General features: G+C 37.1%; 1 protein-coding gene across 5 annotated transcripts; it reads left to right on the top strand.

Moving 5' to 3' along the window:
• The first annotated feature begins 42,523 nt into the window (after positions 1-42,523).
• Steap1 (STEAP family member 1) lies at positions 42,524-52,074 on the top strand. Of its 5 annotated transcripts, none has more exons than XM_074064805.1 (7): positions 42,524-42,609; positions 44,286-44,320; positions 46,356-46,464; positions 48,523-49,035; positions 49,604-49,768; positions 50,765-50,872; positions 51,718-51,856. In XM_074064805.1, exons 3-6 carry the CDS (start codon positions 46,387-46,389, stop codon positions 50,831-50,833), a joined length of 825 nt encoding a protein of 274 aa, XP_073920906.1. In that variant the 5' UTR covers positions 42,524-42,609; positions 44,286-44,320; positions 46,356-46,386; the 3' UTR covers positions 50,834-50,872; positions 51,718-51,856. The 5 variants fall into 5 exon arrangements, with proteins under 5 accessions (XP_073920906.1, XP_020008936.1, XP_073920904.1 ...); XM_074064804.1 differs by lacking the exon at positions 50,765-50,872 and adding an exon at positions 46,146-46,284 and having other exon boundaries at positions 42,553-42,609; positions 46,382-46,464; positions 51,718-52,074; XM_020153347.2 differs by lacking the exon at positions 50,765-50,872 and having other exon boundaries at positions 51,718-52,074.
• Positions 52,075-72,089: the final 20,015 nt, after the last annotated feature.

Here is a 72,089-nt window from a genome sequence, read left to right as displayed (position 1 = left end):
GACCATGATTCTAATATTTTAGGTTTCCTGCCATATCTGGGTGACAAGTGTGCACCACCTCACCCAGCTTTTTTCCATGGAGATGGGGTCTTTACAAACTTTTGCCCAGGCTGGCCTAGAACCATGATCCTCCCAATCTCAGCCTCCTAAGTAGCTAAGATTACAGGCACAAGCCACTGGTGCCTGGCTTCAAGTGTACTTTTATGCATTTTTCACTTGGAATATAACTTAGGGTGGGCATTGGTTCAGCATGCATGTGTCTTTCAATTTGTCCATCTGCTTTGGCTTTTACCTTGACAATGTAAACATCAGATGTATAGCTCATAAACTTTTCTATTTTGTTCTTTATTATTAAGTAAATTTTGTCCAGATTGTTTGCCCAAAATATAATTTTATGATGTTTCATCTTATATCTAAAAAGGTATTGAGGAGGATTTGTTGTTGATTTTTCCACAAAATTACAAAAAATATAAAATTGGTCAGTTAGGGTAGTAGTGGAGGCAATTATGAGAATAAGTTAGATCTAAAATCATTTTACCGAAGAATGAAATAATACAGGTCAGCTTGAGTTAATTTAATTGCCTGTCTGTATTGATCAAATCCATAAGATTTATTGATTTCTAATTGGCCTATGTAGACAAAATTAATAACAGCTTTATTGTAAACCATTCTCATCTTGCTCAACCCTTTGATCTACAACAGGAAAAATGAAAAATGCCTTATGTTCCTGCTGAATTTCTCTTTCTTGTAACTTGAGACATTTTTTGGTACCACTTCATTAATCCTATCTATATTACTTCAGGTAAATAATGGTAAAAATCACTATGTGCACTCATGGACATGTATTAAAGAGTGGAAAAGTTAATTAACTTGCTACAAGTCAGACAACCAGTCAGCCTGAACCACATTCCACATTTTCTGCTTGGCCTCACTGCTCCCTGCACTTCTGAAACCTAAGCAATTTTATGGTTCAACTTTGGTTTTCATTTTTTCATTGCACTTTTTCTTTTTAAGATTTGTACTACTAGAAGTTTGAGTTAAAGGCAATTCTTTTAGAACTTCAACTGTGAGTTTTTTTAACCCAAAAAAAGTTTTGTTATAATGCTTTCCCACTCCATCAATGACTCAACAAGGTATTCTGCTTTCTTTTTTGTTTGTGTCAATACAAAACAGTATGAAATCTAGCTATGAATTTGGAATAGGTCTTATAACTCTTATCATTCTATGTTTCACAGCTGTTTCTCGAACAGCTACTGCTTGCCAAGAAGTGTAGCAGGCATTGAAATTTCACAATATGATGAAGAAATTATTTTAGTCTCTTACTCTCTTAAATGAAGGAGTCAGAGGAGACTATCCTGGAAGTTCTGGGGAAGAGGCTTGAATAAGGGGTGGGGGAACAAAGTATGAAAGGCTTGCACAATGAATCAAAGAAGTTCCCACTTGATTGGTAACTACAAAGAGTTAACAAAGTTATTTCCCTTTCAACTTGAGATATTAACTCTCAATAACTTCTTATCATTTTCCCCTGATAATAATAAGGGCAAAAATTAATTGTATTGCTGCATACTGCTGAATAATTACCCCCTTGACCATGAGGAACTGTAATTAACTATGAACAGCTGATGTGCACCCTAGACTTTAAACTTCTTAAATGGGGTGACTAGTTATAACTGGCATCTCCTTGCTAGGACCTTGAAAGCTAAAAGTTGTTAATAAGAGCAATCTGCACCTCTGGGGCACAAGACTTCTGGATCAGACAGTGTCCTTATCTCTCAACTATTGGACTGCTACGGTTTTGTCAGAAAAGGGACAGCTGATGCTGTTCTGTGGCAATCTATGTGTCTCCCTACTCTTTTTGAATAGGCTATTGTAAATGCAGCTTTTGGAAGTCTGCTTCTGAAAGATTTAAGACCACCTGGAGCACCTTACAGTATAACTGTATCAACTTCTATCTTTGCTTTAGAGAATGGCAAAGACTCCAACTATACCTATTGTACAGACAATTTTATGGACAGGACAGTGTGGCTACAGACATAGCCATCTTTGTAACTGGTGGTAAAATATGAATGGCATGCTACAACACACTGAATATGCAGAGAGAAGAATCAAGGCTTAATAATTTAATATTGAGGTCTCTACTCCCATTTCCTGCCTGGTGAGCAGGGAAATGTTTCTCTCTTTTTCCCCATTTCTCCCTACTTGATCCTGATATACTAAATTTCTTTCCTAATAAACTTTGCTATCATTTTCACTAAAAAAGGAGAATCTAATATTGGAAGATTACCTAGAATTAAGGGATACAAAGAGAAATCACTAGCAAAAAATAGAAGTAGAAAAAGTGCAGCAACACACATGAAAAATAAAGGACAGAAAGTTTATAGTAGTCATGGTCAAAGTTATCAGAGGTCAAAAAGGATAGCAAGAAAGAGATCAGTGAGAACCTTTGAGAAAAAGTCAATAGTATAGAAGAGAATCAATATGTCAAGGAGTTAAGAGAACAGGTGAGGAAATGAGCCCTATAGATAGATCACTCACTTCACTCGTTAATTGAAAGGAAAGGGAAAGAGAAGTGCAATGGCAGCTAGAAGAGGCAACAGGATAGGGGAAGGTTCACTTTTAACACATAGGACCATGTTTGAAAACTGCATCATGGAAATTAATAGATTATTAGAGAGGAATTAGCCAAGTATCAATCATTTGGAAAATCGGAAAAACAAACATTTATTGAGGAATACTGAGCAATATACTAAGTACAAGAGATACATAAATATGAAATTATTACCTCCCCCAAGAAGCTCACAGTTGGTGAGTTATAATCCTAGCTTGTTGGAAGGCGGAGATTGCAAGGATTGAGGTTGGAAGCCAGTCCAGGGAAATTGTTCACAAGGTCCTAAATAACCAGAGCAAATGGACTGGAGATGAGGCTCAAGCAGTAGAGGGCCTGTTTTCAAGCATGAAGGCCTGAGTCCCACAAAAAAAAAAAGAGAGAGAAAAAGAAAGAAAAGAAAAGAAAAAGGAGGAAGAAGGAGGAGAAGTAGAACTCACAGTCAAGCGGGGAGACTTGACATTTTCATAAATTATATACTGTATCATAAGTTTACATTTAAAAGCAGAAACCTAAACTGAGGGACTGAGCATCTCAGCCTATGAAAAGACTGAAAAGTATTTTCATAACAGATTATATCAAAGGTGAGTTTATAAGGATGGATAGGAATTGGTTAAACAAACTAGTGAAATTTGGCTATCAAGGCAGGGATGTAAAAAAGAACAGAGGTATGAGAAAGCTGTAATTTTTTTTAAACAATAGTTTTATGTGGTGGCACATAAGATGGAAACTAGAGAGTCAAAACAGATGAGGCTCTGAATTAACCATAAAAAAAATCAAATCAAAAGACAAAAGTCCTGATAGGTCAAACTGTAGAGATTTGTTTTGTTCTGAGAGCATTAGAGAATTTAGAACAGAGGAACATCATGGCTTTTAAAAGAAATCCTTAATGAATTGGGTTCCTGTTGCTGCTATGGCAAATCACCTTAAACAATGATAAAACAACACAAATCTACTTTTTTTCATTGTTCTGGAGGTCAGACATCTGAAATGCATCCCACAGAACTAAAAATAAGGTGACAGCAAGGCTAGGAGATTTAGGGGAACAAGTGCTTTTCTTACCTTTTTCAGTCTCTTGGGATCATCCACATTCCTTGACTGGTGGTCCTCCCCCATCTTCAAAGCCATCACTGGCTTGTGGAGTCTTTCACAGACAGTACTATCTGACATTCATACTTAATCTTCCTTTCAAGGAGCCTCATGACTACTCTGGGTATATCCCAGATAATGCAGGTTAATCATCCATCCAAAATCTTTAATCACATCTGAAAGTCTCTTTTGCTACATAAAGTAACACATGCACAGGTTTAGAGATTAGGGTTTTTTTTGGGGTGGGGTGGTAATGGGGTATGAACTCATGGCCTCACTTGCCAGGCAGACACTTTACCACTTGAGCTGCTCTGCCAGCCCCAGGAGATTAGGTATGGTCCTTTTGGGGAGGCCATTACTCAGCCTACCACAAGTGACATTGTTCTACATATTTTACTTCATTTGTTATTAATAGAAGGCAACAGGATTCTCACAGTTTCTGCATTCAACCTGTTGCAATACTATACATGAGGTAGCCTCTGAAAACTCCATGCTACATCTGTGAGATAGGTAAATGATATCTAAGCATAAGAATAATTATTTTTATTTCATTAACTACCTAAAAAGGACTGAGAAACCCAAAGACAGACTTTGAAAACTAGTGTGCTAGCACTTTGAAGAATGTGATAGCATGCTACCACGCTCTGAGTATTACATCATTTATCTACGTAATTCACAGCACTGTTGAAATATGATGGAAGACATTATTATTATTTCATCAGAGAATCAATTCTTTTCACTCTGAATATAAAGTTAACACTATAGATAAATAACTGCTCATCCCATTGGCTGCTTATACTGAAATATATATTTTCTTATGAATTCTATATAGAAGTAATGAATCTATGCACACCAAGAAGTACCTCCTTCTTAAATTTGATATATATTATTTTTGATTCTTTTCAAAGCAATTTGCAGAGAAAGGCCTTTGAGAAATGCACAATTTGAAAACTGAGGTTTAACACCATTTTAAAAAAACTGAAATCATAGATATTCTTAAGAAATAATCATGAAAATATGAGGCAAATGTCTGGATAAGGAAGAGAATATTAAAAAAAGGCAGACTCTCTCTGTGGAATAAGTCTTTGGCAGTGATAACGGGAAAACACAGGTCATTCTCAGTCTTCCCCAGTCAATAAAAAGACTGTCAAGAAAACAGCAACTCTGAATCTTTTACAATCCCAAGGAACCCTCTGCCCAAATAAAGTGATACAAACCTAAGATTTCTATGAAAGTTTATATTAGCCAAAATATCACATATAGAAAATAATTAAAGCATTATTTGCAAAACCAACTATGGAAACCTCTAATTTGAGAGCACCTAGCTTTTATTCTTTAATGCAACCTGTCTCCTCTCTGTTAAAAATGCAAAAAAAGAAGATAAAAACCAACACAAAATTAAGGTTAATAGTCAACCTATTCCCAGAAACCAGGAGAACTTTTCTATAGCTATACCTGATCTAGGTCACTGATCAGACTTACTGAGAAACACAACTTATGACTTAAAACTCATAAATATTTTCCTAGCTAGAAAGATATAGAGAAGTTACAGACAATCACTCACTCATAAATGCCACGGCTATATAATATACCCTAATACTCAGTTGATGTTCCATTTTGATGTTCCTCAACTGTCTCTTCAGTTTCTATTTATGTAAATGGAGACCAGATCTAACTGTTTATCTCAACAAACAATACTACAAAACGGAAAAGTGAGTCCTATTTTGCTATTTGCCTCCAGAGTAGTGCTGATCCCACTAGTGAAGTATTTTACTTCAGGAAGGAACAAATAAAGAACCCAAATAACAATGCAGGTTTTACATTGACTCTTAGTATTAAATCTTTCTAAGCAGAAGTAGTAAAAGAATACTTCATTTGGTTCAGCAAAAATATATGACTGCTGGATACTGGGAATTAGATTTATGACTGCACAGTCACCACATTTCTGGAAGGAACTTACATGGAACTTGACTAGTGCTGCCCCCGAAGGCCCACATGTTCAAAGCTTGGTCATCAACCTGTGGTGCTATTGAGAGGTGGTAGAATCTTTCAGAGATGGGACCTAGAGGCTGCCCTTTGAAGGAGATATTGAAACCCAGCTCCTTTATCTCTCTTTGATTCCTGACCACCATAAGGTGAGCTCTCTACCTTAATGTTCTGTTTTGCCACAGGCCCAGAAGCAACACAGCCAATCAACCATGAACTGCAACCTCTAGTAAACCCTTTGTCATTATAAGCCATTGTCTCAGGTCTTTTATTATAATGATGGAAAACTAACTAATACACCTAACATCAAAAGTGGCTAAGTGTAATCCAAATATTTTGTCTATTTGCAAACATCCTTTGTAACAAAAGCTCCTCTAACTCTAAAAATCATAGAGAAAACATGGTCTTTCAATCTACATAGACATGGATTTTAATCCCAGGTTCCTTTTCTTTAAAAAAGGAAATAATTATTAGAACAAATTCAAATCATCAAAGACAGAATTGAAGGAACTCTCTCCAGCTGGTCCAATCCAACACATGAAGAAAACACACTACCTGGTACCCTTTCTGAGGAAATTGCTTGAGAAGGCATTCCATCCATATGGAAATTCAATCAGGATGAAGATTTCAAGAGAGAAAAGACAAGGACACAAAAGATATTGATGAATGAACTAAGACTCTACAGAAGGATTAAACTATAAAATTCATATGTAATACAAAAAGCCAATACATACAAACACGGAAATGTCACAATAAAACTCCCCACACAGCTGTGTTAAGCACACAAAAATGTCTGTTTTCAAAAACAAAGGACAGGGGGCAGAGTGGGTGGTAAGGGAGGGGGTGGGGGCAGGGGAGAGAAATGACCCAAGCCTTGTATGCACATATGAATAATTAAATAAAAAAAAAAACTCAGCTCCAAAGTCAAAAAAAAAAAACAAAGGACACGAAGGTAAAACAGGTCCTATCTGGAGGTTGATACCAGTGGGAGGGGGGAGGATATAAGGAAAGGGAGTAGGAGAGTGAATATGGTAGAAATATTATATCCTTATATATGAAAATGGAAAAAAGTGAGACCTATTGAAACTCTTCCAGGAATGAGGGGAGGGTGGATAAAGGACAATGACAGAGGCAGTGAATTCAACTACTATATATTGCAAGAACTTTTGTAGCTGTCACAGTGCACTCCCAGTACAACATAAAATACCATTAAAAAAAAAAAGTCAGTACCTGAGCATTGGAGAGTCTGGGAACTGCACATGTTAAAAGCAGGAAAAGGAACTGTAGAAAGCAAATTCCAAGATTTGGTGGCTTTTAGACTCAGACTAAGTACAGTTGACCTACACATTAGAAACAGCAGACAAGGACTAATACATGTTGAAAAACTCATTTTTCTAGCTAGTTCTCATTGATTGAGTGAAGTTATCCCTGATTCAGAATATATGTCAGGCTAAAATATGTTAATATCCTACAATGAATAACAATGTGGTTTCTAATCTCTTTCACATGAACACAATTACAACAATATATGGAGAGATAGTTTGACCCATTTTTTTGAAACATTGCTTTTCCTTTATGCTGAGGTAAAATTTTTAAAAATTTAGGAAATCACCTATACAATTATAATTTTAATTAGTTTTTAACCACAAAGAGCATAATTATCCTCTATGATCAAAAATATTACTAACTATCCAGTGACAGTCCATGATTAGACACTCAGAAACTGTTATTACAAAAAAAATTGCCAAGAAAATGTTGAATAACCTCCCTTCCCCAGAGATGTTTCTTCTAAGATTGTATTTATCATAATGTTTTAGCAATACACAGACATTTTAAGGTACATTTCCTTACTGCTCAAACAAATAAAAGGAAGTGTTTAACATAGGACATAATTAGATTTCCTAAGATATCCTATCAGAACTAAGTCTATGAAAATCTAATTTTAAAACGCATTACAGTAAGTTCACAATGCATCTGTTTTATTAGCAACATTTAAAGAACTAAACCACTTTATATAACAGGCAATTAAAAAATCCCCAAAAAATCATATAAAACCATTTATTTTTCACTTACAATACCCTATTTCTTTACATCATCAGATATAAGCATTTATCACAAAAATGTATAAACTGATATAATTACTTTTTTAGGTACATTTAGCAACAAAGTGAATCCTTTTATGGGCTCCTGGAGATGAAAAGAAAACATTCACATTAAAATATTTTACCTGTCTTGTTATAATAGAAGATTATACACATCAAAAAGCTAATTTGATAAATCACATCTAATTATGAAATACTGTAAAGGAAAATCATATTATCTATTTGTCTTCATATTATCTCATGAACTACATCTCATTGATCTTTTTTTAAAAAATACATTTTGAGTTGTTAAATATTTTGCCAAAAATGTAGTTGTACATCTGTCTGTTCCTACCCATACCCTGAGTTTCTCTCCTTAGCAGCTGAAATCATGCCATGGCAGGGACAACAGATATGGTAGGAAAATTTCAACTTCCTAAAGCCCACCAGTGGCCCAGACTTTCGAGCACACTTACACACAAAGATTTTAAAGCAAATATAAAGAATATTTCCCAGAATTCATGCTCACAGTAGTCTTCATTATTGCTTGTGGTGGCATGCTTTTTTAATAATGGCATTATTTCATTAAGCATTTGCTCATCAAATGGCAAAAAAAAAAAAGATGCAGAGAGATCAGCATCCATGCATAGCTTTGTAAATATGTAAAACTTGAGTATAATGAAAGAAAAATCCATTGGGAGCAGAGGACAGAGGAGGAGTCAAGTCATTCACTGGAGTAAAAGAAAATTAGTCTAGGCTCCAACATCTCTATAATAACATTCAATATTTAAGAAAGCAGTGCAGTAATTATAAAAATTGTAACCTAAAAATACAACCACAGCCAAGGGTTTGGATATAAAGGGAACATTCAACTAGTTTTAACATGAAGAGAAATCCCATTTCCCAGAGTCAATCCCTTCTATTTGGAGGGAACTACCCTAACATAACACTCTTCAACCTCTCTGCCTCCTCCATCTCTCCTAAGACATGCTCCAGAATCATGAGAGAACAAACTTCTGTTGTTGTAAACCCATGACTTGTACATGATTCTGTGCATTACTTTATGCAGTTTTTCTGGTCTAGGCTGGCTTTCCTGGTCTCTGCTGAGCCTCTGACACACCTGTCTGAATATTCAGCAGCTGGATGACCTCATGCCTCAATTGTTCAGTTGAACTCTCTCAGAACTCTGAAGGTTGGCAGTTTGCCTGTCAGGATGACTCAAGTCCAAAGGCTTGAGGAAAGAGATTCTAAATCTTGCTGCAATGTCATGTTGCAAGGGAGTTTAGTCAAGGGGAAAAAGAATGGATTCTCTTTTTATAACCCACCACAACACCTAAATTGGATTTACCTATGGTTTCCTTAATCTCAATGGATGATAACCCTTATTCCTCCACATATTCAGTTCAAAACCTTGTAGTCATCTTTGACTACCTGCTTTGTCTATCATACAAAATTCAAACAGAAATCAACAACTGTTGGTTATACTTTAAAGTGTATCCAGATATTTGCCATGTGTCTTCTGGTAGGAGAGCTCTCAGACTACACAGTTCCAGCAGCTGTGTGAAATATTCTGAATTCTGGACACATCAGAAGCAGGAAATGATGGCAACTAGGGTGCAGAAGCAGACAGTGTGAGCTCCATGAATCAAAAATCTTGCTGAAATGCTGGAGCCACACTTGGCAGAAATAAAGCACCAAGGAGAATCAAAACTTCAACCCCTGAACCCTTAGCCCATAGCAAGCTTCTCCATGCCATGTTACACTGAGAGAACAGTAGGCTCCCATGCTACCAGATCCCGGCTCCAAACCTGCTTGGGAGACATTCGGCATACCAAACAGGTGAGCACCAAGTGTCAAATGGTATTCCCCCAGCCACCCTGGGATAAACCAGCACAGCCCCCTGGGCAGACTGACCTCCCCCAGCAAAAAAAACTAAACAATGAACAAGGAACTGAAAACTAACACAGAACAGAAGGGGCAGAGTTGCTGAAAGCGCACCGGAGAAGGGGGAGAGGCAAGGAGCTGATCTCCATGCAAACACAAACTTGAGTAAATAAAGGCTGGAAAGGCAGAAGGGCCAACAGCGGGCAGTGATAAGCCGATGCCTGAAATAGGGCAGGTAGCAGGTCCACAAAGTTCATCTCATGAGCAAGTGAGCAACATCCAAAATCAAACAACACTGCAAAATTGAAAACCAATCAGCAAACCATCAGAACATGCTGACAGCAGAGGGCTGGCTGACAGATCACCGACCTTATCCCAGAGAAAGGGGGTGAGGCAAAGAAACCAACACAGCAACAACCCATCTCCAAAGGAGGACAGTTGGTGAGCTACAGAGCTGATCTCTGGAACCTGAGGACAGCATACAAACTTAAACTGCCACACCTCATTGAGGGAAGAGCTGACAAAGCAGCTGCCGCTGAAAGACAGAAGAAAAAAAACACTACCCAACCACCTGACAACACTATGACAGAGCTTCTGCTTAAATACCAACACCAGGACTGGATGCTGGAGGAGTTAATACCAGAACTTAAACGAAGACTGAAATTCTATTGTTCCTGAACTTGGAGTGGTTTTTTGTGTGTTTGTTTATTTTGTGTCTTGTTTGTTTGTTTATCTCTCCCAGTTGATTTCTTTGGGGTTTTTTGTATGTTTTGTTTTGTTAATTTTACTATTGTGAGTTAGTTAATACTAAATTACACCCAGACCAGGGAAAGAAATAGCACAAACACACTAAGCTGAAAACCCAATACAGCCACAAAACAAAATTAAACCAAGGGAAAGAAACCAAGTGACTGAAACCACCAACTAGCTTATCAAGAACATAGTTACACAGTATCAAGTGGAGTGATAGGAAGACAAAAAAGGGATGAAACCATTCTCCTCCAAAAAATACTTTAATACAGGATTCAGAGGGAAATGAAGAAAATGGATACCCAGTTCTGGACTCCAACAAAACAAAGATAAAGGATGGCAAGGAACCCAACAGATGCCCATAAGAACATACTCAAAGAAGAAATCCTGCAAGTAATCACTGAGAATTTCATGGAGATGTTACTAGACATAGTTAACCAAAATGTACAAGAAGCACTCAAGAAATTTCAAGACACGACACCAAAAATAAAGAATACAAGAAGACACAGAAACAAATAAATGAACTCATAGGAGCCCTAAATGAACACCAAAGTGAAACAGAAAACATTATAAATAGAGAGATAAACGAATTAAAGATGAAAACAATATAAAAGAGGAAGTGACCCATGATATGGAAAATCTCAGAAAGAAGAATGAAACAGAAACACAAAACACGATGGAAGGCCACTCCAGAAGACTAGAACAAGTGGAAGACAGAATCTTAGAACTTGAAGATAAAATAGGAATTAAAGGAAAAACTGAAGAGCTATTAGTCAAACAACAAAAGACCTGTGAAAAGAATATGCAAGAACTCACCAACTCCATCAAAAGACCAAACCTGAGAATCATGGGCATTGAAGAAGGAGAAGAGGTGCAAGCAAAAGGGATTTGTAATATATTCAACAAAATAATAATGAAAATATCCCAAATCTAGAGAAAACTATACCCATTCACACTACACAGCTTACTTGATGTAGAGAAGCTCTCAGACAGTCTTGTGCTATCATAAGTTGTTTAAATTGTGTCATCTGCTGAGTGTTTCGCTGCACTGTGAAAATATGTCTACAAACAAGCAAAAGGTGCCCCCAACCCATGGTAAAAGTTATGGTTATCCTCCCAAATCAAAAAGGACATGTGTTTGCTTACTTGAAGTGATAAAGTGTTGAAATGTGGCATGTCTGTTGCAGAACTTGGCCAGTGTTATGGGAAAGTAAATTAAGAATGTGCAGTATAGTGCTCTATGAATTTGTGTTTTTTCCTCAATAGTGACCTCCTTAGAACAATATGCCCATGCATACCAAGGGTCTATTTTAGTAGTAATTGCAGCAGCTGCATGCAGCAGCAGCAGTAACACCAATAAAAACAATTTGTTATTCTATTCCCGACAGATAAAGTTATCTATTAAGAAATCTATGCCTCTGTTATTATTTTGCAATTCTGAAAAGTCTAGTTTCTGAATCATATGGTATAGATATTTTAAAATTCTTTCTAATCTAGTCTGTGGAATCATTGTTTCAATTTATAATCTCATCAGTGGTACTCAAGTACTTATTTCATCTTGACAAGAGTAGCAAGTTTCATTTTGAAAGATTGCTCCTGAGTGATTATATATCATGGTGAAGCTAAGGAAGTCAACAGTATATGAAGAACACCACCACCCCATCACTAACAAAAACCCAACTTTAGTTTTATGGTACTAGAATAAAGAAAACAGATTTATGGAGTAGCAGTAATGCATTTATTATGAAAAACAGTATATCACACACACTGATGAATGGCCATGCTTGATGTGACCATTGTATTCCACTGTGCAGCCAGATGGTGCTGCAATGTGAAAAATGCATTGTGATGGACACTGTGTCCTTGATAGCATGAGGAAATCAATAAAAACCAAAGTTCACATACTCCCAACAACAACCAAAAAAACAGTTGTTAGGATTTTTGAAGAGTTCAGTTGTTTCATTAGATGAAAAACATACACTTCAAGAGCTTAAAATATTGATGCCTCACTTAATGGAGAAAAACTGAAACCATTTCCCCTAAAATCAGGAATGAGACAAGGGTGCCCACTATCCCCACTTCTATTCAACATAGTATGGGAATTCCTAACCATAGCAATTGGGCAAGAAGAAGAAATAAAAGGAATACAGACAGGTAAAGAAACTGTCAAAATATCCCTACTTGCAGATGACATGATCCTATATCTTAAAGAAAAAAAAAAAAAAAACTCTACCCAAAAACTCCTAGACACCATAAATAGCTACAGCAATGTAGCAGGATATGAAATCAACTTACAAAAATCATTAGCTTTTCTGTACATCAACAATGAACAAATTGAGAAAGAACATATGGAAACAATTCCATTTATAATAACCTCAAAAAAAAATCAAATACCTAGGAGTAAACTTAACAAAGGATGTGATGACCTCTACAAGGAGAAATACAAACCCCTGAAAAAAAAGATCGAAGAAGACTACAGAAGGTGGAAAGATCTCCTGTGCTCATGGATTGGTAGAATCAACATAGCAAAAATGGTTATCCTGCCAAAAGCAATCTACATGTTTAATTCAATTCCCATCAAAATCCCAATGACATTCATCAAAGACATTGAAAAATCTACCCTAAAGTTCATTTGGAAACACAAGAGACTGTGAGTAGCCAAGGCATTATTCAGCAAAAAGATCAATGCTGGAGGGATCACAATAGCCGACTTCAAACTATATTACAAAGCAATAGCAATAAAAACAGCATGGTTCTGGCACAAAAACAGACATGTAGACCAGTGGAACAGAATAGAGGACCTGGATATGAAACCACACAGCTATGCCCACCTTGTTTTTGACAAAGGCGCCAAAAACATAGGATGGAGAAAATACAGCCTCTTCAACAAATGTTGCTGGGAAAAGTGGCTATCTGCCTGCAAAAAACTGAAACTAGATCCATGTTTATCACCCTGTACTAGTATGAACTCAAAATGGATCAAGGACCTTAATAACAGACTTGAAACTCTGAAATTAGTACAGGAAAGAGTAGGGAATACTGTGGAAGCAATAGGTATAACAAGGACTTCCTCACTGGATCCCCAGCAGCTCAGCAACTAAGAGAAAGGATGGACAAATGGGTCTACATAAAATTAAAAAGCTTCTGCACAACAACAGAAATGGTCTCTAAACTGAAGAGACCACCCACAGAGTGGAGAAAATAGTTGCCAGTTATACATCAGACAAAAGAACATATATTCCTTTATATACATCAGAATATACAAGGAACTCAAAAAACTAAACTCTCCCAAAATCAATGAACCAATGGACAACTGAACTAAAGTGAACTGAACAGAACTTTCTCAAAAGAAGAAATTCAAATGGCCAAAAAAACACATGAAAAAATGCTCACCATCTCTAGCAATAAAGGAAATGCAAATTAAAACCACACTAAGATTCCACCTCACCCCTGTTAGAATAGCTATCATCAAAAACACCACCAAGAACAGGTGTTGGTGAGGATGTGGGGAAAAAGGAACCCTCATACACTGCTGGTGGGAATGCAAGCTAGTGCAACCACTCTGGAAACAATATGGAGGCTTCTTAAAAATCTAAACATAGATCTGCCATATGATCCATCAATCCCACTCTTGGGGATATACCCAAAGAAATGTGACTCAGGTTACTCCAGAGGCACCTGCACACCCATGTTTATTGCAGCACTATTCACAATAGCCAAGTTATGGAAACAGCCAAGATTTTCCACTACTGACAAATGGATTAAGAAAATGTGGTACTTGTACACAGTGGAGTTTTACTCAGCCATGAAGAAGAATGAAATCTTATCATTCGCAGGTAAATGGATGGAACTGGAGAACATCATCCTGAGCGAGGTTAGCCAGGCTCAGAAGACCAAAAATCATATATTCTCCCTCATATGCAGACTTTAGATCTAGGGCAAATGCAGCAATGTTGTTGGACATGGGTCACACACTAAGGGGAAAGCACATAAGGGAGGAATGGGGATAGGTAGGAAAACCCAAAACTTGAAAATGTTTGATGTTCCCACTGCAGAGGAGCTAATACAGTAACCTTAAAACGACAGAGGTCAATTATGGGAAGGTGACAGGGAAGGAGTGAGAGGTCAGGTAGAGATGAATCAATTCGGGTTGTAATACACTTGTGTATGGAAGCAATGCTAGGAATCTCTCTGTATAGCTAGCCTTATCTCAACTAGCAAAAACGCTATGTCTTTCTTATTATTGCTTATGTCTTCTCTTCAACAAAATTGAAGAAAAGGGCAGAACAGGTTCTACCTGCAAGTGAGAGGGGTGAGGAGGAGAGCAAGTTAGTGAGGGGCAGAGGGGAGAAATGGCTCAAACAATGTATGCACATATGAATAAATGAATAAAAAGTAAAAATAAAAAATAAAGTGTATCCATCAGAAGGCAGAGAAAGAGAGAATCACAGGCCAAAATAAGTAGGATTCCATCTCAAGAAAAAAGTTGGGCATGGTGAAATATGTCTATAATCCCAGCTACACATGAGGATCTTGGTCCAAAGCCAGCCCTGGGAAAAAATTTTTTCAGATTCTATCTGAAAAAGTAACTAAAGCAAAAAGGGCTGGGGCTATGACTCAAGTGGACAGTGTTTGCCTAGAAAACCCAAGGCCCTATATTCAAACTCTCCTACCACCAAAACAAAATAAATTTTAAAAAGAATAAAGTATATCCAGAATCTACCATTTCTCACTGCCATCACTTCTAGCATCCTAATCTAAGCCACCCTCATCTCTCACCTGGATTGCTACAATAACATCCCAACAAGCCTCTCTGCTTCTACTTTCAGCTTCCTACCATCTATTGTTCTCAGTATAGTATCCATAGTGCTCCTCTTAAACACATCAGATCACATCACTCTTCTGCTCAAAACTCTGAAATGCATCTCCATTTAATTCCATTTCTAACATGTAAAGAAACTACATGTGACTAAAGGAAGTTGGGTAATTGTATTCACAGTCATGGTCTACTAACATGCTTATTTACACATGATTTTCAGATGCTGACCTCTCAGTTTTCTCTATGCAATGTAAGCTTAAAACTTTGATTAGCAGAGTACTGTGGGTGGTTGAGACTACACTGGGAAATAGTGATAGAGAACTACATTAGTCAGTGTTCTTTAAACAGAGCCAGAATAATCCATACTGGCTCTGAAAATGATAAGAGGGGATTTATTAGATTGGTTTACCTGGTCAGAGGCTGGGTAGCCCAACAATGGCCATCTGCAAGCTGGAAAGTCAGAGAGCCCAGTAGTTTCTCAGTCCAAGAGGCTAGAAGCCTCAGAACAAGGGGGAACAGCGATGCAGCCCCAGTCTGAGGCTGGAGGCCTATGTGCTCTCTGGGGAGCCAGTGGTGCAGATCTACCTGAGTCTGTTGGAAAATAATGCCTACATTCAAGCCAAGTCTTCCCTCCTCAGTGAGCTGATGCAGATGCCAGGTAAGTGTGGAGTCTTATGTTGCTGCATTGTCCAAGAATGTCAGACTTCAGACCCTTCAGTCTTCGAATGAGGACGTGCACCAGCAATGCTTCGAGGAGCTTACAGGCCTTCATCCTCACAGACACACCCAGAAGTGTGCTTACCCATTGCCTACACATCAGCTGAGGTGACAACTGACCACCAAGATTAACTAGTACAACCAAATATGTACTTCTACCATACAAGATGAAAAACATGAGTATTTTTGTCTTAATGTAGAATGTTATTTTGTCTTAGAATATGAAAAGAACAAAAATTGAAACAAATGGATTGCATTTGCCTTGGTTTTTTGAAAGATATTCTTCTCCTTTTATAAACCTATCTTGATAGCAGAAATTCTATTTCTTACCAGAATAACTATCTGTGCTGTATGTCAACTCATGTACTTGAGTAATTCTTTTTAAAAAGCTCTAGGAACAAAATATTCTAAGTTGTGAAAGAGCTAAGTTTCTTTGCATTTTAATAATTATTTTAATATATTCTATTTCACTTTGACTAAATAGAAAATGTCTGTTTTCTCAGGTACCCATCTCATGTAACAACTCTTCATTTTACCTTCCCAAGATAATATCCTACATTTAGAAAAAAGAGAAAACGTTCAGAATATCTTTTATAACTAAAACTACTCTTTGACATTTTTCAGAAGGCCCCTGAAAAAGTCACAAGGATTTGTTCTTTCATCTAATAAAAGAAGGATGCTATTGACCAACACAGCCTTGACACTGCCCTCAGCTAGACTGAACTTTGCACAGGCTCCTTTCTGACTCTAGGACCCTCACTGACCTTATCTTGGACTTTTACTCAGGAAACTTAGAATTGTAAATCTTTTCTCTGCCTCTTTGAGATGTGTATCTTTTTAAAAGCTTCTTGGAGCTTAAGAATAGCTGAACACACACAAAGGAGCTTCAAGGAAGGTGAATAAGAACACACCCAGTGCCAGGAGGGTGGCCACCCCAACTCCATGGGGACAGAAGACCCTTCCAGACTTGCCCTATATATCTCTTCACTTGATTATCCATTTCTAGTCTTTACACTTTCCTTTATAATAAACTGATAAACATCTTTGAAAGCTTCCTACTAACTTTACAACCCAAGACTGTCTTTCACAAAGACCTAAGAGCCATCCCTTAGAAACGCAATCACCAAGGAAGATAGTGCCTCTACTTCCTTCCTCTGTGGGAAGGTTGGAGTCTAACTTCGGTGGCTCCAAGTTGTAAAACAACTGTCCTCATGCGGATGCAAGAAAATTTATTTCCATGGGCCAATTAACAAACACAGATGGATAATGATCATTCCCCAATAACCCTCCTTAAAATTCTCCCTCATTTTGTTTCAGCAGAGTCAAATTCAGACTTTCTGTTATTGCAACAGACTTGAATAAAGTCATTCTCACCTTTTTAACTTTATCCGGTGCAATTTGCTGTCATTATAAATAATTAGGCTTGTTTGATGTGTTCCATATTTCTTAATTAGATCCAACACAGGAAGAGTACATAAGAAGAAGCATTGTTAAATCAAAAGAGACACACAACCTTCCTTAAGTATATATAGGTAAAATAGTACTAATATAAATGTCTCAGAAATTTTATTGAAGACCAGGTAGATTTGTCAATACTCTCATTCCCCATGTTCTTTTATTTTTTCTACTAATCCAGGAAATAAATAGAGTCATCATTAAATTGGGGGCTGTTTATATTACCAAGTTCGTGTGTGTGTGTGTGTGTGTGTGTGTGTGTGTGTGTGTGTGTGTTTTATAGGGATTTGAACTCTAGCCTTGGGTATTCTAGGCCAGAGAAGCTCTCTACTACTTGATCCATGCCTCTAACATACAAGCCCACTTTTTAGAGGCAGAAATATGTCAATTGCTCAAAATAAATTGGTAAATTAAAATCCAGGATTGGCTTGAATCCTGAATTCCAATCTGTTTCCATTAGCAGCACTGACAGTCAATCACTTATTCTCTTTGTGTGATGGTCTGCCACCTATTACTGAATGACAAACTTTAAAGGTCCCACATATTTTCAGAAGCAGTACTTTTCCCAGATACAAGCCATGATTCACTCAAGTGACTTCTTTTTCTGCATGTGAGGTCAACATATTAATAGGTGAACTTTTAATTTGAAGAATCACAACAAAAATAATATAACACTATTTAAATTATTTATAGATCAGCCAAAATAATTAATTATCCAGTTAAAACACTTATTTTGGCACCCCACTGTGAACAGAGCTCATCTCAAACAGGGTCTAAACATGACTAGAGCCACAATAAAAGAAATTAAAGAACACTTTTAACATTATAAGTAATGGAGTGAACTCAAGTGCAAGAGAAATGCAAATTAAATGTAAAGAATATTTATGAATTAGAAATTAAGGTGGTACAAAAACAAGGTAGGCAAAAATAAAATGGTGGAAGAGTATGGAACCCAGAGAAGGCTGACCATGTTAGCAATGACAGATGGTCTCTAGGGAAAGTATCTAACCTGAAAGCCTACACAGCTTTATGGAAACTGGAAAACTACATGGAAAACTTTGGCCCTCAAACATTCTACTGAGTAAACCCACTTGCATCATTTTACTACCCAGTTCATCACTGCATTATGTCTACATGATACAGCAAAAAGTTGTGAGACACTACAAGTGTCAGCTGCAGCTAAACAGCAAAGGAAAACACACACACAAGAAAAGGCATGGTAATCAAGCTTAAAACTTCCAACTAAATAATTCTGTAAAAGGTTGAAGTTTAGTAAGACAAAGCAACAATTTCTTCCTTTGACTCTTCACTGGGAATTTAGGTCTAACCTCAACATGCTTTACTTTTTCTGAAAAATTCAGTTTTACATGATAGGAGAAAAGGGTCCCTCCATTTGCTTCACCACTGAGATTGTCACTGGTGGTTTGGTGTCTTGAGGAGATTCCCCAAGAAGAAAAAAAGGGGATCCTTAATTCCTTGGGTTCTTGGAAGAATAAGAATTTTAGGCAGATGCCAGGTGCCAGTGGCTCACACCTGCAATCCTTGCTACTCAGGAAGCAGAAATCAGGAAGATCACAGTTCGAAGCCAGCCTGGGTAAATAGTTCATGAGACCCTATCTCAAAGATAGGGTTGGCAGAGTGACTCAAGTGGTAGAGCACCTGCCTAGCAAGAATGAAATCCTGAGTTCAAACCCCAGTGCTGCCAAAAAAAAAGGGTAAAAGACTTATTCAGCAAGTAAACAAAAAGGACAGACTACTTCATAGACATGGTACAGCATACAGGAAAGAAATGAAAGGACATGAATTAGCTGGTTCAAAATGGGTGTAAATACCAGGAAACATGAGGTGGGGGATCCCATTCAACATTCCTTAGGATAAGTGGCCCCATGTCCTAGACACCTGGTATATCACATTTATACTGGTTGCCATGGTGTTCTGACATTAGCAGCTCAACCCAGAGACATTAAATATGAGGTAGTTAAGCCCAGGTCCTCCCAACATAGACTTCTGCTTTTTGTAGCTTTTAATGACCACGCTTCAAATCAAAGGAAGGGAGAGAACCAGGCAGGCTCACAAATATGTGATCTAAGACATCACGAGGCAACAGCCTCACTGTCATCTTATGAGACCATCATCATAGAGGTGGTCAGTCATGGACCTAAACATCGTTATACAGCACTTGACAGTATCCTCATTTTGTCATTCTTCTCTCCTTGCAAAGTGTAATTATTTGAGGAATGAGTCAAGGAACTCAGTATCCTTTTAAATATTCGGTTCCAACAGCAACAAGTTTTGCCTACTATAGTTTTCCCCAATAGACTTAAATTACCAGAAACCTTAAAGTTTTGTAGAATTAAGTGCACACCCAACTTTTCATATCATGGCACTTTTACAAAATAACACTATGGATATGGCTCACTGGGCTAAAGAGAAAAGGCTGATCTCAGTCACAGGCAACAGGCTTCTCTGTGATCCACTTGCAATAGCAAAAATGAGCTAGTCCACATTTCAGTTCATTTGAAACCCATTTGAGGCACACAAGCAAGTTGTAGCTCATGTACTACAATTCTCAAGGGTCCTCAAAGTGTGCTTTCCAGACTTGTAGCTGGACCTACCCAAGAACTTTGTAAGAAATGCAGTGTTTCCACTCCATTCCTACTGAATCAGATACTCTAGAACTGGAGTTGATCAGTATGCTCTAACCAACTGCCACACACTTAAGTCTCAGAATTACTGCTCAGTATGGATCTCTGAAGTTCACAGGTAACAGCAACAACAAACTTTTTATTTCTATTGGGTGTATTTTTTTTAATCTTGCCATCTTAGTGACAGAGAAATATGTGACTCTGAGCTAGGACCAACATTCTGATGACAACTCCCACTTATACATGATGTTTCAGAACTGAATTGTGGACTTTTGTCACTCCTACCAACCAGCAGCAAAATGTCCCCTAATGGACAGGAGGGTTACTTTTTGCCAGAGGAAGGGGTTAGAGAAATAAAGTACAAAGTCAGAGTGGAAAATAATTATTTCCTGGAAAAGCTTCCCAAAGAGTCATAGGTCCTTCCCTGCCTCCTAGAACCTATTCCTTAAGCACCAGTGAAACGTGATATATGGTTAAAGCCTTGTTGCCTAGAAAATGAATGCTGTTTTCTATTTGAGCTCTAGGAGGGAAACCCTTGACCTTTCCTTCTCTATTACATTATGAAAATTGAAGCCTATGGAGTAGAAGGGAATTTATCTAATATTTAATAATTAAAGTCATCAAGATGATCAATAGAAACTGTGAGATGTATTAGACAGCAAATGTGAAAAAGAATTGTTCTTCAGATTTAAGTCCCATCTTTATTTTAAAGTAGGTGTTTTTTTAAAAGTACTTCTACAATTCAAATAGCAGCTCTCTTATCCCCTTATAGCTACAAAAATGAGAGACTTGTCCTTTTGTTGTGAATAATTTCCAAGTGAAAGAGTCACAGTGGGGGTGAGAAAAGCACAGTTCCGAAAGATCTTAAAAGAGAAGATTGATTCATCTTTTGACATTTTGGTTTCTTGTGTATTTATTAGAAATTATAGCATTTTAGTGGAATGGGTTTTAACAAATGTCAACCTCAAGCATTTTCACATTTTTAAAAAACCAATTCCACACGTCAGCTGGTTCCTTATTCACACCTCCAATCCATACACAGCCTTAGGACTGCATACTACTATTCCCTGGTCCCCATTGAACTTGCATTAAAGAAGACTTAATATCTCCCAGTACTCTGATTAAAGATTTATTTTCATTGTTATACTACTTTATATCTTGTGTTCTTTTCCTGTCACAAATAAAGGCTATTAATTTCTGTTTTTAATTTTTCTATTTTACTTAATTAGGTTTCTATGATACTCATTTCTGAAAAGATACATTCTAAATTTCATAAAGTTTTGCATCAGTAGCCCTTAAAGTAACCACAATCAGTAAACAATTTACTGTCCTAAATTTTTGTTGGGTGTGTTAATCTGAAAAGGGTTTTATTTAGTCCAAATGAAAAACTGAACTTTCATGATGTTTCTATCTGTTATTCACATGCAAAATGATATTATTATTGGATTCCAAAAGATGGTCATTTACAGCATCTAAAAGACACATTTTTCCATTATTTTGTTTTATTTGTGTTTTCTGTATGCTTTTTGTATGTTTGTTGTTTGTATGTTAATTGACACCCACACACAAAAAAATTTCAAAACACTGGATCAGAGTCTGACATATATATCTTGAATTCTATAGGTTATGGGAATAGACATAAAAATGGTAGCCTCCCTTTGGTAGTTTTTCTAATTTCTAATTTGAATAACAGCAGACAAGAAAATGTAATGATTTTGAAATCAGAGATTTCTGAGTTCTAAAGCTAACTTAACCTCTTACATAAGTTGAATGAGAACTGGAAAAAATGCTTAATTTCCAGTGCATGCATATAAAAAGCCTGAGAGCAACCAAAAATAATCTTAGGGTTGCTGGCTGAGATATATCATACACTGATCTGCAGAGTGTTCAACTGAACTAACTGGTAGAAGAACGTTCCATTTATTTCCTCCCCACTCAGAAACTGCATTTTTGGTTAAAATTGAAAGAAAAGATATTAAGACAGCAGGGCTGAAAGTGTGACTCAAGTAATAGAGCACCTGCCTAGCAAGAGCAAAGCCCTAAGTTCAAGTCTCAATACCGAAAAAAAAAAAAAAAAAGATATCATTTCCCAATTACAAAAGACAATTTATACATAAAAATATTAAAATAAGCATCTTCCATTATATAAAAGGATAATAGTGTAGAACTGAGATAAGATAGTTTTAACATTGAGGAATATGTACTTTATAAGCATTTTAAGAATTAATTTCTTAAAAAGGTATACTTCATTTAAATCAAAGCAGACATATGCATCACAAACTTCTTGAAATTATAATTTAATTCAAAATCTTTTAGGATAGAAGAATTAAGAGAAAAATAGGAAAGAGGGAGGAGCAAAGGAAGAAAGGAAAGAAAAACAAGAAGGAAAGAAGTATCACTGATAAAAAGAAATCTAGTATTAAAATCAAGTATTTAAAACAAACTAAAATGTTTTTTAAAACACTTAAAATTTCACAAAAACTCACATTGAAAGACCAATTTGGTATACATGCATTATAAAAATTCTGAAAAATCCTACAGTAAAGAAATACGTCAGGTTGGGGGTGTAGCTCAGTGATAAAACTCTTACCTAGCATTTGCGATGTGCTGAGTCCAGTCTCCACTATCCAAAAAAAAAAAAGTCTGTATGGTTTTACTCTAAATTTCCAAGAATTTTTAAATCATGAAATTCTATTTTCTTGGGATACCTCTTGACACTTTGCTGAACTAGTCTTCTAATCTAGGATAATTTAATCTGGACTCCTAATCTAGGCTAATTTAGGTATATCTGAAAACCTAAAGGTAAGTCTTCAAACAGCTTAATTCCTAAAGATTGCCACACTGTAGCCCCATTACCCATTTCCCTATGGTGAAGCTCACATAGAATTTGTGCCATTGATCGATTATGTTAGACATCTGCACACTTGTTTAGATGGTCCCCCTTCTATTAATCAAAATTCTAGTCAACGCTTGGATACAGCTAAAATGCCTTACCTGATCCTCTTGGGTAGAATTAATTCCATTCTCTAGGATCCCACACTACCATAGGATTTTATGTCTCTTACAGTCTTTGACTCCTAAAATACTGTTTTTAGAATTAAATAATAAGATATGCATTAAATAAAATAATACAGCTTTTGTATTATACTACCTTGTGCCATAATTATATATAATTTGCCTCCAAAACTAGTTTTTAATTCCTTTGAATCTTTAAATCTTACATTAATTTCTACAGAATGCTTTACATAGAATAAACACTAAATATATTTCCCATTTGAATGACATGATTTGAGAATTGAGTTATTATTTAAAGCTACTCTGGGATAGAGGAAATTGTGTTCAGTTTCTAGATTCTCTTCATCCTTCATCTAGACCCATACTTACTAGACTAAGCTTAAGACAAGAAGATAAAACAGTATGTTTTACCTTTTGACATTAAAATATTATGCTGGATGATCCATTGGTAGTTTAATGATTTCTGAGGACTGGGTCAAATGTATTTTATGACTGCATAATTTGGGTATTGCAATGTAGCCAGAGTCCAGGTTGCAGTACAGTGAACAAATGCATTCAAATAAATGCAAAAAGTTAGTGTGTATAATTCAAGTCTAAAATACACTAACAGCAGGTTTTATTGGCCTATATCATCAGGAGAATTTCCTCTCCACTTAGTTTATTTGCACTGGCACAGCTTTGGGGAAATTAATCTACAGATAATGCTTTATTTTAAATTGAGCCATGGAGAGAATCCCATATTTCTCATTTATTACCCTTATTGTCTTAAGTTCCATTTCATAGGAAAATATTTCCCAATAAACTGGAGTTAAAACTTTGGTAAGAGAGGATCCAACCAAAGAGCTTATTAAATGCTGTAGTCTTCTGACACATATATAAATACCAGAAACTAGAAAGCCTCTTGAAGAATGTCATCCTTTAAATCCCTTCCACTGTAGTCCACACTCCTAGTCCTCAACAAGTTCTTCAGTCTGTTGGAACTCCCTAATTTCCTTCTTGCAGCCCCTAAAACTGGCTTCTTCCTGCTTTGGTCTAAATATCAGATATACTACAATTAAGCTATATTTGACTATCTTGCTGGTGCCAATTTTGTCATTTATACTTAAGGAATAAGATAAACCTCAAAACTTCTTATGTGTGAGATTTTCTTCCACTTCCTTAAGTCTATATATTAGGTTTATTAGCCAACAATTTCTTAAGAGTCAAGGGTAGTAAGTAAGGTATTAAGAGTAAGGGTAGTCAAGCTGTTCTTGGTGTCTTTTTTCCACAAGCTCAGGAAAAATAATTTGAACAATGTACTTGTCACTGAGAGTAATAAACATACGTTAGAAATTGTTGTAAGCTTTTTATATGAACTAGTTCTTTTATTCTTCACAACTTCATCCAATTAGTAGTATTATTTCAATTTTATAGATGAAGAAATTGAGGCACATATGGTTAGTTAAATGGCCCCATATTAAATAGCTAATAAGTGACAGGTACAATATTTAAACCCAGATAGTCTGGCTCCAGAACCAATGTTCCCAACTACTATACTGTACTACACCTTTTGAAAGCATGAATGAGCAAGTGAATGATCTGAAATGTCAGCTTCAAGAGATGATGAAATTAACATTTTGTTAAGCATCCTTTCAAGCGTATCTTTAGAAATACTTTCACTTTCAAGATGGCTTCTTCACTCTTCATTCAGTGCCTTGTCCTCTAGGGCTTTGAGGTTGTCAGACTTCTTGCATATTAGTTCAGGTTTCTAAGAATAAGAATTCCAAAAGAAAAAAAAGTGGAAGCTAATACTGCCTTTGAGCCTAAGCTTAGAAAGTGATAACAACAACTGCTATGTTCTTTGGTCAAATATCACAGAGATCATTCAGAGCCAACACAGACTTCATAGATGCCCACCTCTTGATAGAACAAGTGTCAAGAAATGTATGGCCATCTTTAATGTGCCACACCACAATTAATATATTTTAATCACTACTCAAATAAGAATAGACATATAGCTCATGCATATGTGTATCATAGATTTTACAGAAATGAAATTATGCATCAAATGCTGTTTTGTGGACTTTTTTCTTTAAATAGTTTATATTTTAGTATACTTACTCCTCCCTCCAACCTACACTTCTCCTCCCAGACATATGCCTCCTTTCTCCAACCTGGTAGGCTATGCTAACAAACTGAATTCTATCCTTTTCTGCAATCATATATTCATATTTTATGAGCTGGTGGAGTGGCTCAAGGGGTAGAGCACCTACCTAGCAAGTGTGAAGCCCTAAATTCAAACCCCAGTACCACCAGGAAAAAAAATGCTATCATATTTTACTTATTTTATAACCCACACACATCCTTATTTAGTCATTTAACAATTGGCAAACTCTCTCTCCTTAATCAAACATTACTCAGGTTTTTCTAAGCCATCTTCTCAACTAGGATTCAGCCGTTAACTTCAGTAATCAACTTTGTTGGGTCTGCACCACCCAGTTCTATCAAGAACTTAATTCAGTTTAGAAAGAATCTTCAGCTTTAGAATCTGATTCTCCTCAATAGTCAAAAAATTTCCTCCTCTCCCACCTTCTCTATGTGATCACCCTGACTGGTCCTCGGCAAGCATCCTGTTAAATCAGTTTAGCTAGAATCCTCCTTTGCCCCTAAGGTTTCCTCTTAGTGACTTTTCCTCCACTGGCCTCTACCCTTCTCCTTGCCATTTGTTCATGTTACATGTGAAATTGAGCCCAGTTTTATCTTGAGCTCTCTTCTCCTCTATTGTGATAATTCCTCAATAAAATCCATTTTTATTATCTTAACTACTGGTCCAGCTTAGAAGTCCCTCAAAGTTGCATGGAAAGGAGCTAACCTTTTTAAATTAGATCATAGTTATGCTGTTTAATATGAAAAATTATTCAACCATTATCTCCAAAGACAGAAAGTTGTATCCAAGACAATTATGAAAAGGAAAGTACTGGGATGGGGAAGACAGTGGACAAAATACATGCAGTTACACCTTCTCTTTCTGAGTGGCTTACTAAAATGACTTCACAAAGAATTTTTGTGAGTTACAAAGCCACAATGACAGGGAAAACAAAAGAATGCACAACAGAAGTCATATTTTCAAAGCTAGAAAACAGATGGATGTTTTGTAAATGATATATCAGACCTAAGAAAAACAAATCCTGAATCAACATCAAGTAGAAAAAATTTACATTGTAAAATTCCCCCAAAAGGATCAAGACATAATTCTGGAAGAATGGGAAACTCAAGAAAAGTGTATTGGTTGAAAGTCTATTTAAACAGTGGTTAGATAATAAATCTCTCCACTCAGCAGGAAAGTGTCCTTCAACACTGGAAAAATCTGCAATTTCAGTCTTTAAAGAAGATAAAACAAAAAACCTGCTATGAATTCATCAAAACCAGTTTCAATTTCCTCTGGGCACACAGCTAGATTACACCTGCAGACCTCCCATGCAATGAGGTGTGGCCAGGTGGCTGAATTCTAGTCATTGGTATGAGTGGTGAGAGTAATGTTTCTCCAATCTAAACCTCCCATAGGTAGATATCATGTTTTCTCCCTTGTGGCCAACCAGATGCAAAGGATCCAGTATAAGCTTCATTACCATTAAGACTGAAGAAATCTGGGATCCTTAATAACTATGTAGAAGGCTTTCTGCTGAACATCATATTAGACTTTGTGTGAGCAAAGTTTAAATGTTTACCAATTTATAATTTGAGAAGTTGTTTGTTATAACAACTATTTCTTATCCTAATTTACATAGATCTTATTATTCTGAAGTGGGAGGCTATTATAACTAAGAAAAAGTAAAATATCAAGACTAATATAGCATTCACATAAACAAACATGAGAGTCTGGAAGGCTGTAGACCCATATAATGACAAGTGTTACAAATGAAAGAGGCATGGACAAGGCAGAGAGATAGCAGGGTTTATTGCTCAGGAAGGACCCCTGAGGGGGGACCCCAGCAAGAGAGCTGGAGCCCACAACCACTTACAGACTTGGAGTAGATAATAGGGGAGCAGTCTGTAGGGGAAACCCTGCTGGGTGAGAAAATTCTTCCTGAATGGAGTCAATCATCACTAGGGGAAGCTAGAGGAGATAAGTGGCAATTAGGTAGATAAGTTGCTCACTGCAGACCCCCTAGAGAGGTGGCTGCTTGTCATTTCCTTGAGGCTAGAGGTGGTTCTTCCTTCCGGTGGGGTGTCAGTAAACTGCCTGCAAGGATGGGGGATCCAATCCTAAGGTGGTTTCTTTTTGTTCACCCTAACATTAAGTAAATCATTTGATAAAACTCCTCTCTCTGATAATTTGAAAGGCCCCTGTCTACTGGGTCTGTAGTTCTAGGGCAGTGGTTGAAAGTGTTAGAGAGATGTATCTATTGGCATTATTGCCAGCCTCCAAGAAGGTATTAGATAAAAGAAAGGAGCTCAGACACTAATTTGCATGGTTTTCAAGTAATAACAGAAGAGAATGGGAAAAGTACAAAGGTCTTTTCAGCATTCAAAAATCTGGCTCTTCTTTATCCAAATAGTAAAAGAGAAGATTTTTCAAACATCTTATACAACAAAATTCAATGAGACTTTTCAGCTAAGTGAAGTGACCCAACCTTGCAGTGAATATCAAAGTAAGGATACTACCTTCCCAACTAAGCCATGACTCTTAAGTTGAAAGACATGGAGTGAGTAAACAAACAAAGAAACATGAAGAATTATGATAGGGAAAAAAACCCATGTGAGTCATAACTACCATGCAATTTGCTGAAAACTATCAAAAATATGGTAGAATTGCCAAAGAAATCATGAAGCTTGGTTTAAAAAAGTCTTAATTCAAGGAACCTTTAGCAAGGAACAGATAATGAAAACCACATACATTCCCAAAAGAAGTCCTACTCACCAATGTCTACTTCTGATGTGAACCTAAAGGGAAATGAACAAGAAAAATATCCTAGAAGGAAAGCCAAGGGCTATCAGGAGCGGTGATCAAAAGAGCTCCTTTCCAAAAGAAGAGTGAGATCCAACAAAGGAATTTCTTCAAAGTCCAGGTTAGGAAGGCTTCATAATGCTCACTTAACAGAACATCAGAACCCATGGGTCAGATATTGCTATATGTCTCCATCCTTATCTTTTCAAATACAAGTTTTCTTTATATTTTCTGTCCCTGGCTCTATCACTGAAGAGTGAAAAACAGCATATTATTTTTCCTCCTGGTCCGTGACTCCATTGTCCATAACTACACTCATCTAGCCCTCATAGAAAATACTGCATCTTGCTTAGAAATTCCAAAGGTGAAACTGGATGCAGTGACCAGATAAGTTGCCTGCCTTGGGGATGGGTAGAGTGATATGTCCTATGTGCAGGAAGAATGTGAGGCAGGGAAGTACTGGCATAGAGACAGCACTATGTCTATCACAGACCTCTTTTGCTAAATTCTCACTGGGCACTGCTAGACTGCATTGTCTGAACCTGCCTTATATTTAGGTGGGACAGAATATAGCTACATTTGGCCAATAGGATATAAATGTGATGGTACACACCAAGTCTAGGCCTGTCCCATAGAAACCTCCCAAGGTGATTCTCCCTTACTTTCCTATCTCTTGGCCAGATTCAAAGATCCAGAGGAGAATTTCAAGGCCCTTGGGGATGACAAAGTCACAAAATAAAACAGCAGAAAGCCCAAGTCCCTGTACAACCATAAAAAAGAGGATAAAGAAAATGGTGAGGATGGAATGATCAACAAAGACATAGGAAGTTTTCTAGAACTAAAGAACAAAAGCTCTGTCAAAGCAAAAGTTGTACCAACAAATGTAGACAGGAAAGGAATCTAGATATCTAGCTATCAAAATAGAGAAGTCCAAACTAACTCTGAGCTCAACTCCACTGAAACAGAGAATGGAATAGTTTTTAAGAGCTAAAGTCAGGGGATCCTAGGCCATCTGTGTTTTCTAACTGGTCTTAGCCAAAGGAAAAGTAAATTTTATTGTGTCTTCATGACAGGAGGTAGGAAGCCAGGTCACCACAGTCAGGCTAATATATCCCTTCAGAGATTGGGAGGTAGAAGCACTATTCCTCCTTAATGATTGCTTTTCAAAAGCTCCCACATCCTTGAGAAACGCAAACTTGAGTTATAAAACTGGCAAGAAGCTTTATAAGAGATTTACATTTTGAAGCCAGGTGTGATGGTGACAGCAATCCTATAATCCTAGCCCTTAGCAGGCTGAGGCAGGAGGGTCCTAAGTTTGAGGCCAGTCTGAGCTACATAGCAAGAGCCTGTCTCAAAAAACAAAACAAAATGAAATGAAATGAAAAATATTTCAAGAGACATAGAAAGAATTTACAATTCCAAGGTTTCTAAAGTAAATGTTCTAAGAAAAGTGGGGTCAGACATCTGCAATCAAGATAAAACCTGTCTCAAGTATCGTCAAGCTGAAACGAGTGTTGAAGACATTTTGGTCAGCTACCAAGATGTTGCAAATGCCCAAACAATTCCTCAGGACATTAGATAAAGTAGGCCTATAAACAGGCATGCAAATGTAAAATTTCAAAATATTGGGAGTTTTTACGGAGACAAAGCAGGTCCCATACAAAACAGGGGGAATTTAGATTGCTTTGGATCTCTCAAAGCAACAATGGAAGCTAGAAAACAACAGATCAACGATCAATGCCTTCAAACTTCTGCAGGAAAGCAATGCCCAAAATAGAATTCTATCATCAGGTATGCAGATGAAATTAAGATGGTACCCATACAGAATGGCCATCTCTTTCTCATGCCCTCTTTCTCGGGAAGCTATTTAAGTTTGTGTTCAACTTCAGTGAGTTATGTGAGAAAGAAGAAACCTTGGGATACAGAAAAGAGGAGATTAGGTACAGCAAAAAGACAAAAAAGACCCTCCAAGTCATGGCGAAGAGAGAGCTCACAAAAACGGCTATGCATGCACCATAGGGAGCCTACTAGCAAGCATTGTTTTCTCTAAAATGGTGAAGTTAACAAAATATCTGAGGCATCAGGATATCTCAGGAGGAGAGTTAGAAAGTGATGCAAAGTTTGGAAGTGAATGGATAAGTATATTAAAAACTGAGCAAGTAACCAAACAAAAACTAGATCATTAATCCTTGGGAAAACAAAACGTTTTATAAGAAAGGAAAGTGATTGTAGCACACTAAATACCTCAGCTGTGAATAGGCCTCTACAGTTACAATAATAGCTAGTGAATATTTAACCAAAACTACACTGAAGGGACATTGAGAGTGCTTGTGTGGTGAGGACAAAAGAGAGCCAAGTCATCATCTACTGCATTGGGATATCAGTGTTAATTTCAGTGTCATATAGAAATCTACAAGTCATTTAATTATTCCCAAAGGAAGAAAGTGGAGCAGAGACCCAGCAAGAACTGCTAGGATGTGAAGGGGAAAAAAGTCTTAGAACTATTTGACCATTAGAATGTGTGTATGAATAGTTTGATAAAACCACTAGCAAAATAAATAGAACAGGGTGGAATAAAGGAGAGAATATGAGAGGGTTTTCTGTACCCGAATTAAAAGCCACCCAAATCAATTTGTCATTGCATGATGAAGGATAAATAATGAAACACAAAAAGTTAAACTCAAGTACATCCCATATAGAATTCTATATGCAGTCAAATACCAATCAAGAATGAGAATAAAATAAAGATTTCCTACTTACAAAGAGGCCCTCTGTTTCTCATGCCCTTTTTCTCTGGAAAGGCATAGCAAATTCTTAGGTTAACTCCATTCAGTTGATATAATTGCTATTCATCCTTATTTTATTCTTTCTGTTCTGCAATTTCCACATTTCATTCAGTAAACATGTTCTTTTATAATTGCAAGATACAAAATAAGTAATTTTTAAAAAATAGTATTCTCATAGTTCAAATTCCTTCCTTATTCATATTGATGTGCAAATATAGAAGTGGAAATAAATAACTTTCAAAGGAAGTTTTTTATTTGAATGGAAAAATGAACAACAGAAACAATTAGCATAAAATGTAAAAATTAACCAGGAAAGCTAGGCATGGTAGCACAGGCCTGTAAACCCAGCATTTAGGAGGCAGAAGAATTTCAAGTTTGAGCCCAGAATGGACTCTATAGTAAGAGACTGTCTCAAAACAATTTTTGATATAGATCATTGTAGACTTTTCTCCTATTTATTTCTCATGTAAATTTTAGTGTTTTATTAAATGATACAGTATTATAAAATAATTGTGGTAAACTTAAAAATATATTCTGGCTTTGAAAAAAGAACCAAGAAAGTGATAGAGCTACTCTACATCTGGAACTTCAAATGAAAACTTCTTATGTAACTTTTAAAGAAAGGATCCATTTGGGAGCCCCTAAAACGTGAAAAACCATTGAATGGACTGCTCTTTACTTGCCTTTGCCCAATAGCCATGTATTTAAAAGACAGATGCCGATATATCTAAGTAAGTACGATTTTTCTCTAAGGAAAGCTCTGAAAGTATAACTCCATTGAAAATATATTAGCTCATAAAATGAAGTTACTGCTATTCTTATTTGGATGCTTACTAAAAAACAAGTCTCTATAAGGTTATAACATAAGTAAAGACAACAGAAAGCATCTTGAAGAGATTGCACAAAAAAAGAAGCCATATTTCTCTCATAGTGGGAGAAATCACATTACGTGTAGTCTGTCTAGGAAGAGATATACTGAATGCACCATGAACTTGGGGATATATGCCAAAGAGAGTAAGTCCCCATGTAAGCTGTCCTCTTGACTTAAGGTTGTAACACTTTGCCCTCCACACAGCATTATATTTCAGCAACTCAAGACTCTAAAGTGACTTTGTATAATACAGACAAAAAAAATTTCGTCTCATAATTGCAAATATCCTTATCAACATAAAGCAATGTGAATGAATAACAGCAAAATCAAAGTCAGAATTCTACACCTGGAGCTGTCACTTACTGACTTTAAGTGAATCCCAGAACCTATGGTTAAATTAGAAGTTTGCTAAGTCTGCCGGAAATTCTATAGCTTGTAATCAGGAATAAGAAATGAGAAGTTTTTTCCTAGTTGAATGCAACTAGGGGACTGTCTCCTCTGCTCCTCAGTCTCAACAAAGATGGTCTTCTTTCACTCTTCATTGCCTTCTCTCCCTCTTTCTGCCAGTTCACTACACATTGCCCTCCATTATTCTCCAACAATAATAGCAGCATTTATTAAACTCTATGTGCCAAGCACTGGGGTGAGCAGTGTAGACTGATTATTTTATTTAATCTGAACAGTCACTTATGAAGTAGGTAAATACGTTCTCATTTTACTGGCTACTGATGACTTTAGTCCCCTAGTGTATATAATAGAAAAATCATTAAATCCCTTGAATGAAGTCCATTGTGACAAGAATTGAACGGATCAAATAAGTGATCTTCTCAAAAAGTCTCAGCTCACTGCTGCTGTTGAGGATTCTTGTTTTTATTAGTTGATACTAATTGTATGGTGTAGAAGGTTTTGTTGTGATATTTCTATACATGTGTGTACTATACTGTGACAGTATTTGCTCCCTCTATTATCCTTAAGCCAATCCCTTAAGGCATTACTTAAGAAGTGTCATTAAAATTGCTTGGGGAAGAGTGATTTCTCTAACTGCCTCCCTTATAATAACCTGCATAGATCACAGGGTGTCTCGGCAATAACTGGAGTTTGTGTTCTGTCTACCTTGATCAAAGACAAGATTCCCACACTCATGTAAACTAATAATTAACATTTTGGTCACAATGACTTTCTTCTCTTGATAATCAATTGATTATAAATGGCTTTTGCTTTTATTTTAAATTTACATTGATGTTGTGAAAGTTAAAAGAATTATGACAAGTGCTATATTCTGTTTATAAAGATTTTTTTTAAACTTTGTAAAACAAAGAACAGAGAGGTAAAACAGGTCCTGTCTGTGGCAGGGGGGAGGATATAAGGAAAGGGTGAAGGAGGCTGAATGTAGTAGAAATATTACATACTCATGTATGAAAATGGAAAAATGAGACATGCTGAAACTATTCCAGGAATGGGGGAAGGGAGATAAAGGAGAATGATGGAAGGGATGAATTCAATTATGACATATTGTAAGATCTTTTGTAAATGTCACAAGGTACCCCTAGTACAACAATAATATAATAAAAACGTAAAACAAAACAAAAACCCCTGCATTTGTTTTAAAAAAAATTTTTTTAAAGCTTTGTGTCATTGAGCAGGCTACATGTCCTCTCTAAGCCTCAATTTGCTCATTGGTAAAATGATGGAAGTACTTATTTTCAGGAGTTTTATAATGATTAAATAAGATAATTTATGTGAAATGCTTGAAACAGTAAGCCTTTAATAAATATAAGATACAGATGTATATAGATAACATAATTATTATATAAGCATAAAAATAAATTATTATATATAAACATATATATATACATAAGTAAACACACAGTTAATCAACTGACAGCTATATAGATCAGATAGCTAGATGACAGATAGATAGATAAACACACATGTACTGTGAGCCTAATGTTAACACTATACACAAAATATTCTTAAAGACCATAATACCAATCCAACCACAAAGAATACCATCCATCTTTTTCTTTTTCAATAAATTTGAAAAAGTCAGATAAAGCAATGTAAGAACAAAGCAGCAGAGGCCAGACTATATTGATTTTTACTGCAAAAGTCTCTGGAGCCACCTTGTGGCCACATAGCACAGCAGCCACCACCAAATCAAGCTTCCATGGAAGCTGTGAAGTCTTAGTTTCCAAAGGACCCCTTTAATATTGATAAGACGAATGGTTTTCTTGGTTGATAATCAGAAGAGAACCATATCCCATGTCAGATGGAAATAGTGCACAAGTGTGCTGTTCTCCACAAACCTATCTCTATGCTTTTTTTTAAATTGAATTAATCCAACTAACCACTCTCCCTGTGTAGCTCACAGTGGAATTTAAGGATTCTGCCGTGAACAATACACAGGAGAGAGGCACATTACTTCAGACTAAAATCAGTCAGAAGAGACAATGAAGGTCACTTCATATTAATTAAAGGAAGAATTCGTCAAGAGGAAATATCAGTTCTTAACAAATATGCACCAAACATAGGGGCACTCAACTACATTATAAAAACACTAATGGACCTAAGAGCACAGATAGAACCTAACACACTGACAGTGGGAGACCCACTGTTACCAATAGATGGGTCATCCAAGCAAAATATCAACAAAGATTACACACATTAGACCAAATGGACATAATAGATATCTACAAAGTGCTTTACCCAACAACTACGCAACACATGTTCTTTTCGGAAACTCATAGAATTCTCTCCAAAATAGATCATATTTTAGGACACAAAGCAAATCTCAACAAATTTAATAAAATTGAAATAACCCACTGAAATAACAACAGAATAAAACTAGTCCCCAACAACAAAAGAAACCACAGAAAATATTCAAACACTTGGAGACTGAACAACACACTTCTGAATGACTGGTGGGTGACCAATGAAATTAGGAAAGAAATCAAAAAGTTCCTAGAATCTAATGAAAATGAAAATACAACTACCCAGAATCTGTGGGACACAGCACAGGCCATGCTAAGGTGAAAGTTTATATCTGTGTCTACATCAACAGAACAGAGACTTCTCAAATAAACAAGCTAATGATATATCTTAAGTTTCTAGAAAAACAAGAACAAACTAGCAGACAGAGAGAAATAATAAAGATTAAGGCCAAGATCAATGAGAACAAGACCAAAAAACTATACAAAGAATCAGTGAAGCAAAAAAAAGTTTTGGTTCTTTGAAAAGATTAACAAGATTAACAAATCCTTAGCCAACATGACAAAACAGAGGAGGGAAAAGACCCAAATTAATCAAATCAAAGATGAAAAAGGGGAATGAATGCTAACAAAATCCAGAGAATTATTAGAGAATACCTTGAAAACTTAAATTCATGTAAACTGGAAAATCTAAATGCAATGGATAAATTTCTAGATCCATATAACCAACCAAAATTGAACCAAGAAGATACTAACCATGTACATAGACCTATAACAAGCAATGAGATTGAAGCAGTAATAAAGAGCCACCCTACAAAGAAGAGCCCATGACCTAATGGATTCATGGCCAAATTTTACCAAACCTTTAAAGAAGAACTAACACCAATACTCCTCAAACTTTTCCAGGAAAAAGAAAGAGAAGGAACACTACCAAATTCATTCTATGATGCCAGCTTTACACTCATTCCAAAACCAAATAAAGGATGTGAGGGCGATCTGGCTGTGACATCTGTCACCCCATTGATCGCCAGGGTTGATTCAGCTGATCTGGCTGGCTAGGCGGGTGTCCCCTTCCTCCCTCACCGCTCCATGTGCGTCCCTCCCGAAGCTGCGTGCTTGGTCGAAGAGGACGACCATCCCCATAGAGGAGGACTGTTCTTTGGTCAAGGGTATACGAGTAGCTGCGCTCCCCTGCTAGAACCTCCAAACAAGCTCTCAAAACCCAATAAAGATGGAACCAAAAGAGAGAATTATAGATCGTTATCTCTAATGAATAAAGATGCAAAGATTATCAACAAAATACTGACAAACATAATTCCACAACAACAAAAAGATCATATACCATGACCAAGTCAGCTTCATTCCAGGGATGCAAGGATGGCAAATCTATAAATGTAATACAGCATATAAACAGAAGCAAGGACAAAAAACACATGATCTCTCAACAGATGTGAAAAAAGCCTTTGACAAAATCCAACACCCTTTCATGATAAAAGCTCTGATGGTAACAGGAATAAAAGGAATGTTCCTCAACATAATAAAGGCTATATATGACATACCTAGACCAACATCATATTAAATGGAGAACAACTAAAGCCATTCCCACTAAAGTCAGGAATGAAACAGGGATGCCCACTTTCTCCACTCCTATTCAATATAGTTTTGGGGTTCCTAGTCAGAGAATTAACACAAGAACAAGAAAAAAAGGGTGGAGGGATTCAAATAGGGAAAGAAGAAGTCAAACTATCCCTATTTGCAGATGGCATGATCCTTTACCTAAAAGACCCTAAAATCTCTACCAGAAAACAATTAGAATTCATAAACTCTTTTGGCAAAGTAGCAGGATACAAAATTAATATACAGAAATCAGCAGCTTTCCCAAACACCAGCAATGAACAGACTAGGAAAGGAATCAGGAAAACAATTCCATTTACAACAGCCTCAAAAATAACAAGGTTCCTTGGAATAAATTTACCAAGGAAACCAAAGACCTTTTCAATGAAAACTATAAACCACTGAACAGAGAAATTGAAGAAGACATCAGAAGATGGAATGATCTCCCATGCTCATGGATTTACCAATCGGCATTGTGAAAATCATCATACTAACAAAATCAATCTATATGTTCAACACAATCCCTATCTAAATTCCAATGACATTCTACACAGAGGTAGAAAATTCAATCCTAAAATACACAGGGAAACACAAAAGACCTCAAATAGCCAAAGCAATTCTGAACAAAAAGTACAATGCTAGAGTCGAATATCCAACTTCAAACTATTCTACAGAGCCATAACAATAAAAACAGCATGAAACTGGCACAAAAATAGACATGGAGACCAGCAGATGAGAACACAACACCCAGCCATAAACCCACACACCTACAGCCAACTAATCTTCAACAAAGGAGCTCAAAACACATGATGGAAAAAAGGCAGCCTCTTCAACAAACATTAGTGGAAAAGCTAGATATCCACATGTAGAAGACTGAAATTAGATTCCTGTGTTTCACCCTGTACCAAATCAACTTAAAGTGGATCAAAGACCTTAATATAGGGCCAGAAACTTTGAGACAACACAGGAAGTAGTAGGAAATATACTGAAATAGATAGGCATAGGGAACAACTTCCTGAGTAGAATTCAAAAGGCTCAGAATCTAAGAGAAAGAATGAACAAATGAGACTGCAACAAACTCAAAAGCTTCTGCACAGCAAAAGAAACAGTACCTAGACTTAAGAGACTGCCCACAGAATGGGAGAAAATCTTTGCCAGCTATTCATCCAATAAGGGACTAATGTCCAGAATCTATAGGGAGCTCATAAAACTCAACCCCCAAAGAATCAACATCCCAATGAAGAAATAAGCACATGAATTAAACAGGGAATTCTCAAAGGAAGAGGTATAAATGGCAAGTAAATACATGAAGAAGTGTTCAACTTCCCTGGTTAAAAAAGAGATGCAAATCAAAACTACACTAAGATTTCATCTTACCCCAGTTAGAATGGTCATATTTAAGGGCAATAACAACAAATGCTGGCGAGGATGTGGCAAAACAGGAACCCTTATACACTGTTGATGGGAATGCAAAATAGTACAACCATTTGGGAAAGCAGTATGGAGATTCCTCAAACAGCTAAAGATAGAGTTGCCATATGATCCAGTGATCCCAGTCCTAGGCATTTACCCAAAGAAACATAAGTCAGGATACAATGGAGACACCTGTACACTGATGTTCACTGCAGCACTATTCACAATAGCCAAACCATGGAAACAACCCAGATGCCCAAAAAATGATGAATGGATCAAGAAAATGTGATATATATATATATATATATACACAATGTAGAATTACTCAGCCATAAGGAATAATGACAACATGTGGTTTGAAGGTAAATGGATGCAATTGGAGGACATCATGTTAAGTGAAGTAAGCCAGGCTCAGAAAGGCATGTTTGTCTCTCTTTTGTGAACAATAGATTCATAAGATAAACATACACACAAGAACAAATGTGATAATTTACAAACTCATATGTAGAACATGTTTGTAATAGTGGAACTACTCTGTGGAACTCCCGAAAGGAGGAAAAGGAAAAGAGACTGACAGAGCATTAACAATATCAGTGGGGATGCATTGAGAAACCCCTTGTACATTGACTTAAATATTAATAACAAAAGACAGGACTGTAAAATTAGTTCAGTGTGGGGTACTTTAAAGGGGAAAGGGTGAATGAAGGAGATGAAGGTTAGGGTATATGGTTAATGGACTTCATAAACTTATATGAAATAGAACAAAGAAACCTCTTGCAGCTGCTTTAAGTGGGGTGGAGAGAAAGGATCAAGGGGGAGAGACGGTGGGGGTGATCTAACCAATGTACTATATAAGCCCATTTGGAATTGTCACAATGAATCCTCCCAGTGCAACGATTATATGCTAATAAAAATGACTAAGCAAATACAGATTTGTCTTCTTAATGACCTTACATGTCTAGGGGTGTGACTCAGTGGTAGAGTGCTTGCCTACCACACATGAAACCCTGGGTTCAGTCCCTGGTATTGCAAAAAGAAGTAGTAGGAGTAGGATTAGGAGGAGAAGGAGTAGGAGAAGAAGAAAAATGCCCTTAGTATCCGTTTTCAGGTCTGTAAGTAAAAAGAAGATCAGATCAGATTCTATTCTATAGTAACAGTGGTAACAGCACAGACATGGTAGAACTAGGCAGAGTTCCCAATAACTATTCTTCATGTCCAAGTGTATCTGGAGAGCCATCAGGAAGACCCCAGGGGAAAACCTCTATATAGTGAGAACACACAAGAGATTGCTTCACTACAAGTAGTCAGTCTTCAGTGTAAGACTGAGCTGCTGAGTTACAAATTTACCCTGAACCCTCAGGCAGGTTTCCCAACAAGGAAAGTATTCACTCTAATGAAAGAAGAAATCAAAGTGCTGAAGCTTCATATGAACATGGACAGAGTTAGAGTAAGAATGTTCTGAAGACTTCTAGCTATTTGTCAAAAATTGTTATTCTTTCTCCCATAGTAATAACCTTTAAGTACTGGATGTGCAACTTCTGTCTCAGTTCTTACAAGAAATTAATTCTCCTTGGACTTGTACTCATTCCCTGTCCTGCAAGGTAGATTGTGGGTGTACCCATGTGACAGCTTCAGTTTTAATGTTGCTAGCAGTACACCTGGAGACAGCAGAACAAGACAGTCTGGAGTCACCTACAGCAGAATAAAATCTGAAAGACAATTATTATGAGTAATTGATCAAAGAAAGAGAAAGTGAATATGGACACTAGACAGTCCATAGATTACAAAATATTTAAAGCTAACCTACATTTTGTCACAGAATTTTGAGTTACATTAGTAATATTTGGGCAGAGATGAAGCTGTAAGCTTCAACATAAAACAAAGTACATATTCTTAAAATCCACCTTGAACAGCTGTTTACTGTTAGTGGTACTGATGAATGAGCAAAAAAAGGCCTTCAGTTAACGAGGAAAAAAATGGAAGAATTTTAGTACCTCCAGTTCCAAGGGCAGAGCTTCCTCTAACTCCCACCACTTTCACACACAGACATTGGGATAAACTGAACACATTCTTTGAAGGCTACTATACCAGCAAACCTTGACCTGTAGTGAAGAGAACATATCACATGAGGCTAGTAGAATTACAAATTTTGGCCAGTGAGACTTTACTACGTGTTTACTAAATCAATCATTTTGGAAAAATATTCCTCCTTGAACTTTAGGTAATTTTTTTCTCATCTTAAAATGAAAGTCTGACTATTCATTCTTACACTCATAAGAGGTAGACTTGGAAATACTGTCAATCATTATTTGAATTAATGTCCTCTCAGGAGTTAGTTCAATTTCTGAAGGAGAAAACTATCTTTATATTATCCACTTATAATGGCTCATTTTAATTATTTTTGTTTTGTTTTTGATTAGCATGTCTTAATGACATATATTAATAGAGGTCAGTGTGATATATCAACACATGCATACGAATGTGCTGATCAAATCCAACTGTCTTTATATGCCCTCCCCTCATTATAATTATTTTTAATAGTATGATGTTTTTATTTTATCTTTCACACTGTAGAACTCCATTTACTTCTAAAATGGAAGTCACACCAAGTTCTAAGATCAGGTTACTTACCAGTCAGGTATGAGTACACACAGATTCTCAACTATTATACTTCACAACATGTTAAGGTAAAGTCACACTACAGGTAGTTTAGTATTTGACCCCAAATAATACTGAACAACTATTTTGTTAATGCGTGATAGTTTATTACAAAATATTATGAACAATCTGTAACTCATAGCTGAATCTCCATTTTAAATCCTCTAGTTCTTTTTTTAATTTTATTTTTATTATATTATTGCTGTACTGAGGATACATTGTGACATTTACAAACGTGCTTACAATATATCTTAGTTAAATTTACCCTCTCCAACATTCTTTATCCCTCTCCTCCCCTCTTTCTTAGAATAGCTTCAAGAGGTCTCATTTTTCCATTTTCACACATCAGTGCATAGTATTTCCACTATATTCACCCTCCTTTACCCTTTTCTTTCATTCTCTCCTCTCCCATTGGTACCAACCCCCCAGACAGGACCTGTTTTACCTTCCTGTCCTTCGTTTTTGGGGGAAAAAAGGCATTTTTGTCTAAGATTAACTATTCAGGGAGTTTTGTTGACATTTCCACGTATATATGTATTATATCTCAAATTTGTTCATCCCCCTTCATTTTCTTCCTTTCTACCTTGGTCCCCTTCTTTCCGTGATTTCAACGGATTTAAGTATTCTATATTCTTTCCTGTATAGAAAGTACATCAACCATATCCTACACCTTATTTACTTCCTTCTTTTACCCTCCCACTTCTGTTAGTGACCGCCCCTTAGCCTGAACTGTTTTTCATCCTTCCTAGGTGTCTGTTTTCAATTGCTCATTGGGTTAATCCTCTAGTTCTTCTGAGTCACAGTCAAACTAGCAATGTGCTTTTCAATGTTTGCAATAGCATGACATTGTTTTCCACAAGCCAGATTGGTTTTGAAAAGCATGTGGTAAAGAGGCTGACTCAGCGTACTTGCGATACTTCAGCATCGGGTTTCCAATGTGTGTTTCTTCTTCAGCTCATGCCCAAATCACAGAACATTTCATGCAAAAGTTGCAGATACTTCATCTGTGATATTAATTCCTCAAAACTCATTAAAAGTTCTTTAGTATCATGTTTTTTAATCTCATATTGTTACTTTTGTAATACCTACAAACTAATTAGCAAAAAACTTCATGTTTTCAGTCATTTCACTTTAGAACATACCATATTTATTCACCACACTAAAAATTTGGCCAAAAGACTTTTGCAAGAAATGAAGAAATAAAATTGCTAAATCGAATAAAAAATATTTGGCTTGACTTTACATGTCTTAATTAGAAGACAGAAAGCAATTTTAGTGGAGCTTTTTAAAAATTAGCCACTTAGTATTATTACAATAACTTCTTTGTCCTTTGTCCTCTTCATACGGGAAATAGATTATGGAAAAGAGAATGACTTTTGTTCTGCCAAGTCATAATGATGGCATATTGCTCTGTTCATTTATAATCTATGATAATTCGCAACATTCGACGATTCTTGTACAAACTTAACAATTTGCCTTAATTCTTCGTAGCCCGTACTATAAGCAAGAGCTTTTCCCAAAAACTTTTAAATTATTATTTTCTGGTTTCACTAGAAATAAAAGATGCAAGATTCTATTTCCACCACAAGGTGTCAGTCAATAATAATTAAATCTTCAAAGGACTTTAAGATTCCCTGAGGAAAGTTAATCATCCAAAAATTATAGATGTATTGTTAAAGCATGATTATCCCTTGGCGCCCCAGCTATTACTTAAAAAAGATAACCACGAAAAATGCGGTTAAGTGGTTGCTTTCCTTTGCATTTTCCTGTTAGACTACTTCTGGAAATGTGGCACATAAAATTCCCAGATGTTGCAATCCAGGTTCCCGACACTCTTCCCTGAGGCAGCGTCCAACTCGGAGGAGTAAATCGTCCCTCTCATTCTCTCTTTCTGATACTTTTAAATATTGAAAATAACTTTCTTTTAGGTTTTGAGTACTTGGCTGAGCTGCACTTAATAGCTGAGGAGGAAGGAAAGGAATAAATGCCGAATTTACGGGATTTTTTTTTTGCTGAAGGTTTGCGATCCAGGCAACAAGATGTGGACAATTCAGGGTGCAAGGCACTCTCAGAAACTCGGGTTCGATTCCGTGTTTGTAAATGACGGCCAGTTCACGGAGAGCCTATTAGTTTTAAATGCGCTCATCTGCGGATGGATATATTGACTCCCAAGCAGCCCATCTCAGGGTGTGATCCACCGGATCGCTTCACTGACACCTGGAACCTGGTAGGAAACGCAGACTCTCAGGTCCCTAGCTCAACTCAACAGGGCAGTGAGTGGGTCCCAGCAGTAGGTTTTCCCGAGTGCTCTAGGCGATTCTGACACACACCAGACTCTGAAAACTACGGTCTGAAGGATGCACACGTGCTCGTTGTTGAGTGGGGAAAAGGAAAAGGGAGGGACGCGAGCGCAGGTGGCGGAGCTGGAACCTGCAGGGAGTGGGAGGGCGGGATTGGGGCGCGGCGCCGGCAGGGGGCGCTGTGCGAGCGGGGCACGGGGAGGCGGGGTCTGCACGCTGGCGGGGGGTGGGGGAGGCTCCGCCAAGCTGAGGCGGCCATTCACTGTCGGGTCCCTCCGAGGAGCGGGTGAGTCTGTTCAGTCGTTCCCTCCGCGCCCTCCCCACGCTCACGGGCCCTGCAAGGCGGGCCCCCAGCCTCGGGAGGGGTGTCGCGGGGCGCGTGCTCTCCGGGGACTCGGCTGGGGGCGAGCGCAGCTCAGTGAGCGCCTCCCGCACGGGTGCAGCCCGCCGCAGAGCCCCTCTCCTTGGGGACCGACCTGGGGACATCAGGGACTAGGAGGTCCTGTCCGCGGGGGGAAGGGGTCGGCGCTTATACTCAGGATAGGGTCTGATGGCAAGTTTTCAACTTGTAGAGTGACCAGGAGTTTGCAGCGCACTGAAGAATGCATCGTGCACAGTACTTAACTTGGTCTTTAGGAAAATTTTACTTTAAGTCCTTGGAACACTGGTCTTACTCTCTCAGGGTCCAGATGAGGTTCAAGTTCCCTCCAAATTAATGCTTTTAAAGATGTCATTCCGGACAAATCCACTGGAAGGGATTTGTAAACATAGAATTTAGGTACACTTCAAAATTTGCTACGCTGTTCTTTTTGTAAAAAAAGAACTCGCCACATTCTGATATTTAATTAAAGGTCGTTTAGCATGGATGTATTAGGCATAGTGGGGTGGAATCAGTGCTTTAAACAAATAAAACAGCATGATGAAGAAAACAGTCTCCCTTCACAGAGGCAAGTGTGTGCTTGGAAGTGTAGAAGGTTGGAAATTCAGCGCCAGCCACAATGTATTTCAGTCACTGGCTTTCTTAAATTCTAAATTCTTGGCCATAAACATGAGTCAGTCGGGCTGTGTCAATATTTTGCAGGAACACCAGGCCGGCCATCCTGGTACAGCAAAATAGAAGTCACATCAGAAGCTATGCTCCACTTTTTAATGGGGAGGAAAATTCGAGAACGTTGAGTCCAGTTCTGGAGTTCTTAACATCTTAGCACTGTGCTATTTCCTGTTAGATTTGCTGGTCTTATGAAAAAAAATTATTGTAGAACTTCAATTATATAGTTAATATCTGTTGGAAACAAACATTTTATTTTCCTGATTTCTGGGCTCACAATTGACTGTCATTCAGTCAATGACAGGGGAATCGCCCTTGCTGCTGCTGGCTTTTTCTGGGCCTTGCTGTCAGCTTGGTACCATGTAGACAGAGGGCTGGGTCCCCCTCCAGGGCCACTCTGGCTTTCTACCCAGGATCTCTGCATCAGGGCCCTTGATCAGCAAATGCTTCCAACTTCTGGATGCCCTAGGGCTAAGTATAGAAGGGAACTCTCACCCTTTTTCTCTGCTTTTTTATTCCCAGGCCACCATCTGTCCATAAAGCAGTATGTGACACAGCCACACAGTTGCTTACTGAAATGTTTGCCTTCTCTCCCAGACTGCAAGGTTTTTGAGAGTTGAGGCTTTATCTCATTTAACTTTGGATCCCCACTGTCTGACATTGTTCACAGTGTAGTTAATGAATAAATATATTTATATGCTTGTAACTGAAATTCACAGTTAAAATATCCTCTACACATAGTAAATTATTTCTTGTATTTGGTCCTATTCCTAGACAACCCTTCCCAAGCTATTCTGTTTACAATGGTTAAGTCAAATGGTTAAGTCCGAATAACATGGAATGGTGCTTCCTGAGGATGGCTGTAAGCTTCTTCAGGACAGGCGCCAACTCTTGTTTCTCTTTTTCCTCTTTAGTGTCTATTCGGAATTGTGTTCATAAGTACTTGCTGGTGAGTATATGCTTTACCCAGCATTCTGTCAAATGCCAACACCCAACTCCAACTAACTCAAACAAAAAAGGGGAGATTGGTATGAATTTAGAATTTTGGATCTGGTCTACTCAAATATGCTACCAGAACTCTCCTACAGCTTTCTCCGTTTCTTCTTCTGCTTTTTGGTGTTGGTGTTCTGTTCAAATAGAAATGTCTTTCTCCCTGTTGCGCTGGGGTTGGGGAAGCATGATAATTTTATACCATCCCAACTTAACAAAATGTTAAAGATGTCTCCTCTTTCTCTCCCCCCCTCCAGATAAAAATATCAGAGAGCTATAACTTGTCAAGTAGGGTTGGGTATCAGGCCTAAACCAATCAGTGAAATCTTGGCAATAGGATACTCTGGCTGGCTAAGCCTGAGTCTTATGCTCATTTCTATGGCCACAAGATGTGTGCTACTACAATTGGCAGCCTCCTGGTATCCTACTGGGTGGAAGAGGGGCATTTCTCTAAAGGCAATATTGTAAACCAGAAAAAAAAAAAGAAAGAATATGGGCAAACCAAAACAACAAATACACATTGCATATCCCTTATCCAAAATGCTTAAGATGAGAAATCTTCGGGACTTGGGTTTTTTTCATTCTGTAAAGTTTGCATGTACATAGTGAGATGTCTTGGGACTAGGACCCAAGTCTAAACATGAAATTCACTCAGGTTTCACACACAATTCATGACTTGATGGTAATTTTATGCAGTATACTTAGTATACCTATGATTTACCTGAGTCCCATCATAGAAGGTCAGTTATGGAATTTTCTACTTGTGGCAAGTGGAAAAAAAAGTTTTGGAGTTTGGAGCATTTCAGATTTTGGACTTCCAGGTTAGGTATGCTCATCCTGTATCCTCATCATGAATGTTTTAAAGTTACAAGATAAGTGTCTTGAAAATGTTCCAGGAACACCTCAACAAAGAAAGTGTTGGCATTACATTGAGGTGACCACTCTTTCTTCTTTGTGAGGATCTGACCTTTAAAACCTGGAAAACATTCAAAGTATTCTAAACTATTCCTAAACAATTTTCTACTTAATAAGGTATTACAAAGTGGTCTAAATTCAAAAACACTTGGAATGTTTTCTGCCAATTTGTTGTATATTTAATCTGTTTTTCCTCATTGAATTTCATGAGGTACAAATTACAGATATATTCCTCTTAAAATAAATTTACTATTAATAAAAACAATGAATAATATTATAGTAATGTTATGACATCAAATGTTTCCTTCCCCTAAAAAAAAGTTATACTGCACCCAGGTGAGGCTCTTTGAAAATCATTAAGGAAAAGATTCCTTTATCTGGGAAAAATTTTTACGAAATTTGTTTCTGCAGGGTTGGGAAAGAGAGCAGGCATGTCAGTGATGGCGCACAACTCAACATTCCCACTGGAAATAGACTAGCCATTTATGTCTTATCAACAAAGACTGGCCCATTACTCTAATGGGAAAACAGCACTCAACACCTTTTTGGTTCTTTCTGACACTATTAAGGTTCACCTTACTAATAGTGTATGTTCTGTTCATGAACTGAAACTCCAAAATATTTTCCCATGAAAATCAATTAATTTTTGTTTCAAATGTCACCCCCAAATTCTCTTAAACATGTAACTTCCTGGAATATAATTATGTATCAGCTACCTTCAACCTCCACTGATCACATTGTTATCCTCAGAAAAAGACATTTCAAATTCTGTTTACCTTTGAGAGGAGCTGGGTTTCCTATAAATAAGAACCTTAAGTTAATTTTTCCTAAAGTAAAAAGTCACATCTAACCCTTTGTATTCCATATAGACATGGGTCGTTCATGGTACAAATAGTTGGACAAAGAAGATAACTATTGACATAAGTGCACTGGTTGAGACTCCTTAAATGAATAGACCGGTTACTATTTCAATTTTAATTGTACTTTATCTGCCTCTCTAGTCTTTGGGTGAGTATTTTCCCATCAAACATTGACATCATAAATAAAGCAGACTTAACTATAATTGTTTTATTTTTCAGGTGACTGAAGCCATTTTATATTACAGAATAAATGGAGAGCAGAAAGGACGTTACAAATGAAGATATTTGGGAAGTGAACGCTAGAAGAAGTCTAGAAGATGATTATTTGGTAAAATAATAGTTAGTAATGAAACTCATATATGTAATTCCAATGCCATTCGATATCTTCTAGTGTTGTAAGAGTGATTTTCATCCAGTATCTGCACTGGATTCTTACTGCTGATATTCTGACATCAGTGACAGGAGTCTTAGGTAAATAAGTCACTGAAAAGCCTGGGTCTCATAAAGATGGACCAGATTGTCTTCAAGGTCCTTCAATTCTAACCTCTCTGGTTCTCAGTTTAAAACCACAAGCCACCAATGCACATATCATAGTAGTTTGATAAGCATTTTTCCATAGACACTGTGGCAGCCTCCTGAGAGATCACCAACTAAACTGATGACTCGCTGTTTAACCAAATAAATTCACTTTTGGATAAAAATCATTGTCCCACTTTTGGTCAGCCACAAAATTAAATGGTTCTTACAATGTTATTTTACTTAAAAAGTGGCAGAAAATTTTGGCTCCAAACTCTAACCTTTCTAAATTATTTCAAATACAGTTTTAGCAGAAATTATTTATCTTATTTTAAAAGGAAAAATAATTAAGCACTATAAGCATGTACCCTAAAAACTAACTGTGCACAAAACAAAGTTATGTTCAGTTTTCAAATTAGCTGTCTTACTTGCCACTCCATAATTCTTCACTCCTAACCAGAAAATCAATCTCAGCTGATTATACTTACACTGTTATCATGCAGAAGGGACAGAAACCTTATCCTTTCTAGATGGAGTAATTACAAAAATCATTACGTAGAACAGTGATTTATTACTCAGAGTAGAAATTAAATGGCAAGCAAGGTCATTTAAAACATTGAAAATTATAGAGCACTATGTGGATTAAAGTTACTGTGCATAAAATGAGTTGAACAAGATAATCACTAGCATCATGTGAAGCATTACAATGTTCTTGTAACAGAGAGAGCTATAAAAATGAAGAACACCACAGAGTAAGAAGTAGATCTATTCATAAAGTGCACAAGACGAAACACTCTGAGATCTTATTGTGAGTGTTTTAAATTTTCTGTATTATCAGTCACTTGGGGAAATGACAGATTATTCGTTGCAGCCTTCTTTTGGATTGTTGACTACCTGGAAATGCAAATGGATAAAAAATATAACATTCTCAGGAAATAGATCATCTCTGTGGGATTCAACTAGCTATATAGCCTTTTACCTTCTTGATAATATATTTGTCTGTCACGACTTAGACAAATGAGTTATTTTAGAAATACAAAATCAAAGCACAAGATCACATGATGAAATTCCATATTTTATCTAATAATAATGACCATATCATCCCTGATCTTTGCATTCTAATTAATAAAGACTGCATTCTCGGTGTTCTGTAGGTTGTCCAGTAACTAATAAAAATATTATAGAGAAAACATAAGTATTACAATTTGCGAGTTCACCTGGACATGGTGGTGCATGCTTGTAATTCCAGCTACTTGGGAGATGGAGATAAAAGGATCATGGTTCGAGTCTGGCCCAGGCAAAAAAATTAGTGAGACCCTCTCTTAAAAATTGAGCCAGATATGGTGCACATAGTGTAATCCCAGCTATGCAGGAAGCATAGGTTGGAAGATTCCAGTCCAAACCCAGCCCTGGGCAAAAAATGCAAACCCTATCCAAAAAATAAAAATAATTAAAACAAAAGGGCTAGGGTCATGATTCAAGTGGTAGAGCACTTGCTAGGCCATGAGTTCAAACTCCACTAATTTATTATTTTACCAAAGATTGCTGGAGTTTTAAAAGACATTTTCAATTTTGGCTTCCAAGTTGCCCTATTCCATTATTTCACATCTTCAAAATAGTCACAATGGTCTAAGCATTAATGGAAGCATCTGAAGCATGTCTTAAAGATAAATGAATAACAAAAATTAATGGAATCCCAATGTAGCTAAGTGCACATTTGGTCATTACTATAGATGCTATCTTCAGCTAACCACCAAGATTCCGAATGCCCTTATTACCTGGAAGCACAATGATTGAGCAATAAATAGTCAAAGTAAGAGAAATCCTGTGCTTTGTGCAATTTTAAGACTTTTTTTCCTTTCCTTTGTAGACTAAGGACACAGGAGAGACCAGTATGCTGAGAAGACCTGTGCTTTCACACTTGCAAGAAACACTCCATGTTGATGAATTCGATTGCCCATCAGAACTTCAGCATACACAGGAGCTCTTTCCAAAATGGCGCTTGCCAATCAAAATAGCTGCTATTGTATCATCTCTGACTTTTCTGTACACTCTTCTGAGGGAAGTAATTCACCCTTTAGTAACTTCTCACCAGCAATATTTTTATAGAATTCCAATCCTGGTCGTTAATAAAGTCTTACCAATGGTTTCCATCACCCTCTTAGCACTGGTTTATCTGCCAGGTGTGATAGCAGCAGTTGTACAACTTCATAATGGAACTAAGTATAAAAAATTCCCACCGTGGTTGGACAGGTGGATGTTAACACGAAAGCAGTTTGGGCTTCTCAGTTTCTTTTTTGCTGTACTACATGCAATTTATAGCCTGTCTTATCCAATGCGGCGATCCTACAGATACAAGTTGCTGAATTGGGCATATCAACAGGTAGGATGATAATGCTGACGATATTAGTAAACTTAAAAGAGTCAGAGTCACCAACAAATCAGTCCTTTTTCATTGTGACAGCAATATTCCAAGCCCCTGTTTCAACCCTGTGTTAAGAAAGTAATCTGCATTTTAAAAAAGGTGTTATAGCTTCATTGGGCTTCAGTGTCCAGCTTTATGATGAGGAATGTTTTTGAAGCTGAATATAAAGTACAGCTTGAACAACATAAAAAATATTTAGTTCATGGACGTGGTCACATTTTAATCTTCTGCCACCCTTGCAATGTTATTTTTAATGCTAATTGTTCAAACCTTATGCTTATTTCCCACAGGTTGTGCACACATTACAATTCTAACTAAACCATCAAATAACTATTATGTAATTAACAAATAGAGTATTATATAAATGTTGCATTCAAGGAAAGAAAGTAATAATTCCTATGTCATTTCTTTTAGAGGACTAAATGAAAAGTCATAAGTTTGTTTAGGCCTCCTTTGTTCTCAAGACCACCATAGTAGACTAATGGAGTAAGTGTGGTTTGTATTCCTTCTTTCCTCCTTCTGGTAGGTCCAACAAAATAAGGAAGATGCCTGGATCAAGCATGATGTTTGGAGAATGGAGATTTACCTGTCTCTGGGCATTCTGGGACTTGCAATACTAGCTCCCTTGGCTGTCACATCTATTCCATCTGTGAGCAACTCTTTGACATGGAGAGAATTTCACTATATTCAGGTAAATGACTTATAAAATAACTCTACTCCCTCATAGAGGCAAATCATTTGTGCTTGTAACATCAAGTATTTCAACTTTACCCTATAAAAATAACAAATTTTTTCCAATACTACACTTGTTCTAATTAGTAATGTATCTTCTGTTTTCCCGATTGCTTCTAAATTGGATGCATTTGTAGACATAAATAAAAGACATTACTAAAAGAAAAATATTCTAACATTTGCAACTTATTAAGACAGTCTGCTGCCCATCTAATGACTAATGTGATGTTTTACAAATACTCACCTTGAAATATGGAGTTTTATCTATCGAAGACATTCCAGCATCTAACATTAAAAATTGCTTTTTCCAAGTTACATTTTAGATAACTTACTCACTTGAAGTTTCTGAATATTCTTAGAATTCAAAACCTATCTCAAATTTATTGAAGTTTATCTCCTAGTAGGAGATTATACTTAAAAAAACAATGTGCCAAAATTCACAAAGGGACCAATGTCTGACAAAATTCAAAGGACTAAATTTAATTCAATCAAAAGCATTGCCAAAATTTTTTAAATGACTGAGTTTTAACTTCTGTGTGTGGACCTCTTGGAAATTTCCACAAAGTGAAACACTCTTCACTATCTGTCCTGCATATTTTCAACAGACACTTAACCAGGGCATCTGATTAGGCTGGAAAGTGTTTCTCTATCTTAATTATTCCAACATGACTAAGAGATAGTACCACATCTCCAAGCAAAATATTTCCTAATTTTGTGTGTTTGGCTTCATTACTCCTCATGAAATAGCTTCCTCCTCACATTGCTTTCCCTTCACACATACACGAGCACCACTTTTCAGAGTTAGTTATAGATTCAAGTACTGCATTTTCAGCATATGTCCCATTATATATGCAATGCATAGCACATAATAAATATATCATATACATTTGGTAAAACTAATTTTCAACCAATCACATGTACTTTACAGTTACTAACGTAGAAACTTTTCCTTTAGAGTCTGAGAACTGGTTACACTATGACTTACCTTGAGGAGTCACGGCTAAAAACACAACTTAACCATTGAATTGTATTCATTGGAGCTTAAGACCACAGCTGAATGATTGTGAGTTAGATTTGTTCTGTCAGGTTAATAACCATTTCCAGTAAAGTGAATAGAAGTCAAAGAGTCATCTAGAAGAGCTTTGTCAGAATGCCATAAAATTACTTAGCTGAACAACTATTTGCAAGGAGCTTTATCTGTGTGATGTCAAAGCATTCCATTGCAAGCTGAAATTTTTTCACATCTTTAGATCTATTTTGTTCAAACATTGAAATAATTGCCAGTATTTTTCCATTTTATCATAATGTCTTATTTTTTTAAAACATAGCCCATGTCTATTCACTTCACTATTCATTTACCAAAATCTGAATGAATTACATTAGCTGCCTTCACAATTGATAAAGATCACGGAATTCAAATTGATTTTGTGGTAACCTTCAGTCAGCCCACCAATATTTATTGAGCACCTAATAATGTGCAGATTATTGTGTTGATTCTGCAGGGGTCCTGTGATGAGTGAGACACAGTTCCTGATTTTAGAAATCTCTTGATAGGCAAAATTAAGACAAATGCACAAGAAACAAAGTACGAAAATATAAATATCATAAGATGAACAAAATGGCAGAGAAAGGAAGGACAGGGCTATTGAGCACCTAAGACTAAAAGAAGGGTTGTGAATTTTCTCAACCTATCTTGGAGACAAAAATATTACCCAATAGTAGCATGGTAAGGAGGCACATGTAAAAAGAATCGAAGATGTGAATGGAAATGATTAAGAAATGTATTAGGCAAATAATCATAGATGAATGAAAGGATTTCTAAGTAACAGAACAGATTCAGATGAGGTAGGATGGAATAAATTCTTACTGCCCAATCTTCACTAAAGTAATTTTGTTTTTATTTTGCAGAGCAAGCTAGGAATTGTTTCCCTTCTACTGGGTACAATGCATGCATTGATTTTTGCCTGGAATAAATGGGTAGATACAAAACAATTCATATGGTATACACCTCCAACTTTCATGATAGCTATTTTCCTTCCTATTATTGTCCTGATATGTAAAACCATACTATTCCTACCATGCCTGAGGAAGAAGATACTGAAGATTCGACGTGGTTGGGAAGATGTCACCAAAATTGACAAAACTGAGATGTCCTCCCAGTTGTAGAAGTACTATTTACACATATTTTTGTTCCATATTCACATGTTTTATTGTAAACATTTCAAATTTGTGTTTGTTAATAAAATAACCACTTCAAGATCTTAATGTATCTCTTTGTATGTCAGTGATCAGTTGGAAATTTATATATTTCCTTGAAGACTTGATTCAAAATAAATATTTTAAATATTAATATTGAGTTTTGGTGGTACTGGGATTTAAACTCAGGGCTTCACACTTACTAGGTATTCTACCATTTGATCCATTCCTCCAGTTCTCTATGTACTAATCTAGCATATTCTGTGTTTGGTAAAGCTAAGTATAACAAAAACAAGCACATATCTGATTTGTCAGATTGCATAGCATTATAAATTTAAAAAGGTCTTGAAATACAAGTCCTTACTACCCATTACACAGTTACCATAAACCATAAAAAGCTGTATTTCTGAATCTACAGGTATATGCATATTTGTATTACTGTAATCACTATAAAATTTTATTTTATTGTATTATTTTAATTGTACATATGTATGAGATTCAGAGTGATAATTCAGCACATGTAATGCAATTGTAATGATCAAATCATGGTAGCTGGCAATTCTGTGTCCTTAAACATTTTTAATATTTTATTAATATAATTGTACATATTTATGAGATATAGTATGATTATTGTTAAAGAACTTCCATTCTGATGTAACCAAGTTTTATTCATGGAATACCTATCATTAAAAAAACACACATTTTAGATACACATCCAGGAAATAAAACTGGCTATCAAGGAGAAAAAGTAAATTCAGCAACTTTCACCTGAGTTACACATAACTCAATTGAACTTACTTTAATACATTGCCAAAAGTATACCATTAACTATAACCAGCTGTCTATGTACTCCTGAGGTTTTCTATCATTACAAAAATTAACCACAAGCTTTATATTTATAGCCATTTGTTATGATTAAAGATGGTAGAGCTCTTGCTAGTGACGTAAATTAGGAAAAGAAATTTGTATATTCAATGAGTAGAGTCCAGTTTTTTTTTAAATCTGTCCTATTACAAATGATTTTCATTATTACATGGAGGAGTGGTTAGAAGTCAAGAAATGAGACACATTTGCATATAGTGAAGAAAGGAGTTGAGAAGAGCAGAGTTGGGACATTAGATAGCAGTGCCCTGAGAAATAATTTACCATAAGAGGAAAAGGAATCTAAGGGTCTAGAGTTGCAAACCAGCAAAGGACTATAACCATGGGCATGGCACGCCAGTTCCGAGATGCAGCAGTGCAAGTACCTGCCCTCTCACCTGCAGGGCAGTGTCAGCATCTCCAGTGCTGAGGAGAAGCTGAGCCCCAGCCTTCCAGGTACCAAGACATCATAGAGGCTGCAGCTTGGAAACAGTTCCAGACTGAATTTAACATCTATGAAGCTTTCAGAGACAAAAGCTGAGTTTTGGCTTGGTTATTGAAGCCCTGTGTCTGTTTACCATGGTAACAAGCAACAACAGACCCATTCTGAAACACACAATATGCTCCTTTGGGAACTCTAGTGATAGAAAAAGGTAGTCCCCAGGGCCTTAGAAGCAAGGAACAAAACATCTGGATTCAATTTGTACTCAGATTGGTAAAGGCTAAACCATTCACTCTGTAGCTCTTCTGAATTTTATAGTAGCTGAGAAGTATATATATCTTAGTATATATATATATTTTTTTAAATGATGTCCTTTTTTCTCTTAAGGACTTTAAAATGTCCCAGTCCCTACTCAGTCTCACTGGGAAGACAAATTTTAAGAAATCAATGGATTCTGCATTTCTGGTATCACTAAAGAAAGAATGACATTCCTTTTAGAAGAGTAAAGGTAGGAGGATGTGAGTTTGATCCAGAATAAGGAACTATTTGAGGTGTGTATTAAAGTATAAATAGGATTCCTTCAGCTAGAATGGGAGAATAGGGCATGTGTGATATGTTGGAAGGTCTTGTTCAGGTCTGCTGGAATAGAGTATGTGAAGGAAATATCAGATTACACACAGAAAAGGTCAGACAGCTCATCAAAGTCATTGCATGACATGAAACCTTGCCTGAACTTTGTCCTTTGGGGTGCAGGAAAACTGAAAAATTATAAGCAGGGGCTTAACATCATATATATATACACACACATATACACACAGATATATATGTATCTGTGTACCATCCAGGAGATGTATTTCATGGTGACAAGCAAAGACAAAAGGCAAGTTAGAAAACTGCAAAAAATATTTAAAGTGATTACAGCAATGTCCCAGGACAGAGACAATAAATTCCCAAATGAAGCTCATTACATAAGGGATATATATATTTTTTTAAATGAGAGCTAATGAAATATGATAAAAGGATAAAATTACCAGGAATTCATGACCAATAGAACATAAGCAGTGGGGGGAAGAAAGCATCTAGAGCAGAATATCTAGGGTTCTTTTAGCTTGGATGACTTAATGAACAATGCCATTAAGCAGGATAAAGAATTCTACAAAAGGAGCAGATTTTTTAACCAAAACAAAGAAGAATGTGTATTCTAACATTGTATGCTGTTAATAATCTCAATTGCTAAGGTATATAGTGTGGTTCTTTTAGTCATGGGATACACAAATACAACCATGAAAGGCGTACAATATGGGCAGTAGAAAGGAAAAGGAAGATATTTCCCTGCTCCTTTGAAAAGGAAGATATTTCCCTGCTCCTTTGAAAAGGAAATTTTTAAGTAAAACATTTGATGTGGGTAACACCGTTGTGGAGGACAGTCATGCAGGGTCTCCCAGGAGCAGAAGTAACAAAAGCCTAGATAATCACTGACCTTCCTTCTCAAAGTTTCTTTCCAGATCAGAATGAGTCTACCTGGCCTATATTTTCCTTAAATATTTGCTCTATCTGGATCATATAATTGATGATTTTTAAAAAATTTTATCTTTACTATTTTAATAATCAGTTACACTTAATGTTTTATGACAATAAAAAAGAAATTTATAACTCTGACATGATTTTCAGGCCATAGACTACTTATCTGAGGAAACCTATAAGAAGTTATAGCCTATTAATAAAAACATTTAAAAAATAAAAGTAAATTTTTAAAAAGTAAGCTAAGAAAGATTTATTTATTTCTGTAAAAAAAAGAAATATGGCCTTTTAACATGGAATCTATAAAATTAAACATACAAATTCATAATAAAATATCTAATTTTCATTAGAACAGCTACCTGTAGAATTTTTTTCCAAGAAAATGATCAAGATGCAATTGCTTCTTCATTCTAAAACTGTCTTTGGGTGTTAGAAATGTTCCAGTATGGACTTAATGTTGTTTTGCTCTGTTAATTAGAAGTCCTTTTTCCTCATGCCAATTTTTCCAGGTGTTTTCAAGAGGCCCTTTGAAGAGGCAATAAATTATCCTCCCTTTTACTTGTTGGAAATAATCCTGTGCCTAAGTAAATTAATAAATGGCTCTCTTGTGCCCATTACAAATGACCTGAAACTAAAGTCCAGTGCTTCTTCTCTACTAATCCCACTCCTATGGCTGATCAGGGTTTCTCACCCTCATTGCTAATATGTCTTATTACCAGAATTATTCAAGGCTGCTCATTTTAACTGTGCCAAGAACAAGTTGCCAGGTCCTTCCAATATAAAATTTGCTGAACTGGAAGAGAATGATGAGGTCACCTGAGTTTTCTAATCCCTTCCCTAGAGGCATGACCCCAGTGAAATGAGGCTTCCTTCAGCAAAACATATTTCTGAACATTAGAGAGAGAGTAAAGGGGAGAGAAACACCAAATTTGTAATGGTAAGGCATCCATTGATCTTGAGGAAATCAGTAGCCCCTCCTACACCTCAGCTGGGCCAGGAGTGGCTGATTGGATGCAATCTTCTGTTAGCGCAGAAGCTAAGCTCAGGGGTGATGACCATGCCAGAGTGACTGGCACATGCTAAGCATATAACCCCAGGAAATGATTTTAAGCCTAACCTCATCTTGTAAATTAAAATTGGGCTATCACAAAACATAAATATTAATAGAATTACACAGTGGAATTTTTTAGACAATGTAAGAATTTGAGGGAATGGTTTGTTTTTAGTTGTTTAATAGAAACTTTTTCAGCAAAATCTCTTGACAGTAGTGTATAATAGAGGTAAAAGTTGAACTGGGCTAGCATGAGCAGGAGCTCTGTTTTTTTTTCCTACTTCTTCCAGCCTGATTACAAGTGCTTCTGTCATATGGGTTCTACATTCCCCAAATTTGGCAACAAGGACAACAGCTGAGAACCAAAAGCACTAAATAGACCTCATTGTAATTTCAAAGAAAAGCCAGCTATGGAGTGAGAAGAGGCTTGCTGAGACTGTGCTTTTCAACCACTCATCACCTCAACACCAATGCATACGAAAGAGAACAGAGTGATAAGTGGCAGTCTTCCTTGTTTTGAGAAGTGTAATATTGACGAGAATCTATGCCCTATCTAACCTCAATTTACCTGGAAGGGAGGGGAGCATAGATTGAGCCCTTCACCTGCTCTACATCCACAATAAAGATGAACTTGACTAGCTTGCCACACACTTATGCTTTTGACTGCTCTTCCTTCCTGCATCTCCAGCCTTTCATCTGTTTTCTTTTTCCCATTACCTAGAAAAAATAAAAACTTCAGTATTCCTTTCTAGTGCATAATGCATGCATGCTGGGGGAAATTTTTTTGATCTGAAAATATTATTTTATTGTTGGTATTGAAGAACACATTTTAGATGCTTAGAAATCTAGATTGGCCACAAAACAGTTACACGTAGAACAACAGAATAGACTAGAAGATACAGAAACAAACTCCACAACTACAGTCATCTGATTTTCAACAAAGGCACCAAAAACATACGTTGGAGATAAGACAGTATATACACATGTAGAAGACTGACACTCAATCCCTGTCTCTCACCTTAACTCAAAATGGATGAAAGATCTCAATGTAAGACCTGAAACTCCGAAACTACTACAGAAAAGAATACAGGCATAAGGAGTGATTTTATGAATTGCTCAGGAAATGAGAGCAAGAACTGGCAAATAGAATTGTATCAAATTAAAAAGCTTCTACTTTTTAAGGAAACAATTACCAAAATGAGAGAAAATCTTTGACAGCTATTCATCAGAAAAAAGGATTAATAGCTAGAATATATAGTGCTCAAAAATTAAACACCAAAAAAAAATCCAATGAACCAATGGGCAAATGAAGTAAATAGACAGTTCTCAAAAGAAGTACAAATGACTAATAAATACATGAAGAAATGTTCAACATCCTTATCCATACAGGAAATGCAAATCAAAACAACACTGAGATTCCATCTCACCCCAGTCAGAAGGCTATCCTCAAGAAAACATAAATGCCAGCCAGGTTGGGGTGAGGGTGGAAGGGTGAAAGGAATCTTATACCCCATTAGTGTGAGTGGAAATTAGTGTAGCCACTATGGAAATCAGTACGGAGTTTCATCAAAAAACTAAAACTAGAACTATCATAAGATCCTGCACACGACCCAAGGTATGTAAGTCTGCATACAATAGAGACATCAGCACATACATGTTTACAGCAGTACTATTTACAATAACCAAACCGTGGAATTAGCCTAGGTGCCCAAAAACCAATGAATGGATAAAGAAAATGTGGTACATATGCACAATGTAGTGTTATTCAGGAAAAAGAATGAAGTTATGCCATTTGCAGGAAAATGGATACAACTGAAGACCATCATGTTGAGTGAGATAAGCCAAGCTCAGAATGACAAATATCACATTTTCCCTTAAATGTGGAATCTACACTGAATAATAACAATAATAAGAAGAAGATGACATGATTTAAAAGGAGGCTAGTGGGGGGAACCAGTGAGAGGAAGGAGGAGGGAAGAGAAGGTGAGTGGCAGTGAATATGATAGAAGTATATTATATACATGTATGAAAATAGCACATGGAAACCCACCAAAAACTGTTAAAAAGTAAGGGGAAGAGAGAGGGGTGTTAAGAAAGAGAATTGTAGATGGGGTGAATTTGATCAAATTATATATATGCATGTATATAAATATCACAATGCATAACTAATTTAGCATAATAAAAATTATTTTAAAATAATTCTAGGTTGGTAGCTGTTTTCTTTCAGACCTGGTAGAAAGTTCCTTTGGGCTTCTGTTTTTGTGTGTTTTATTTTGCTCTGCTTTGTTTAGTTTTGTTTTGTGTTATTGGGACTTGAACACAGGGTACCAGGCTTGCTAGGCAAAGTTTTCTTTTTTTTTAATAGCTGTATCCCTCACTATTCCACTGCACCTCTCCTGTCAAGATCACCAGGTGATCAAGTCTCAGTCCTCACCTTACTTGCTCACCCAAGAACATCTTAAAATATTGTGTTTACTTTTCTTCTAGAAAACCATACTCCCTGCATGTTTTTTCTGCTTCCTTTGCTGGCTCTTCTGTCTCCCATTATCTCCTGTTAACAAGATTAATTCTTTGACTTCCTTGCCTTCTCTAGCTATACCCACAATATAGGTAATCCTGAGTCTGATAGTCTCAAATAGAAAACATCAAAAGTTTGCTAATGAGTTCCAAATGTGTATCCTGGCCTTTCACCTGAGCTCCAGCCGTATTACATCTAGCTGCCTCCTTGACAACTTTTCTGAGTACATCTCCCATGCTCTTACTTCTCTCAAGCCATTCCCATTACACCGGTCTTCTTCATCAAACACAAGCTCATTCCTACCTAAGGACATGAACACTTGCTATTACCTCTTTCTGGAATGCCCTATCTACTTCTCAGTTACCACACAATTAGCTCTTCTATTTCACTCACCTATATGTTAAGATGCCATATCTTCAGAGTGACCACACCTGGCTACTCTATCTAAAATAGTTATCTGTGGCTTTGTTTTGTTTTATTTGCAGTACCAAGGATTGAACCCAGGGTCTCATTCTTGCTAGGCCAGTGCGTTACCACTTGAGCTACCTCCACAGCCCTTTGTTTTTTTGTTTTTTTGAGACAGTCTCATTATGTAGCCTAGGCTGGCCTTGAACTCTCTATATAGCCCAGGCTGGCCTCAAACTCGAGGTCTGTTTACCTCAGCTCTCTAGGATTATAGGATTTATTTTTATAGCTTTTTTTACACTCCAACATTATTTTACAGGTGTACTTGTGTTTATCTGATTGTCTGGATCCCCCACTCATAACCACAAGGATTTTGTTTTGTTCATGACAGTATTCTGATGACCTAGAATAAAGCCTCATACATATTAGAAGCTCATATTTGTTGAATATTTGTTGGATGAATGAATGGGAAACATGGTTGTATTATTAAGTGAATGAGACAGTGGTGTCTAGAAAACAAAAATGATTTATTTAAGAGGTTCTCCAAGTGTTGGCCAAGAATCAGCAGTGTCAGCATCAACTATAGCATTTGAGAAATGTAAATTCTGGGACCTACTGACTCCAGAAACCAGAGGTGAAGAGAGCAGTCTATTTTATCAAGCCCTTTCAAAGATTCTGAAGTATGATAGTTTGAGAACCACTGGTTTCTAAGCTAGGCCACCACTGACCTACTGCCTGTTTCTGTAAGTAGAGTACTATTGAACATAGCCACTCCGTGTTCATTTTTTATGTATGTTGTATGGCTGCTTTGCACTGCAACAGCAGTGTCAGATAGTTGCTGCACAGATATTATAGTCCCCAAAGCTTAGAAGGTTTATTATTGAGCACTTTGCAGAATAATTTTGATGGCCCCTGATTTAGATCAACACATTATATCATGTAATTGTGGCACAGCAAACACATACATCTGTTGTCTTCTACCCAAGTGCAACTGAACTTTTTTTTTTTTTAAAGTTGTGATTTAAAAAGGATCCATCACAGACTTAAAAACAGAAAAGAGTAGCACCACTGGACCAGAATATTGAGGAAATCTGGGATGTAAAAGTATTTGGGAGAGGGGGAAGCAGATAAGATCAGATTAGCAGAGAAACAAATAGACACTACCCCATAAGGTTCAAATGGATACCATTGCAAAAGGAAGCAACAGTTCCTAAGAAAACTCTAGATGAGTTTTATATTCCAAGTTAACCAAACCAAATCAGCCTGGAAAATCATTGGATGAATCACTGAAGGACCAGAGTCAGGAAACCTGATTGGTAACATTTCTACCCAGAAATCTGAACAGCTGGCTACAGACTTTTCAACAAATTTAAGGCTTCAAGAACAGCTCCTAGCTTTGGTACTAGGGCCTGAGAATCAGAGGCCAAGGAGACATCCACAGTGACATCAGAGGCTTTTACCACCATGACAAAATGTCATGAACAGGCCTTTAAAGTGGGAATTCTGGAATAGAAGACTCACAGAGTAATTACTGCGCTGCAGAAACAAGTCAGTATACAAGGCAAGGAGGGGAAGTCTACCTCTATCCAGTAGACCAGGTGCTTTCCCACACTAATAGGTTAAATGGTGCTCCACCCCCCCACACCAAACTGCTAAAGTCCTATGCTTGGGTGCCCCAAATGTGACCTTATTTGGAAAGAGGTCATTGTACGTAAAATTTGTTAACATGAGGTTACAATGGAATATGGTGGTCCCTTAAATGCCACATGACTGGTGTCCTTATGAGAAGAAGAGAGAGCTGCAAAGAGGAAAATGCCAGAGACACACAGACACTGAGGGAAGACAGAGGCAGAGTCTGGAGTTCTGCCACCACAAGCCAGAGAGCAGCTAGGGCTACCAGAAGCTGAAAGAAGCAAAGAAGGATCCTCCCCTGGAGGCTTCAAAGATGGCAACCCTAGGAAACTAACATGCCAGCCCTCTCAATCACACATTCTACTGCTACTCCTTTATCACTCAAAATGGAACATAGAGACCTCGCATGACCTGTGTGAAGAGCAACTTTGCCAGGTTCAAGCTCACCCGCTGGGCCCTGGAAAAGTTCTCTCCTTAGACTGAGCGGGAAACAAGAAGCAGCTTGCTGTTTCCCAGCAACAGAATGAATGTGTTCACCCCTTAGAGGAATGCTTCAGTCAGCCGTGACACTTTCCTGACACTACCAGAGGTTGAGCTCCAGAAAAATACAGGAGGAGATGGATGAGACCTGTTCTGGGGACATCTGAACCACCGTGGACAGTGCCCGACTTCTCATGGCCTATGAATTCTACCACTTCAGAGCACATAGTCTGAATTCTACCGCTTGTCCAAGGCCAGCTTCCCAGGAATTCATGTGGGTTTTGGGATTGTGCAATTGTCCATGGAAATTTAATGAATTTCATCAGTGAAAGACCAATAATTGGAAAAAGACAGATCCTCTTTTTCTCTTTTTAATTAAGTTTGTTTTTAACTGATACATAAAAGCACAAAATTTGTACGTATTAGTTCAGTGCTTTTTATGTATGTATACATTGTGTAATCAGGTTAAACATATCTATTCCTCTATTATGACAACATTCAAAATCCTCTTTTCTGGCTTTTTGAGATATACAATACATAGTGGCTATGTATACATACAATACATAGAGTAGCTATGTATAGTTACTCTACTGTGCAAGGGTACATCAGACTTCTTATCCTGGCTAACTGCAACTTGGTACTTATTGATCAGACTTTCCCCATCCCATGCCCCCACAAAATAATGTCTCTTGACAAGAAGAAAAAACAGTATGGTTTTGTGCAGTGAGTCTGAAAGCCTGCACAAGCTTGTCTCATGTGCAGGAAGCTCTGGGTTCAATCCCCAGCAACACATACACACACACACAAAGAAGACTTCCATAAACACTGGACAAGCTAAATAAGATTCTGCTGTTTACAATGTGAAACGAGCTGACATCATATTAATATCATTATAATAACAGTAACTACATAGTAATCATTTTCAATATCTGTAATATGTTTCAGGTATGTTTTTCTTTTCTTTGAAAAACGTATCTATGAATTAGAAAACAGAAATATGGCTTTACTGTTGTTTTTAATTCTACTTTAAATTAAGCCATTTTAGTTACTGAAAGGAACTACCTTCTTTTTACTTTTTAAGGCTAAAATAAATGGTATCTTCAGTGTAAAAAAACATGTAACCTGAATTAACAAAGTAAACACGAATTCTTAGTTGGCCAAGAAAGAAGAACCTCATCAGTAATAAAATGAATCACCAAATACTTGAAGAAAATCAACACCATTAGAAAAGATCACCTGACTCAAATAACAGAACTAGCAAAATATGCAAAAGATTAATGGAGACAGTGAAATGTAACATCTAAATATAATTAATTTGTTTGGAGAGATTTGAGAAAATCTCTCAGTAGCAAAAATACACTGCTATGCAAAAATGGAACAATTAACAATTTGAGTTCTTTTGTTGTTGTTTTGTGGTGCTGGGACTTGAACTCAAGGCCTCACGCTGCTAGGCAGGCACTCTACCACTTGACCCACTCCTCCAGCCCCAATTTGTGTTCTTGAAAATCAAGTTATTATTTTCAAAATTTTTAAAAAATATGCTAGAGCTGGGCATGGTGGCAACTTACCAGCTACTTGAGAAGTAGAGATAGAATTGTGGTTGGAGGCCAGCCCAGGCAAAAAGTTAGTAAGACTCTATATCAAAGGACAATCTGGGCATGGTGGTATACACCTGCAATTCCAGCTACATGAGAGGCAAAAATAGCAGGATAATGGTCTGAGGCTGGTCCCAAGCAAAAGCACAAGACCTTATCTGAAACATAACAAAAGCAAAAAGGGCCGGAGTGTGGCTCAAGTGACAAGTACAATGCCCTGAGTTCAAAACCCAGTACTATCCCAAAACAAAACAAAAAATATTCTGCATAGAACAATACTATTTTTTAAGAAAAGAGCATTCACAGAAAATAAGAAAAACATCTGTTGCTATACAAGAATACATACATAATTAGGAATATTTATCAAACAACTGAAATTGAAACAATGGTGAGAATACAAATTAAAGATGAAGATTTTTAAAAGTAAATGAAATAAAGACCCTCACATGGGTAAATTGTAAAACTGAGCTATGTTAAAATTAAATCAACTATTTATACCCAGGATTTAAAGGGGGGGGACTTCAAATGTTAATAAATAAAGTGAATTCCAGAATGCATACAGCTGGTGATGAACTCACAAAACTGAATGACTGAACTGAGATTCTCTCGTAACACATGAAGAAGAAAAATTCATTAAGTAGAGGATATGAAGGAAAAGGTAAGGAACACAGAAAAGAGCTCCCAATGCTTTCAGACACCGATCTTGTAAGTTTCAGAAGGATGGAATGAAGTGAAAATTAAGTTCCCAGTAACTGAGAAGAGGAAGTGCATGGCTAAAAATTGCTAAAAATTGTCGCTAACGAAAATCTGGGTAGTAGATGGTATTGCTAGAAGGGATGTCATTAATTGTGAGCTAATGATACTAAAATTCCACTTTCTTCATAAAGCTTCATGTTCTGAAAGGCAAAAAGCAATTATAATTCTGGTCCATTGCCATAAATGGACTGATGCCAATTGCTCACCACCTAACTACCACCCAACTATTCACCTGAAATCCATCTGACATCCATCCTTCATAAGAAGCAAAGTTTCTTAGATGACATTCTAATGTCTACACATCTATAATCCAGAGTAATTTCTGTAAATCCCAAGTAGCATCTTTTCAAATTATAAGTCCCCTGTGTAGTCTCGTTTTATAGATGACACTGAGACCAGCAAGAGAGACATTTCTAGACACTTGTGGGTGGCAGAAGAACCCAGAGCTTCTGACTTTGTAGCCAATGTTGGCACCATGCTGACAGCTTAGTGCCACTCTACCCTCTGTGTCATTGTAGCTTCATAATGAAGGGTGTGTATTTGTGCCATTGGAGAGGTTGGAAGTGAGTCCAAATACTCAAAACAAAGCAAATTTCTCCATCTTCTGCACAAATCCTCAGTCCTGGCTTTATGAGCATACCAGTCAGAGGCAGTAAATCCCAAGACTGCTTCATGTTACCAGAGTATTGGATAGGATGTCTAATAGTGCTGGGAAACAAGCCATGAAAAAAACAGTGTCCAGGCCAGGCCTTATTCAGTTACTGCAAATAAATGCTCCATAACAAACTCTTCCTTCCAGAGGCACAGGAGGCCACAGTCTGGCACCTTTAGTCACCACCACAACTTCCTGGCCCATCTCTGGGCATTACTTCAGTTCTTAAATCCCCAGGCCTTGTGGGTAAAATTTAAACAGTAAGTCTAACAATAGCTCCTCTTCAAAAGCAACTGCAGGATAATAATCAAATCCCATGGACTACTCAGATAGCTAAACACACTTACAAACTAAAAACATTTGCTCCATTTTCAATTTGGCTTTTTAATATAGTGAAAACATCAAATGTGAAATTTCTTGGATAGGGTTTTAAAAGCTTGAAGTTCAAACAAAAAAAAAACCTATTAATACCTATTAATGTCTAGCTTCTCTACACCTAGTAGAGTTTCCTTAATCACTATTACACAGGCTAGAGAATTAGCATATTGTCTTTACATATACAACTCAAATCTAGTGTCTCTGAGTTTTCAAGACCAATTGTTTTAAATAGGCCAATATCTCATTCTCTATTAGTCATAACTATATTTCCTTCCTCACACTAGTCTTCACAAAAATTAATCTGTTTTTTTTTCAGAGAATAAGACTAATTCACAAGATGAAAGTCAGTGAAGACCAAAATTATCTTAGATTTTCATTAGATTTGTACAATGTCACTAGAAGAAGAGGAATGGCTTTCCAGACAGCTTTCTGGAATGAAAATATGAGCTGGAAATATGCCAGCCCTACATAGTGAAATCATTCCAAAATAGAATTCGCTTTCTTCCTTGGCAATCAAGTGTTTTATTTTCCTAATTCAACATATAATTTTAAATTGGGGCAACCAGATTTGCAACATGAAAGCTGGAATGTTATTATTAAATTATACTCACTAAACAAAAAAAAAAAACAAAGAAAAAGCAAAAATTTTTTTTAGAAAAGCAATCTTGCACAAAGAATATTCAGGATTCTTTTCCCTGAATTGACTATAGAAAGAATAACATTTTTTTCAGCTGAAGGCAGAGCTAAATTGGTCCCATTGAAGCAAGTGGGATTCATTTCTCACTTCTAAGAGAATAAAGGAGGAAAAATATGCATTATCTTTAAGAAAATTCAGATTACTGCCAAAATTTTGCCTCCCACTTTGGCACTCTGCCTCTGTTCTGAAAGATGATATCTTCTCCTTTATAGTCTATCTTAAGATGAACAGTCAACAAAAGGAGGGAGGCTAGAGTAAGAAACAGAAAGGAATAAAGCATCATTATGAAGCTTGTTGACCCATGATACTCTCTTGCTTTGCATTTATTTATGCAAACAAAGTTAAAAAGTCAGAGCCCCTCTGGCCAGGTGCAGTGTAGTTAGAAATGGCCAACTAAGCATTCTTTACTTTCACAGAAAAATTGAGGAGTGAAAATTGCATCAGCCTGGTCTTTTTGATATTCCTAGATGCCAGAAGAAATCTTTACAATTTAAGTATATTTCCAGTGATTAAAGCTGTACAGTATGGCTTCAGAAAGCCATTAAATTTATAGATGTTTTGCTAGGTCTTTTCATCATCACCAAAAAACATTTTTTAAAAGACTCTATTTTTCATAAAACATTCAAGTGGATGCAGGGAAAGTAAATGGTAAATATCTAAGGCAGGTGGCAACAAATAATGCAAGGAAAAGAGATTCTTCCAAACTTGAAAGAAAAAAGTACAGAGTGAATCCAGGAAGGCGGGGGAATGAGGCAAGAATCTGGATGGGTCAGTTTTCTTTGCATTGTCCCATTTCCTTGTTTGCTATGTTACACAAGCACTGTTGAATATCAACATTTGGTCTCTTATGAATAGACACTTAACAGAAAAGGATGTTAGCTTTTTCAAGTCCCAAAATTGCCTTTTAAATATTTGCAGAATTTTCATTTTGATGAAAAAGCTTAAAAATGGCTTGTATAATTTTATTATTAAAATATTTTAACTATTGATCAATGAATGACAAGCAGTTCATAAATGCAGAATTATAAAATGCTTAAGAGTTGTTATTTAACTTCATGAGCTAAAGGATTCTTAACAATTGTCTATTATCTAATGTAACCTCTTTGTTTTACATTTCTGTTTTATTACTCCATTTAATTTTCTTGCCTCATGACTGTTAAAGAAAATGAGTGGTGTGTTATTGTTTAGAAACAGGAATAAATGAGAATTTTTTGGAAAAGGAAAGAAAATTAAGGAAAAAGGGGAAATAAAGTGAATTGGGAAATATAGGAAACATATTACAGGGTGTGAAATAATTTCTAATGAAAGAAGACACATTGGTTGTCAATGGTGGTCAGAGTGCCTTCTGTTTTTCTGGGCAATTTGTGAGTAGGCCAATATTACATGGCCTAGAGTTCAGTGCGAAACTGAAGTGATTTGCAAAGTTGAGAGATGAATGTGACCACAAGTCCCCTGATCCTGGATCCAGCCTGTCCATGAAACTGGATAGGTTCCAAGAGAGATTAGAATTTATCTAAAACAACAAATGAGAAATAGGAAGAGAAATGCTAAGATGCTGATAGTGAGAAAGATCGTAGTCATTGCCTCCATTTATTTTCACTACCTTTCTCTCGTGTGTGTGTGAGTGTGTGTGTGTGTGTGTGTGTGTGTGTGTGTGTGAAAGAGAGAGAGAGAGAGAGAGAAAGAGAGACAGGGAGAGAGAGAGAAAGACAGAGAACTACTAGAGATAGAATAATCAAATCTCTTAACTGTTTGTCATACTTAATATTTTATATTACAAGAAGTCCAGTCTCCAACATCCTCAATAGCGTGAAAGCTAACTCCTTATTGTCCTAGTATTGTTATCTAGAGGCTCAATCTGAAAATAAACTCTTTACCTCCTTCTAGCCATCTCTCACTACAACAAAAACAAAATACTTTTGTCTCAGACATTGCTACATGTGTTAATGATATAACTATTTTCCCAAATTCAAAAGTTTTGTGTTCCCTTGCATCTAAAAATCCCCAATCAACTGATTCCATTTGGGAATCTGTATAATCTCTGTCTCTGCCCAGTTTCATTTGTAATGTACCATCATTTCTACTATGTACTCATTAATCACACATCCCAACCTTGATACAATACGGAAGAGGAGTATACAGGGTTTGAAATGCAGGAAGGAACATGAGGGGCCATATTGGAGGCTGGTTATCATCCAATGTGACAGGAGAGATGACCACTGACAATGTTAGAATTCCTGAAGAACGGGAAATCTTTCCCAATGGGTGTAGCAGAAAGAGCCCTAGACATAACCCTGACTGGCTCAATTTAGATTTTTTATTGACCCACCCCTGAACCAATAATTAGGACCTGAGAAATGGACTCCGCAGTTAAACAGACCTGGTCATGTGCCCTAGCTGTGGCTGTAGAGGAAGAATGATGTCATCTATATCTGAAACACTGCATCAGAAAAGGAAGGTTGATGACCAGAAAAACTACTGAGATCCTATAGTCTACCTCCCACTACAACTGCTTTATATGTCTTCTAAACATCTTCATATTTCTCAGTCTCTTAGCCTTCCTTTTCTTTTTTTTTTTTTTAATTTTTATTTTATTCATATGTGCATATAATGTTTGGGTCATTTCTCCGTCCTTCCCCCTGCCCTCTCCTTTACCCCACCTTACCCCCCTTACCCCTCGCTACCCAGCAGAAACGATTCTGCCCTTATCTCTAATTTTGTTGAAGAGAGAGTATAAGCAATAATAGGAAGGACCAAGGGTTTTTGCGAGTTGAGATAAGGATAGCTATACAGGGAGTTGACTCACATTGATTTCCTGTGCATGTGTGTTACCTTCTAGGTTAATTCTTCTTAAACTAATCTTTTCTCTAGTTCCTGGTCCCCTTCTCCTATTGGCCTCAGTTGCTTTAAAGTATCTGCTTTAGTTTCTCTGCGTTGAGGGCAACAAATGCTATCTAGCTTTTTAGGTGTCTTACCTATCCTCATACCTCCCTTGTGTGCTCTCACTTTATCATGTGATCAAAGTCCAATCCCCTTGTTGTGTTTGCCCTTGATCTAATGTCCACATATGAGGGAGAACATATGATTTTTGGTCTTTTGGGCCAGGCTAACCTCACTCAGAATGATGTTTTCCAATTACATCCATTCACCAGCGAATGATATTTCATTCTTCTTCATGGCTGCATAAAATTCCATTGTGTATAAATACCACATTTTCTTAATCCATTCTTCAGTGGTGGGGCATCTTGGCTATTTCCATAACTTGGCTATTGTGAATAGTGCTGCAATAAACATGGGTGTGTAGGTGCCTCTGGAGTAACCAGTGTCACATTCTTTTGGGTATATCCCCAAGAGTGGTATTGCTGGATCATATGGTAGATCAATGTTTAGTTTTTTAAGTAGCTTTCAAATTTTTTTCCAGAGCAGTTGTACTAGTTTACATTCCCACCAGCAATGTAAGAGGGTTCCTTTTTCCCCACATCCTCGCCAACACCTGTTGTTAGTGGTGTTGCTAATGATGGCTATTCTAACAGGAGTGAGGTGGAATCTTAGTGTGATTTTAATTTGCTTTTCCTTTATTGCTAGAGATGGTGAGCATTTTTTCATGTGTTTTTTGGCCATTTGATTAGCCTTCCTTTTCAAATGGTACATAGATGACAAATTAATTTTCCTGAAATTCAACTTGGATCCAGCTTTCTCTTTCATCAAAATCTTCAACGGTCTTCACTGTTCACAAGCTAAGTCCTTAGTCCTGAACCTGCAGGTCATACTCTTCCCCGATGTGACCCCCAAATCCCTTTTTAAGCATAATCTATAATTTTTTACCTCCCTGAAAAATCAATTTACCAACACTCTCCCAAAATCACTTTGACTCCATAGTCTTGCTCACACTGTTAAACTTTCCTTCTTTTTATAACCAAGAATACCTTTCTGTTTTTTCTCATTATTAAAAATCCACCCATTATTCAAGTACAACTCAAAGTTTGCTTCCAGATATATTTTCATAGTCATCCTAGCCTAAAAGAATGCCTTCCTCTCCCCTACTCTTTCATGACAGTATTTCTGTAGTGTCATTCATTGGCAAATAATGATATACTGCTTTATTCTATCATGAATTCAATAAATAGCTTATATTATGTACCCATCTGTATTGCAAACTTCTTAAAGGCAAGGATTATGGATTATATGAGTTGCAATTAGTAAACATTTTATATAATTTTCAATGATGTACAGTTGGATGATTATAGATACGAATGACCTATTTTAAGAATTTCACTTTCTGACCAACGCACATATTAAGGAAAAACGCTGTTTCCATTCACTCCTTCCTTTAGTAGTTATAAAATGACACTCGTATTTAAAAAAAACTATCTCCAACCAAAATTCATACCAGAGGAAAGGATCTTCAGTAATGACAAAGATACTCCAATTCCAAAAAGATGTGCACTTTCTACTACAAACCTGCAGAAATGAACTGCTGCTCCAAATTGAACTGCATCACTGAAACAAAAATCCAGGTGAATGTAGCCAACACTTAAAACACTTCTACTTCAAGCTAGCTATCCACAATGGTTAGATTTACCTCATACTGCCACACTGCTTTTAAAGAAGTGTATTTGGACTGCAACACAGTCAATGCAAATTGCTTCTAGGAAATCACTGCTGAGAGAATTTGGCTGCATATGTCCTTGGCCAGATTTCCTTGACTTTTGGCTTCCAGATTCTATTTTGCTTTCCTAGTAGAAACATGTACACATAGCCTCCTGCCTGCAGAGATACCTCGCCAAAAGGAAATTCACACTACTGAACTTCACCATGAACAGGAAGAAAGAGAATTGCATGTACTCTAAATGAGATTAACCCGTCCAACAGATCCTTACCAAGTACCACAAAGACACTGCCATAGCTATTGTGGATTAACACTGTGCTGGGTGTTGTGGTGTCACGGGAGGGCTCAGACAGAGACAAGAGAGGGCACCAAAGCTCTCAAGAAGAAAGTTTATTAGGGGGATCACTGGTTTCCGGGTCTCCCTGCATTCTCCAATATGCAGTCTTTCTCTTCTCTTTTCTCCAACTAAAATTCTCCACAAATAAAATCTTTCTGACCTCTGCAAAAAAAAAAAAAAGAAAGAAAGTTTATTAGGCAGGTCTGCAGCGACTCAGCAGACTCAAGTCCAGAGGCTGAGCCCCCTGAACAAAGGGAGACTTCCTTATGTACCATTTAGAGCAGGTTATAGAAATGGGGGGTTACAGCTTGTCCCATACATAATCACATGTTATTTCATTGGCCACCGTAACCCCTGAGGGGTTGTGACCCTTCTCTGGTCTCCAGGTAACATTTCCCAACTTCGGTTTTTCTTTGGTTCACTCTAACACTCATTATCTCCCTTCCCTCTCCCTGCTTGCCTGCCACATTCCCCTCTTCGATGCTCGGACCTCTTTTAGGTCAAAGAGCATCATCTTGATCTAGGGGTTTATATTTCCATAGCACTACTACATGAGCAGCTGTCTTTCTTTCTATAGTGGCTTCCATAATGGTCCTGAAAGTCTGCAGTACCAAGGGGATTCACAGGGTGATATCAAGCACGCTCTTAAGACAAGGAACGTTGTCCCTATTAAGGTCTTGAACCCACCTAGCGTTGAGAACCAGCCCCCGAACAGGTCACTGGGACTCCATCCTTTCCAGGTGTGTGCAGGGACATGGGCAAGAGTTTTCATATGGTTAGTATTCTCTTCCATTACCTTTCCCTCATCATCGATCTGTAAATAGCAGTTACTCAGATTGAACTTTCCACATACTCCACCCTCCAAGGTTAGCAAATAGTTCAAAGCCAAACAGTTTTGGTAGATGTCTATTGCAGCGCACACATCAAAGTATATGGACACAGGTTTGTTGGGGGTCATTAACCCTATTTGTTGGGTGCAGTTAACGAGATTCCCAGTGCTGGTGAAGCTTCAGACCTCTAGCCATTGTTCCCGAGGGCAATAGATGACATTAAAACAGATATACTGACCATCATAAAAGCACACTGAGTAGGTGGTATGGTTGTGGGTGCATGACCCAGCAATGGTTCCTGCACAGGAACAATAAGTATGGAAAACCAGAGTTTTGGTAACAGAACTCCCCGCTCGGGTAGTGCTCGTACATGAGTCACAGTCCAAAGCCTTGGGGTCCCCAGGTAGACACCTGACCAAAATTACCAAGAAGAATACATGGAAGGGACTTATCCTCAAAGGTAAGATGGGTGACTCCTCAAGCTTCCACCATGCATTGAGTAGTCAGTCAGCTTCCGGAGTGACTAGAGCAAGGCTAATGTCTTGTCATCCATGGTCTCTTGTCTCCTGGGAAACAGCGTTCTTTTGGGAAAGAATACAGGTGTTCAGAGGGTGATCTTGTATGGTGAGGCTAGGTCAGGGATGCACTCCCCCTTGAGGAAAGCTGGCTTCACTTGGCTGTGGTGGATCCAGGGAATGATCTCTGTTACTTTAACTGCAGTGGGGGTGGAAAAAACAACAAAGACCCCCTCCAGTGGGGCTTTAGTGGTTGAACATTCCATTCCTTTTCCCAAACGGCCTCCCCTGGTTTATAAGGGTGCATGGGAGTTGTCAGTCTCTCTCTTACCAGTCACTGATTTTTGAGTCAACCCAAGGGCCTTCATCTGCTGTCTCAGGATGAGGTCACCTATTTCCTTAAGGTCCCCTCACAGGCCCTTGACTAAAGGGGGTGGACGTCCAAAAAGAATTTCAAAAGGGGAGAGACCTGTCCATTTGTCGGGGCTTGACCTAATCCTGAGCAAGGCTAATGGCAGTAATTGATCCCACTGTGGGTGGGTCTCCTGGCATAGTTTTCCCAATTGTAATTTTAGAATACTGTTCATACATTCTACTTTACCTAAACTTTGGGGGCATTAGGCAGTGTGCAGCTTCCAAGTTATTCCTAATCCCTTAGCCATCAACTGTACCACCTCAGCCACAAAGGCCAGCCCATTGTCTGATCGAATAGACAGGTATTCCAAATCAAGAAATGATTTCCTTTAACAGGTACCTGGCCACTTCTCAGGCTTTCTCAGTCTGACTAGGGAAGGCTTCCACCATC

The sequence above is a fragment of the Castor canadensis genome, chromosome 2 (assembly GCF_047511655.1).
Source record: "Castor canadensis chromosome 2, mCasCan1.hap1v2, whole genome shotgun sequence".
NCBI lineage: Eukaryota > Metazoa > Chordata > Mammalia > Rodentia > Castoridae > Castor > Castor canadensis.
The sequence above is the reverse complement of the archived record's forward strand: the minus strand, read 5'-3'. Positions and strand labels throughout refer to the sequence as shown.

What these genes read in the sequence shown, in the direction of transcription:
- Steap1 (XM_020153347.2), top strand. Translation starts at nt 46,387, where the DNA reads ATGGAGAGCAGAAAGGACGTTACAAATGAAGATATTTGGGAAGTGAAC. An exon ending in TGAATTGGGCATATCAACAG is followed by an intron (nt 49,036 to 49,603) that starts GTAGGATGATAA and finishes TCCTTCTGGTAG; the next exon opens with GTCCAACAAAATAAGGAAGA. An exon ending in GAGAATTTCACTATATTCAG is followed by an intron (nt 49,769 to 51,717) that starts GTAAATGACTTA and finishes TTTATTTTGCAG; the next exon opens with AGCAAGCTAGGAATTGTTTC.